This window comes from Notamacropus eugenii, chromosome 1 (assembly GCF_028372415.1).
Source record: "Notamacropus eugenii isolate mMacEug1 chromosome 1, mMacEug1.pri_v2, whole genome shotgun sequence".
NCBI classification, from domain to species: Eukaryota; Metazoa; Chordata; class Mammalia; order Diprotodontia; family Macropodidae; genus Notamacropus; species Notamacropus eugenii.
In genome coordinates this window covers 511,779,014-511,851,102 of record NC_092872.1, presented here as the reverse complement: position 1 = coordinate 511,851,102, position 72,089 = coordinate 511,779,014, and the positions used below count along the sequence as shown (strand labels likewise).

At 37.0% G+C, this 72,089-nt stretch overlaps 1 long non-coding RNA gene across 1 annotated transcript; it reads left to right on the top strand.

Moving 5' to 3' along the window:
* Positions 1 to 30,880: 30,880 nt before the first annotated feature.
* Positions 30,881 to 58,075, top strand: LOC140527197 (uncharacterized). Its single transcript, XR_011974718.1, has 2 exons — positions 30,881 to 31,296; positions 57,358 to 58,075. It is a non-coding gene; the product is annotated as an uncharacterized lncRNA (long non-coding RNA).
* The last annotated feature ends 14,014 nt before the right edge of the window (positions 58,076 to 72,089 follow it).

Genomic DNA, 72,089 nt, shown 5'->3' with positions numbered 1-72,089 from the left:
GGGGAGATTAATAAAATTGAAGGTAGAAAACTAACTAATAAATAAAACTAAGAGCTGGTTTTATGAAAAAAAACAACAACAAATTGATAAACGTTTGGTCAAATTGATTAAAAAAGAAGAAAATCAAATTACCAGTGTCAGAAATGAAAAGGGGTGAATTCACTTCCAATGAAGAGGAAATTGAAACAATAATTAGAACTTACTTTTCCCAACTGTCTGTCCATAAATTTGACAATCTTAGTGAAATGGATGAACATTTACAAAAATATAAATTGCCCAGATTAACAGAAGGAAGTAAAACTTTTAGATAACTCAGAAAAAGAAATTGAATATGAAACCAATGAAATCTCAAGGAAAAAATATCCAAGGCCAGATGGATTTACAAGCAAATGCCATCAAATATTTCAAGAACAGTTAATTCTAATACTACATAGACTATTTGGGAATATGGGCAAAGAAGGAATCCTACCAAATTCTTTTTATGATACAAATACAGTGAAGATAACTAAATAAGGAAGAGGCAAAACAGAGGAAGAAAATTAGAGACAAATTTCCCTAATGAATATAGATGCAAAGCTTTTAAATAAGATATTGGGGAAAAGATTATAGCAACTTATCACAAGAATAATACACTTTGATAAGGTAGCATTTATACCAGGAATGTAGGGTTATTTCAATATTAGGAAAACTATCAGCATTATTGATCATGTCAACAATAAAATCAACAGAAAGCATACATTTGTCTCAATAGATGCAGAAAAAGCTTTTTGACAAAATACAACACCCATTCCTATTGAAAACACTGGACAGTACAGGAATAAATGGAACGTTCTTTAAAATAATAAGTATTATCTACCTAAAACCATCAGTAAGCATTATATGTGATGAGGATAAGCTATATGCATTTCCGGAAAGATCAGGGGTGAAACAATTATTTCTACTACCACCACATTTATTCAATATGGTACTAGAAATGTTAGCTTTAGCAGCAAGAGAAGAAAAGGAAATCAAAAGAATCAGAATAGGCAAAGAAGAAACTAAGTTATCACTCTGCAGATGATATGAAAACATATTTAGAGAATGCCAGAGAATCAAGTAAAAAGAACTACTTGAAGTAATAAACAACTTTGGCAAAGCTTCAGTATACAAAATAAACCCAGATAAGTCATCTGCATTTCTATATATTATTAACAAACCCCAATAGCAAGAGATGGAAAGATAAATTCCATTTAAAGTTACTGTAGATATTATCAAATATATGGGAGTCTACTTGCTAAAATAAATGCAGGAACTATATGAACACAATTACAAAGAACTTTTCACACAAATTAAGTCAGACCTAAATAATTGGAAAAACATCAGTTACTCATGGGTAGGTCAAGGTAATATAATAAAAATCACTATTCTACATAAATTAATTTACTTATTCAGTGCCATCCCAATCAAACTACCAAAAAAATGCTTTCTAGAGATAGAAAAATATAAAAATTCATCTGGGAGAACAAAGGTCCAGAAAATCAAGGCAATTAATGAAAAGAAATGCTAGGGAAGGTGGCCTAGACAAACCAGTACTTAGATTGTATTACAAGGAACAATTACTAAAACCACTTGGCACTGACTAAAAATAGAGGGGTAGATCAGTGTCATGGTTAGGTACACATGACACAGTAATCAATGATAATAGCAGTCTACTCTTTGATAAACCCAAGTACCCCAGCTTCTGGGATAAGAACGCATTGTTTGACAAAAACTGGTGGCAAAGCTGGAAAATAGTGTGGCAGAAACTGGATATAGACTAATGCCTGACACTGTATACCAGAATAAAGTCCAAATGGGTACATGATCTTCTTATAAAGGCTGATACTATAAACAAATTAGGCAAATTAGGAACAATTTATTTGTGAAATTCATGGAGAATGGAGAAATTTGTGACCAAACAAGAGATAGAGAACTTTACGAAATGCAAAAAGGGTAATTGTGATTACATTAAATTGAAAAGTTTTCGACACAAATTCAATGCAATCAAGATTAGGAGGGAAGCAGAAAACTGGGAAAGACTTTTTACAACTACCGTCTGTGATAAAGGCCTCATTTCTAAAATATAAAGAGAAATAAGTCAAATTTATAAGAATACAAGTCATTCCCCAATTGATAAATGGCCAAAGAATATGAACAGGCAGTTTTCAGAGGAAAAAAATTAAAGTTACACATAGTCACATGAAAAAATGCTCTAAATCAGTATTGATTAGAGAGATTCAAATCAAAACAACTCTGAGGTACCACATCACATCTATCAGATTGGCTAATATGACAAAACAGGAAGATGACAAATGTTGGAGAAGATGTGGGAGAGGTAGAATACTAATTTATTTTTGGTTGAGGTGTGAGCTTATCAAACCATTCTGGAGAGCAATTTGGAACTATGCCCAAAAGACTATAAAATATGCACACTCTTTGACTCAGCTATACTGCTTCTAGGGCTACATCCCAAAGAGATCATAAAAATAGGCAAGGGTCCCACATATACAAAAATATTTATAGCAACTCTCATTGTGGTGGTCAAAAACTGGAAATCAAGGGGATGACCATCAATTGGGGAACAGTTGCATAAATTGTGGTATGTGAATGTAATGGAATATTATTGTGCTATGAGCAATGATGAGCAGTAAGACTTCAGAGAGGCCTGGAAAGACTTATATGAACTGATGCTGAGTGAAAGGAGCAGAACCAGGAGAACTTTATATACAGTAACAACCACAGTGTGAGAGGAATTTTTCTGGTTGACTTAGTACTTCATTCCAATGCAAGGACTGAAAATATTCCCAATGGACTCTTGAGGCAAAATGCTTTCCACAACCAGAGAAAGAACTATGAAATGTGATCACAGAATGAAATAGACCATTTTCTTTTGTATTATGTTTTATTTTGTTTTATGAATTCTCCCATTCATTTTAATTATTCTATGCAACATGACTCAGGTCAAAATATATTTAACAGGAATATACGTGTAGAACCTATATAAAATTGTATGCCATCTTAGGGAGGGAGTTGGGAAGGAGGGGGAGAGAGGTGAAAAATTCTAAGATATATGGAGTGGTTGTAGAACCCTGAAAACAAGTAAAATAATTTAATTTAAAAAAAAAAATAAACGCACAATCCTTCTAATGAAAACATAAGTTGGGGTATAGGAATATAATGGAATATGATTGTTGTGTAAGAAATGACAAACAGTTGGACTTCAGAAAAACCTGGAAAGACTTATGTGAACTGATGCTGAGTAAAATGAGCAGAACCAGGAGAACATTATACACAGTGTAGGAGGACTATTTCTAATAGACTTAGCCCTTTATGATAATTCAAGGACCTAAAACATTTCCAAAGGACTCAATGCAAAATGCCATCCACATCCAGGGAAAAAATTATAGAGCTTGAACTCAGAATGAAGTAAAGCATTTTCTCTTTTGTTATGTTTTGTTTTTTTCTCACAGTTTCTCCCATTTACTTTAATTCTTCTATGCAACATGATAGAACGGTAAGCACTCTGATATATATGGAGGGGGGGCTACTATCATAGGTTCTTTAATCTGCTTCTCTAAAAGAAAAGGCAAATTTTGAGGAGTTAACAATCACTTTAGTCAAGTACATGTATCACTCTGTTAGTTTAGGGGAAAATGTTAGACCCCTGAACTTCAGAGAAAATATAGAGAAATCTAAATCAGCAGATAATGCTTCCAAACTATCTAACAGTAAGAAATACATACATCAGAATTCAACAGACAGGTTCAACTGTCTAACCACAGTTAACAGAGAGGGAAGCACCAACATCTGGGTGTTCAAAGTCAGGGGGCCGCTTAGCAATTTCCAAGAGTCTCATCTGGCACACATATGTTCTTCAAAAAACTAAGCCCCAAAGTAAAACCCCACCTCACACTCTTTACACATTTTTTAGAATCAGAGGGCATCACATCCCTTGAGAACCAGTGCCTCATTAACAAAAGGTGTGGGCCTTCCTGCAACTCTTCCCAGGCCCACAATGCATGGGAAAGATCCTCCTTAATCACATTATTCAGAGGTATTACACTTCTTGGTATAAACAAAAATAGCAAAAGATCCTACTTTGCTTGCCCTCACACATGAGGGCATGTGTCTATGTGTAATGAAATGTGAAAATGTGTTTAATAAGAATGTACATGTGGAACCCATCTAAGATTGCATGTTATCTTGGGGAGGGAAGTGGGAGGTAGGGGGAGAAAATTTAAAATTTATAGAAGTGATTGTTGAAAACTGAAAACAAATAAATTAATTAAAAAAAGAAGTCTGTTTCACTTCATAGTTTGCCCTCATATCTGCACTACAAAGACAATGGATTTTGTTAGCTTTATTTTGACTCTGTAAATTATGTAGGGGACAGTGAATGTGTTAGTAGAAAACCTGCAGGACCTAGAATCAGAGGACCTGTGCTTAAGTCTCAGCTTTCGGACTTAAGCTATTTATTCACTCTGGGCCTCAGTTGCCTCATCTGTATAATCAGGATATAATTATTTACGCTGACTTAATGAAAATAAAGTTAAAAGGTGGTTATGAGGAAAGTCTTCTATAACCCTTAAACTTCTTAAATAAGCTGTTAAGAAAACAGTTGGCATGTACATTAGTTGTTACTGTTGCTGCTTACCCATTTCAATTGCATGCAACACATCATGAGATTTTGGGATTTTCTTGTCAAAGATACTGCAGTGATTTGCCAATGTAGCTAAAATGCCTATAACTCCATCAGTCTATTTCAATGGAAGTTGTTGCTGTTACAAAGATGATGATCACAGGTTCTTAGACTGTCAGAATCAGAAAGAACTTTATAGATCATCATGTCCAATTCCCTCTTTCCCAATGAGGAATGTAAGGAAGGAAAATGGTATATAATTTTTAAAAAGTTAACTGAAAAAATTGCTGTTGTTTTTCAGTCATGTCTTGCTTTTTGTGACTCTACTTGATATTTTCTTGGTAAAGATATTGGAATGGTTTACCATTTCTTTGTCCAGCTCATTTTGTAAGTGAAGAAACTGAGACAAATAGGCTTAAGGGACTTTGCCCAGGGTCACAGAGCTAATAAGTGTCTGAAGCCAGATTTGAACTCAGGAAGATGACTCTTCCTGGCACTCATCCACAGTGCCACCTACCTGACCACTGCATATGCATACTGCCTTGCAATTTATAAAAGAATGCACATATGTTGCCATATATGAAGTCCATAACCACTCTATGAGGTAGAGAGTTAGTGAGGAGTTATTAACCCATTTGAAAAATGAAAAAAGCAAAACCAAAAACTGAGACCTAGAAAAATGAAGTGAGTTGCATAAAGTCACACAGTTAATAAGTTGCAAAGTCAAAGTTGAAATCTAGGTCCTCTGATTCCAAATTTAACTTGTAAGCAGCAGCAGACTTATCCAGATACATATGTGTATATATGCCTACACACATATGTATATAGCAGCGTTTGACGTATTTAAAGTAGTCTACTACCAAGAAACAATCACATTCATACCACAACTAATGTTTATCAAGCAATAGCCAATTCATAATATTATAGACCTTAGTTAATTAAATAAAATGATAATCGTAATTGCCTATTTTATTATGGGCTATTAATACATTTAAAGAAAATATTTCATTTTTTCAAGTAGTTTCAACCAAATAAAACAGCACATGCAATTTATTACTCTTTCCAGATTCTACAATACTCTTTTTTTTGTGGCACATCTCACAGGTGTTGTTTAGAATCAACAACGGTCATGGAGAACAACTTGGTAAAGTCTAAAGATTTCACATGCCTCTGGGAATGAATCAGAGTTTCAGACCAGTTCCTTTTTACAGAATTCAAACTTCTTTCACATACTCACCCTTCAGAGGACTCCAGGCTTTTATCTATCTGGTTCAAATTCTAGAAAAAAATACAGTTGCTCCCCAACCTCTAACCAGTTGTCTTGGATGATAGTGTAGGAAAGACAGGTCTCAGGGAGCTAATATAACATACAGAAAGCCAAATGTAAGGGAAAATATTCCAGAATCTTCATACAATACAACCATATTCTTCCTTGCAACACAAAGAGTAACTTCATATAGTGCCAGCATGATATTCAAGGTGTCTATGGCAGCCATGATTATAGTGGCACAATTCTGAATTGTGAATACAGCAGACTCTCCACATGGAAAACTGAACTAAAACACTTATTCAGACATCAGAAGGCCAAATCCCAACATGAAAAAGCCAAATACATCATAATAACAAAGAAATCTATACATAGTAACAATGCAGAGGTTAATGCCAGCCCCAAGTCTTCCCTCTGTTAGGCTTCCCACAAATCATCTCCCTTAAACAAATCACAAATAGACTCCCTTAAACAAAATGCCCTTCTCTCACTCACAGCTTCTTGTTTTCTCTCTCTCTAGTTCTGACTGCTCCTTGGGTAACTTCCTCTCTGCTTCTTTCTGTTCCACACTTCCTGCTCTACCCCTTCCTGTTCCACCCTTTCAGAAAGCTTCTCCCTCCACAGATGCATGTGATTCAGGCTTCCATAAGACCCAGGCAGGTCACATGGGCCTGTTAATGAATGGGAAAGAACTTCCCATTTAAATTACCTTACACTTGGATCTGGTTCCTCATTCCATTGATTAATCAGTTCTACTCAAAATTTGTGATCCCCTAAGCCTGGGAATCAGCTATGCAAGTGTATGGTTGTACATGAGTCAATTGTGATTTTCCTTTCACTGGAGGTCTGCAATTAGAGGCTGGTTGATTACTTGTCAGGAATGTTACGGGAGAGTTTCCAGTTCAGGTAGAGGATGGACTGACTAGAAGACCATTAGGGTGTCTTCCAACCCTGAGATTCTATAATTCTAATAAATGCCAGTCATTTAGGCTATATAGGGTACTACCATAGAATTATCAGATATTAGAGATTGTATAGGTAAACCACCTCACTTTACAGATGAAGAAATTGTAGTCTGAAAAAGTAGATGCTGCCTACCTAATGTCATTTAGTGAGTAGGTATCAAACCTTGGACCCAGATATACATTTTCCTCGCAGTTCAGTGTTCATTCCACTATACCCCACTGATGCCTAAAGAATAAATAAATTGTGTCTGATTCTGCTGTGCTGAGATAGAACCAATGATGGTGCCAAAATCTAGAAATAGATTTTTTCATATACCTTTGGAAAAGGAATTTATAAGAAGCAATAACAAAGGTAAGAATTGACAGTTTGTTGATCTAGTCCAGAAAGTGGTAGCTTATAGGAGAATTTACATTGATCTGATGATATTCACTTGGAAACATGCATCACTGTAAGTTTTTACCAGTCCCCTTACATTTAATTCCTTTGTGAAGCATCTGGTAATGATAATTCAAGTGCCTTAGCTAAAATACAATTCCTTCAGGAACCAAGCCTTTAAACCCATTTGCTTGTTTCTGCCACTCTCCTATTTGGGGGAGTAATAAAACTGTTGATAGATGCACTGCCTCTAAGATCAGGAGAAACTGCTTTTATTTGAAAAGTGATTTTGAACCTATTTTCCCACTGTGGGGATAGAAGAACATATGACACATTTCCTTATTACTTAAGATCAAGTCTCTGCTATAAAGTATTTCTCATGAGGGCCTTTGGGACTTTTCAGGGATAACTTCAAATCACTTTGTCTGAAGAATTAGAGATGAATCCTTTGTTTTACATAAAAGAAATCTTGAATTTAGATAGGGAACAAGATTAGAACTGTAATTTCATTGGTATTGGGAACTCCCTTGTGAGAAAACTCCCTCCTCCAATTGATACTTTCTCTGAAACTTATAGGCTTAGAGATTTGCTCTAAGCACTGAGAACTTAAGTGATTTTCCCAGGGTCACACAAGTAGAATGTGTGAGAAGTTGAATTTGAAAAGATCTTCCAGGGTTCCATTCCCAGAGGAATCTTCAAGGCCAAGTCAAAAGTCTTGAATTCTGCCTAAATGAGATTAAAATGTAATTAGAAAATGTTTTAAAAATATAATACAACATAATATTAATTTATGTTTTTCCAAGTAAATACAAGCCCATCTGTTTCTATCTGAATTCAATACTACTGCATTATGCTATGTGAACTCTCTCCATTTACCTTTTAAGAGACAAAACTATTTTTAATATTCTGCATGTAAGATACATACTTCAATTAAAGTCCTCCTCCAATACCTTATTGTAGTTTGGAGACAACCCTTGATTTTCCAAGGTTAGACTTGTGCTAACAAAGGGGATAGTTGTTCAGTGTCAACTGGACAGTAGACTGTGTCTGTCATCTCAGATTCAGTTTTTCAAACTCAATAAAAAGAGAGGATCACTACAAGACTAGAAACCAGGTAACAAAAGTTTTCACTACTCAGGAAGATCATCTCCTAAGGCCTCAAGGGTTTACAATCTTTGTTGGTAGGAGAAGAAGCCACATTGGTGAAATCACAGGTATTCTACAGTGCCTGATATAGCTCCAATATCGTATGGTTGTATATCCTGTAAATGCTTAAAGAGAACCATTTGAATACACTGGCAACATACTATCTTGGTGGTAGGTAACTCACCCTAGAGTCAGAAACATGAATTTTATTTGTAGCTTAATAATTATTTCATCTAGGTGGTATAATGAATTAAGTGACAGTCCTGGAGTCAAGAAGACTCATCTAGCTATGTGACCCTGGGCAAGTCATTTAACCCTGTTTGCCTCAGTTTCCTTCTCTATAAAAAGAATTGGAGAAGGAAATGGACAACCACTCCAGTATCTTTTCCAAGAAACTCCCAAATGGGGTCACACTGAGTCTGACATGACTGAACAACAATTATTTCACATATATATGTATATATATGCATACACACACAAGCACACACATACAAGTATGTATGTATACATATATACATACATACCTGCATATATACATGAATATATGTATGTATATACCCACCCTCTTTCTTCCTTACTTGGAAAATGCAGAGGTTGAACATGATGATCTAAAAGTTCCTTCTACTTTTGATAGTCTATGAACCTGTGATCATCATCTTCACAATGGTAACAACTTCCATTGAAGAATGATGGAGTTGCAGACACTATACATACACTAAGGTCAAAACATTACTGCAAGGGATGTAGTAAAAAGCATTTTGCAACAGGAAAAACTGAAGCAGTTAGGTGGTGCTGTGATATACTGTTGGCCATGTAGTTAGGAAAGCCTGAGTTCAAATCCAGCCTGAGACCTTTACTAGTTGAGTGACTAGATAAGTCAATTAACCTCTGTCCGCCTCAGTTTCCTTAACTAAAAAAAGGTAGATCATAGTAGCACTTACCTCTCAGGGTTTTTAGGACAATCAAATGAGTTATTATTTAGGAGACACTTCTCACAGTTCTTGGCATATAGTAGGCATTTCATAAATGCTGTTTTTGCTCCTTCTTTCCTTCCTTCCTACTTTCCTTCCTTCCCTCCTTCCCTTCTTCCTTCCTGTCCCATGAGTGGAATGATCTGACCAAATCAACACAATAAAAACCAGAACCAGAACTAGAGCCCAAGACTTCTGACACCAAGTTCTATTCTCTTGTGAAAAATAAAAGTGTTGGGCTAGATAAATGATTGCCAAGATCCCTTCTACTTCTATAATCTTCTAATTGCTTTAAAAGGATGCCAGCTATTGAAGCTCCATTATTACCCCTCTGCAGGGAGTGGCCTTAATTTTTTTGTTCAATTACATTCAACAAGTAAGATGTTACTTCATCTCAGTTCTGGTTCTGGGTTTTTCTTGGAAATGCCTGTGTATGTGTTAAGTTTTCTGTAGAGTGTTAATTCTATAACATAAAATAATTATACACACATTTCTTTGTGTTTTGTGCTCCCCTGAAAATATGCCGCCTATGTTATCCCTCTAAAATGAAATACTTGCTCTTTTTTTATTTATAATTTGTCTTAGTTTTCATTGCTTGTGAGGGAAATTTGTCTTCACCCCACCACCACCACACGTGAATTTATCTTCTCCTCTGTTGCTTCCCCAAAGTTAATCTTTTCTCCCCTTTGTTCCCCCCCCAAAGTGAATTATTCTTCCCTCCAGCCCCCCACAAAGGCACATTTGTATATTTGGTCCCCACAGTGAATTTTTCTTCATTCCCTAGTTCTCAAAATTTAATCTTCTTCTTCTACCTTTTACCCACAGGTAATTTTCTTCCCTTTATTTCTCCTCAATGGATTTCTTTACTTTCACAAAAGTAATTTTTTTTCTCTCTGTTCAAAAGGTTTAGGGAAGCTCAGGACTATGTGTTTGTGATAAGCTGCGATAAGCTACAAAACCCTGCAAGAAGGCCTTTCCAACAACTGAAAGCTAATGACACTACCTATTTAACCGTAGTTTAACACTTCTCCAACTTAAACTTCAGTTTTTTCTTCTCTGAAATGAGGAAGTTGAATTACATAACAAAGTCCTAATCTTTTTTTTTTTTTTTATTTCATGGACCCCTTTGAAACTTAAAAGCTACTTTTAGTTTGTGACCTATATTCAGTAGAAAAAAGTGATAAATTTTAGTTAGAGGTTAGTAAAAATAAAGTTGCATTTTTTTCTCTTCCAAGTTTGTGGCCCCCTTCCCTCCCCAACACACACTGAATTTATCCATAGAACTCCTTAGTTGTCCATAGAACTCATGGACCAAGATTAACACTAAAGTCCCTTTCAACTGTCAAAAACCTACTGTTATATTGAATGCATCAAGGATTTGAGATTTCCCTAGCATGTGTCATCTATAAATTATGATCTTAGAGAGTTGCCTGAGGCTCAGGGAGGATAAATGATTTTTCCATGGTCACACAGCTAGTAAACATCAGAGGTGGGACATTTCCTAATTCTAGATGTCACACTCTAGTAATTTGTGATATTTCCTTTCATAGTGAAGGAAAAGAGAAATCATAGCATAACTTTAATTCCATTGTTCTGTTGGTGCCATTGGTTTGGGAATAAAGAAGCCTTGGGGTCAGATCATGGCTGTGTCACTTTTCTTCTATGCAACATTCAATCAATTCCTTCCCCTTTTATGCACTGGTTTCATTGTCTGTAATAATGCAGGAGTTGGATCAAATTTCCAAGAACCTTTCCAACTCAGTAGGTTATATAATTGCATTCTAACGAGCTCTGTCAACAAGGATACTACCATACTACCTGAGGGCAGTAGTACTTACTCTCTGAGCAAGTACTGAGGCAATTGATAGAGGGCTGTGCCAGTCCATTGTGTGTGTGTGTGCTTGTGTTGACTTGAAATTATTAAGCTAGTTCCTTCAGATAGTGCCAGTGTTAATAAAAATCTAGAAAAACTGTTACAACAAGCTTTTCAAGGACATGGAATCGCGTTGTTCCTCATCAAATTGTGGGTTTGAACTGGAACCATCCAGGATTATTAGAAAGCACTCTTCTTAGTCTTCCCTTGCACCCCTAGGCTGTGCTTTTTGGCACCTTCCTTGCTTTTTCTGCTTGTACCTGATATCATATGTCAATGGTTTTAGCCTCAAATGGATGACACTATTTCAATCGAGAAGTCAAATGAGCTGCCTAACTCCTCAGCATGGACATCAGTAATACAAGTCTGCCTGTTGCCAATAGCATGATTGAGATTCTATCTCTGAATCTCTGAGATGCCTTCCTCCTCCCTTGCCTTTTCGTTAGACCATATGTAGAAAATCATAGATGTAGAGCTAGAAGAGATAGTAGAGGTCATCCCATCCAGTCATCTCTGATTTTACAGAAAGGTTAAGTGATCTACTCATGGTCACACAGACAGTCAGTGGTGCAGTAATTGAACTCATGTCCTCTGTCCTCCATCTAGCTTTCCAATATACCAGGCAGCTTTTGATTTCATTCTTTGAAAAAAAAAAAAAACCTCAAAGGCAAAAACCTCTTTCCTTTAGGTAGTCTTCCCTGAGGAATCCTGTTCCTATCTGAACCAACCCTTAATTGTGAATTAGAATCTCTTGTTGGACATGTCCTACGTCAACCTAGGCTACACCTTTACCTAAACAAAGATTTCCTACACACATAATGGATCATTTTTCTTATAAAAGGGGCAGAAAAATAGAACTCCAAAACTGTAAGAACCTTGCAAGCTATGGAAAATGGAGACTGAAGTGAATGTTGAAGGGAATAAGGGGATGTCTGAGGCTGAAGGGAGGAGTGAATGCACCCCTGGCATAGGCAGACAGCCTGTGAATGAGCACAGAAATACATAATAGGGTGGAGTGTTTGAAGAACATCAGGAAGGCAAGTTTGACTAGACTAGAGTTTGGGAAGCAGGAGTGACAAATACTTAGGCTGAAAAGGTGATTTGAGTTTGTGTTGTAAAAGGTTTTAAAATCCAGGGAGGGCTTCTGTTTATGAGAATAGAAAATGCTGGAGTTTATTGAGAAGCAGAATGCTATAATCAAACCTGTGCTCATGGAAATAATTTTGGAAAATTAGGGCCATGTTCCTATTTTGTTTTATTTTGAGTTACCATATTTTTGAATTCTTTTATCTCCTTCCACCTGATCTGTGCACAGTCTAAGTACTTGTCAAAATGCTTGTTAGTGGATTAAGTAGTGCTTCAGTGGTCTGGCAGTGGTATTTTCCAAACTGCATTTAGAAAATAAAAACAAACAAACAAACAAAAAACAATGACCTTCCTCCTCCAGTAGGATAAGACAAAGTAGGTTAGACACTGTCAAATCTGGCTCTTTAAAAATGAGTAAAAATAGGATAGACACATAAAAAAATTATCATTAAAAGAGACTGAGCAGACTTTGAGTCCAGCTCCCTCATCTTCCAAATGTGGCATATGAGGCTTAAACAATCACAATGAGTGGTCAAAAGTGACTCAGCAAGTAAGTGGCTGCTCTAGGACTCAATAATTCTCAGTCATTTGGTCTTTCCACTACACCAAGTTAAGTATTCTCTCTACGAACCAAGAATAGAGTAATAGAAGAGATTGACAGAGGCTCCCTCAAGTTTTCCAAGATTCCTGTGGAATGACATACAGCAATAGGCAACAATGTCAGTCTTGTCATGATGTGTCGGAGGCATCTCAGTGTGGAAGATGTTAGTGATGAGAAGAACACATGGAGGATGCAATATACATCCTGAGGCTGGCACAAAATCAGAGCATGTTAGAGGCATATCTGTAGCAAAGGGAAATTTCTGAGAAGTGTCAGTTTCTTTGGTCTCCTACCAGGTATATTACAAAGAATATTCACATCAGCTGTGTGGAAAATTCATCTCCTGATCCTAAAACAACTGCCAAGTTGTCCATAGTACATGACAGCTGGAAGAAATTTCATTCTTAAATCACTGTTTCAAATGCAAACACTCACTGAACTGGTTAAAAAATTGAGAAGGAGATGAGAGTAGATAGTCATAAGGTTTGGTGCAGGGAGGGGGAAAGAAGAGGAATTGATGAAGAAAATGAAATGAACTTTGAGTGACTCTTAAAGACAACTCTGTGGGTTTCAGATAAGTTAGCTGTCAAAATTCATTTTTTTACAAGACAAATTTCATTCTGTATTGCCTATGAAGGTTTCATTTGATATGAAGTCATGTTCTTAAGCTGGATTTTTTCACTTTATTTCTTTAAAGAAACCTAGGAAAAGATAAGGGTTCTCTGATCTGATGGTACTAAAATGCTAAGCTTTTGACAAATTTTAAGAACTGTCATCTGGAACTAGCTCTAGAAAAGTAACAATCAAAGCAATAATATTGCATGTGAATAAGTACCATGCTGTTATTCCAGAATTAAGAATCTCAGAATTGGAGGGAACCTCAGAGCCTATTTAGATATGAAAGCCCAATCCTTTATAGAACATTCTCAGGGATATCTAACCACTTTCCATTGCAGCCCATTACATATTTCTGTGACCATGGAAAAGTTACTTTGCCTCTTGGGGAAGAAATGTGCCTGTGACACATGTTTAATTTGCATTAACCCTTACTCAGTCACTTCTTGAGAATAGACCATCAATAGAATAGTAAATCAAATTGATTTGTAGAGTTTTCTGATTCCTTTAGTATAAATACTGTCAGTTTAAGACTTGGTTTGAGTTGGTTCTAGCATACTCCAACTGTCAGACCTTTTCTAAATTTTGTGATAGAATTTTATAGATTATGTTGGTGGAAATTCATGTTTTTGACAATCAGTGACTTTTATCTGAACCGAGGCATAGAAGACATTTTTGAATGAATCACAAATCTTCTTTATCAGCTCTCATGAGACAGTCACAGAGGTGGTACATGAGGAAGTGGTACTAGAGGAAAGAAATGTATGATGAGCAACTGTACTAGACTGTGTTGGAAGTGACATGACTTTGAAGGATTGATTCTCAATATATTTGAACAATGGTGAACCACTAAGGCTTTTGTGAGGGATACGGAGGGAGTTAGAACTTACTGTTACCAGAAAAAAAAGGTGACTGAGAAGGTATTAATATCAGCTTGAACATATATTTATAATGTACACAAAATAGTCTACATAAAGTACAAACACTGATGGCATTCTTGGAGACATTAGAAAAAGATAGGCAGCTTTTCACAAGTGACATAACAGGGTAGAGCTAAGATGGCAGAGTAGGAGCAGGGACTTGCTTGAGCTCTCCCCTCAGAACCCCTCAAAAAACCTGTAAAAATGACTCTAAACAAATTCTAGAACAACGGAAGACCCAAAATGACAGACTGAAGCAAATATACAGCCCAAGACAATCTGGAAGGTCAACAGGAAGGGTCAATTGCACCAGGCTGAGATCAGAGTACAGTTTGGTGTGGGCTGCACAAGGCATGGATGGAGCTGGTGCAGGCCTTAGGGGACTAAATAACTACTGGTTGTGGTGGATTCCAGACTTCTCAACCCACAAATACCAAAGATACCTTAGAAGGTCAGGGGGAAGGGTCTTTCATCTGGGTGAGAGAAGAGCATGGTCTGGCTCCAGCTCAAGCTGGACCTTGACTCTATGGTGGTTGCAGTCACTGCCTAAATGGTGGCTGCTTCTGGAACCCTTCACTTAACAAAGAACTCAAAGGTCAAGTAATTGGCTAGGAAGATGAGCAAATGGGAAGAATGAAAAACAGACTACAGGTTCTTACTTTTCCTATGAAAAGATATTTTCTTATGTCCTTGGTGATGAGGTAGATCAAGAGATGCAACCAGAAGATGACAACAAAATTGAGACTCCTGCATCCAAAGCCTCCAAGAAAAATATGAATTGGTCTCAGGCCATGAAAGAGCTCAAAAAGGATTTGGAAAATCAACTAGGAGAAGCAGAGGAAAAATTGTAAAGTGAAATGAGAGTGATTCAAGAAAATCATGAAAAAGCTTTCAACAGCTTGCTACAGGAGACCCCAAAAAAGTTGAAGAACACCTTTAAATTTAGATTAACCTAATTGGCAAAAGAAATCCAAAAAGCCAATAAGGGGAAGAATTCCTTAAAAAAACAGAATAGGCCAAATGTAAAAAAGTTTCAAAAATTCAATGAAGAAAATAATTCCTTAAAAATTAGAATGGAAGAAATGGAAGCTAATTACTTTATGAGAAATCAAGAAATCATAAAACACAAATGGCATTCCACATTGGACCATATCTTCATATTTATGCAATTGGCTAAAATGGATAGAGAAAACAAAATTCCATTAGGCTCATTTTGTTGTTCTTGTTGAAAATTAATAATAACAAGCAGTTAATTTGGTGCAGTAAAATGCTTTAAAAGTTCTCCAAAAATGTATCTTCCATATTTGGGTCAAAAATCATGTAAGATGTGATAGTAGAGACTCCTTTAATCAGCTATTATTTGGTTATTTCTAGGGAACAAGGAATAAAACATGAAATGCTTATGTGTCAAATGTGTTTCCTGCTGTTGATGAGGGTAACCAACATGAGGTTCAAAAGGAAAAAGAGATTTCTTATACAGAAATGGTGAGATTTTCCAGATGTTCCTCTCTGAGGATACCATTATTCTGGTTATCAGAAACCTTGAGACATTGAAGAGCCATCTAAGTGATGGAATAATAATTTAAAAGATTCTGATCTAGCTATCCACATGGGAAAATAAAAGTCAATGAAGGGTGTTTATTGTCGGTATTCTGTTACATGGTCGGATGGACAACCCACAGACATAATCGGTCAGTATGTATGCATGTATACACATATGCATAAAGACATATATGCATGCAATATGTATAAGCACATATATATACAGACATGTTTTAGACATTTATGTGTATGTGTGTGTATCTATACACACAGATATATTTTAGACAGAAACTAAAAACAAACTATAAACTTGATTCAAAATAAACAGAAATAGAAGTGACTATATTACCCTTAGGAAATTATTCAGTATTTTAATTACCTCAAGATTTCTCCCTGAAAGAAAGACCCATCTTTTTTTTTTTTTTTGGTTAGCACAACATTCTTCTGATGGTGGCTGTAAGTTTGTACAAATTGAGGGTCACCTTAAAGATTTGGGGGAAGCATAGTATGGACACAAATAGGCTGGAATACATTATGAAATAAGAATTATCCAATAGAACCCACATAAAGGATGTTATCTGGAAGCTATATAACCAGAAATGTAAATGGGTCCATCACTTTGGAAAAGCAATCCTTAACATAGGCTATTCCTGTTTTGTTAACAAGTAGGTGTTCTATTTGTACTCATGCAGTGTCAAGAGAAGTAAAGAAACTTCCCCAAAATGTTGAGTGGACCCCTTGCAGCAAATTTAAATAAGTGTAGGATAAGAAAAATCCAGATGATTTGAGATCTAGATCATTCAGAAATTACATGTCAATAAGATGACAGATTCATTGAAGTTTAGGATATTGAAGTATTAGTTTCTACAGTCCACATCCTTACTCTCTAGATAATATCATCTCCAGATGTTGGATCATGTTTATCTCTGATTTGGGGGGAGGGTAATTTCCTGTGATTTGTTTTCTTAAGTACTGGGCCAAATTAGTATTTTGCACTAGTGTATTTCACACACAAAATGCCAACATGTTGTAACTCACCAGACCACAAGAGAAATATAGCTAGAGAGACCATATGTCCTGAAATTCTTGGAATGGCCCTAATTTGAAGAAGAAAACATATACTTTTAATGATCCCTTGCAAATATTCTTTGTCAGAGTGTGTGTCCTGATCTTTGACTGGAAAGGATGTTCATTATGAATATTCTACACAAATATCTATTCAATTATGTGTGTTACTTAGCAAAAATTTTTGTTATTTAGTCACTTTTTCAGTGATATCTGCATCTTTGTGACCCTATTTGGGGTTTTCTTGGCAAAGATATGGGAATAGTTTGCTATTTCCTTTTCCTATTCATTTTTCAGATGAGGAAACTGAGGCAAACAGGGTTAAATGACTTGTCGAGAATCATACATATAGGAAGCGTCTGAGGACAGATTTGAAGTCAAGTCTTCCTGAGTTCAGGCCTGGCACTCTGTCCACTGTGCCACTAGAAGCCCACTTATGTGTAACACAAAATTTCAGGTTTATTTTATAATTGAAAATGAATAAGAAAAAATTGTGAATGTGTTCTGGGTGAGATTAGGGACTCAATCTTTTGTTTTTTCTGTAATCTCGGGGATTTGAAGCTCTCTGATGCTCTGCCATTGGCTATAGTTCCCACTGAATGCATTCCTCCGATTTTAGGGCTCCAATAACCCTAGTTCCATTAAACAAGATTTATAATCAGATTCATATTTTCCTCACATGTATAGCAAGCACAAACATGCAAACATTTACACCCAACACTTTGGAACTTATCTTGCTTATGCCATCTCAGTCTTTGAGAAAAATTGGGAAATTAACTCAAGCCAGTTCCTACACAGAATTAGTCTCATTACCCCTTTGGATTTTTATTCTAGGGCACTGGTTTCTCAGGGCTTCTCTGCTCTTCTGGCTTCAGCATCTGGCCTGGGATCCTGGGCTTCATGAGCCCTGTGGTTTAAGTTTCTATATCAGGGACATTCCTTCCTTTAACTAGAATGGAAAAGGATAAAACCATCAAATTTACATGGAAGTAGGGGGATGTTCTCCCCCTACTTCCTATATGTTACCATTCTCTGTGAGTTGGATGAATCCTTCACCCCTGTACATTGTTAGAAAGAGAGTGTTCTAATCAACTTATTTTAAAGACACTGCCAGTTCCATCTATGTATCCAATAGAATGAGGCTACTCCTAATCACATAGTAGACCAACTCAGATTTCAACTCATTAGTCAGGCCTCTTGTTACCCCAATTATTTTTGTTTAATTGTTTTGATTGTGTATGATTCTATTTGGAGTTTTCTTGGCAAAGATTCTGGAGTCTACTGTCATTTCCTTCTCTAGCTAATTTTACAGATGAAGAAACTAAGGCACACAGGGCTAAATGACTTGACCAGAGTCACCTGGCTAGTGTCTGAGGCAAGACTTAAGAAGGTAAGTCCAGGCCCTGCACTCTATTCAATGCACCACTTAGCTGCCTCCTGTTGTAGGACTGTGAAGGTCCTGGCTTTCTGTTTCCCCAGATAGGTCCCTAAATCTTCGCTCATGAATGATACCAATTTAGGTGGTCCCTTACACTTGTACCATGGAAGACACAGCATTATTCAAGGTAATTGAATTGTAAAATGTGAAGCACTATTTATGTGTGTGGTCAAAGTGACTATTATTGTTATTCATAGAATGTTTGACCTAGAGGAGTTCTTAGAGGTCATCTACTCCAGTCGTCTTCATTTTCCAGCTGATGAAATTGAGACTTGAAGATAGGGAAGAAAAACACCTTAGATCCCACATTCAGTGAGTAACATAGTCCATATTCTTAGCCTTTTTTTTAAAACTCAAGATCTAATGCTTGTTCCACACATACTACCTCCAAAAAAATCACCTTACCTCTCACCATAGACCATGAAAGACACATCCTACTCCTCCCCAAGTCCATGAAGTCTGATAATTACTTCATAACTTATTTGCTCTGTTTAGTGGAGCTTTAGTGAGGAATATTTTTAAAATAATAGAAAAATAATTCCGGAAGAGTAAAACTGTTCCCTGTGGAGTTAGAAATAAATGCCCATTTATAATGCATTGACATGTGTCTTCAAATAGACTGTATTTGCCAAGAAGAACTAACAAGAAAAGTTATATCCACATCTGCTCTCTTCACAAATATATTCAACTTTCAAATTGTTCATGTAAATTCTCAAAGAAATTGCCCCAGAAAACACCTCAGAAAAATACAAATAAGCAAAAGGCAATGAGTACCATTATTTGCGTCTTCCAGTTAAAGAGAGACATATGCCTTACTGTCACAGAAATGAATGGTCTTATTGATAAGTTTCTACATTGTGAATTGCACCTATTTGATGAATATATATATATATATATGTATATATATGCATATACACACAAATATGCAACAAGGATGAATTTATAAGAAAGGAAATAATGTAGGCATAGTGAAATTTGTGACTTCAACCTTTGAGAAAAATATAGGTGCTGGGAGAAAATAATGACAGTGATCAACAGCAAACATAAAACAACACTGTAGGAAAAAAAAATTATATTTTCACCCCACTTGCCCTCCTTCTATCATCCCCTGTTGCTTATCCCCTTCCCCCCCACTTTCCTGTAGTGTAAGATAGATTTTCATTCCAAATTGAGTGTGCATTTTATTCCTTGCTTAAGCCAAATGTGATGAGAGTAAGGTTCACTCTTTTCCTCTCACCTCTCCCTTCTTTCCTTCCATTTAAAAGGCTTTTTCTTACCTCTTATATGTGAGATAGTTTGTCTCATTCTATTTCTCCCTTTCGGCTCCTAATATATTCCTCTCTTACTCAATTTTATTTTTTTAGATATCATCCCTATCTACTCAACTTATCCTGTGCCCTCTGTCTATATGTATATTGTCCGTCCAACTACCCTAATATTGAGAAAAATCTCAAAAGTTACAAATATAATCTTTCCATGTAGGAATGTAAACAGTTCAACTTTAGTAAGTCCCTTATGATGTCTCTTTCCTGTTTACCTTTCATGCTTCTCTTGATTCTTGTGTTTGAAAATCAAATTTTCTCTTGAGCTCTGGTCTTTTCAACAAGAATGTTTGAAAGTCCTCTATTTCATTGAATGACTATTTTTTTCCCCTGAAGTATTATACTCAGTTTTGCTGCATACATGATTCTTGGTTTTAATGCTAGCTCATTTGGCCTCTGGAATATTATATTCCAAGCCCTCCAATTCCTTAATTTGGAAGCTGCTAGATCTTGTGTTATCCTGATTATATTTCCACTATACTCAAATTGATTCTTTCTGACTGCTTGCAGTATTTTCTCTTTGATCTGGGAGCTCTATAAATTGGCTACAATATTCCTAAGAGTTTTCCCTTTCGGATCTCTTTCAGTAGGTGATTGGTGGATTCTTTCAATATCTATTTTACCTGCTGGCTCTACAATATCAGGGCAGTTTTCCTTGATAATTTCTTGAAAGATGTTGCCAAGGCTTTTTTTTTTTGATTATGGCTTTCAGGCAGTCCAATAATTTTTAAATTGTCCTTCCTGGATGTATTTTCCCAGTCAGTTTTTTTTTTTCCAATGAGATATTTCATATTATCTGCTATTTTTTCATTTCTTTGGCTTTGTTTTATAATTTCTTGATTTTTCATAAAGTCACTAGCTTCCAATTGTTCCATCCTGATCTTTAAGGGATTACTTTCTTCAGTGAGCTTTTGGACCTCCTTTTCCATCTGGCCAATTCTACGTTTTAAAGCATTCTTCTCCTCATTGTCTTTTTGAATCTCCTTTGCCATTTGAGTTATTCTATTTTTTAAAGTGTTTTTTCTTCAGCATTTTTTTGGGTCTCCTTTAGCAACCAGGTGACACATTTTTCATGATTTTCTTGCATCACTCTCATTTTTCTTCCCAATTTTTCTCTACTTCTCTTACTTGATTTTCAAAATCTTTTTTGAGCTCTTCTATGGCCTAAGACCAATTCATATTTTTCTTAGAGGCTTTGGATGGTGAAGCTTTGACTTTGTTGTCTTCTGTTTGTGTACTTTGGTCTTCCTTATCATCAAAGTAAAATTCTATAGTCTGATTATTTTTCTGTTGTTTGCTCATTTTCTCAGCTATTTACTTGACTTTTGAGCTCTTTGTGAAGGTAGTACTCTGCTTCCATTGGGTATGGGAAGTGTACTGTCAGCTGATCCATCTCCCCACAATATGTGGGCCTAGAGTTCCAGAAACACTGCTTTTCCAGTTCATTTTTGACAGATGAGGAAACTGAGGCAAACGGGATTAAATTACTTGCCCAAGGTATCACAGTTAGGAAGTATGTGAGGTCAAATTTGATCTCAGTTCCTCCTGACTGACTGCAGGTACTCTATCCACTGAACACTTAACTGATCCATGAAGGCCAGATATGTTGGTTTGATCATAGATGTAGAAGTGGAAAGGACTTCAAAGGTCATCTAGTCTAACCCCCTCATTTTGCAGATGAAGAACATGAAGCTGAGGCAGTTGTGACTTTCCTAAGGTCATGTAGGGAGTAGGTAAAAGAAATAATATTTGAACCCAGACTCTCTGATATATAATACTAGATAATTATCAGTACAAGGCTGCCTAAGTACCATATAAGTGGTAGTCATATGGAGTGACAGAGTTCAGAGGACTGAGATAGAGTAAGTATCATTCCAGGATTCATGAATCTTAAAATCTAATAGAGGAGATCTTGCTTAGCTGTTTCCCAATATAAATGCATGACTGAGGTGGGAGGCTGGGGAGGGAAGGAGAGGAAGATGGAATCATTTAACAGCTGGAAGTTTCATTCATTCATTCAATAACAATAATAAGTTATACTTCTATAGCACCGAATGACTTCACAAAAACTTTCATTAAATTTCTTCATTTGATCTTTACTTAAGTTCTGTGAGGTGGTGGTTCAAGTTCCATCCTCACTTCCCAGATGAGAAAGTCTGATGTATGCTTAAATAGATTCAATGACTTATCTAAGGTAATACAGCTAGTATTAGAAGTAGAATTAGAATTCAAATTTATGCTCTTTGATTTCAGATTCAGGACTCTTTCCATTTTGCTACATACCCTCTCAACACACACACACACACACACACACACACACACACACACACACAACTACATTGCTCATAAAGCTAATTTCTCCTGGGCAGTTGTTGTCGATGACTTGGTATCAGATAAATTAGGTAAATTATGCAAAATTAGATTAAAATATATAATTCCTTCTAGTTCATTATTGTCAGTAAAATGTATATTAAAGTCTTGGGGGAGATTACATTAAGGATACAACAAATTCAGATAAAATCCTTAAAGTGATGTCTTTTAAGCAAAAACAATTACCTTGCTAATATATTCCCTGTTTGGAAAATGCATCATAAGCTACAGTAGCTCATATTTGCAATGGTGTCAGAGCTTCCAATTGACATGGTATTGCTTACCACATACCATGTCATCAGGAAAAATGACATTGGTTTCCTTAAAAAGGTAGTATTGTCTGGTTTATATCTGAAAAATCTATAGGAATATTTACCCATCTATCTCACTGTAAGTTAAATTGTATTATTAGGATCAATTGTGAGAAGTGAAGCTAATATTCCCATAGATTAACAACATTTTGCTTATTTAAAAACTATAGCTTCAAATTTTTACACATGTTGTCCATGATACCCAGAATGCACTATGTTCTCATTTCTCCCTCAAATAATCTCTAGCCCCTTTTTAGGCTTAACTCAAGTGCTCTCATTCACATCATACTTTTTCCTCATACTGCAGTTATTAGTGTTCTTACCCTTACCCTCTAATTTACTTTGTATTTCTGTATCTATGTACACATTGCTCCCCCTCTGATAATATATAAGCTTCTTGAGGACAGAGGATTTTTAATTTTTTAATCTTGTATTCATAATACCTAACACATTCCATGACACTTTTGATATATGATGTATTTAATAATAAATGCTTGTTGAATTGTGTTGAATTGAGGTAGAGAAACTTTGAACGCTTTTAAAATATTCTTCTGTAATTTACTCAACTCCTAGAGTCCTTGGCACTGCTTTTCACTATTTTTAAAGGTGTATAATTTTATATAACTGAGTGATATGACTACACAAGACAAAACAAAAATGGTACAAGAGTCCCAAATGATCTGAGACATATCATATGGGATTATATTGAATTCATAATTTTATATAAATTCACTCCAGAAGAATGCAGCAGATGGCAATGGGGGGGTATTGTATCTCATCACTTTTGACTGTTCAAATCCAGTCAAAATTCAATTGAATGTAAGCAGAGAATAATAAAAAAAAAAAAACGTAGACTATTAACATCTCAACATTTGTCACTTCCATATTTGTTTTCTCTTACGATAGACAGTTCAATGACAAGAAAGACATTTTATTACTACCTTCCATCACACCAAATTTGACATGACTGAAGATTGATTCTTACTCCTTATGATTTTTCCTCCTCTGAATTATCTTAGGCATATCATTAAAGTTTCATCACTTTTACTGGGCACCATTTCCCCCCTAGATAATTTAGAACTTCAGGGTTGCTATGAACTCTTCCAAACTGAAAGAACAAAGTTGTTCAAAATGAATGCATTTTATGTAGATTATATCATGTATTCAAGCTTACATTGCTTTGAATTAGTTTATTGTCATGATTCCAAAATGTTCATTGTTGCAAAAGTTCATCTATTTCCCATCAATACTCTTTTGATGGTACTCTACATCTGATCAACACAAGGCAACATGGTATCAGAATGATTAGTCACAAAACCTCCCCAAAAGTAGAGGAAAGATACATGGTGAACGTAAGCAAACTATCTCATGTTAGTAATGAGGCAGCTAGGTGACACAGTGGCTAGAAAGCTGAACCTGGAATCAGGAAGATCTGAGTTTGAACTTCCTCAGATACGCAGTGTGACTTTGAGTAAATCACTTTACCCCTATCCTCCTCAATTTTTTCATCTATAAAATAAGGATAATATTAGAACTTAGCTCTCAGTGTTGTTATAAGGATAAAATGAGATTGTATTTGTTAAACACTTTGCAAATGCCATTATTATTCATGTTGATGATGATGATTATTTGAAGGTAAAAAGTCCTGTAGAGGCATGAATGAAAATATTAAAATCCTAAAGAAGAAAAAAAAGAAATAGTCTAGTCAAGGATCTCAGAGTCTAATGAGGAAGACAACATGTAAATACCTATGAAAATCATGAAAATTTTGACAGGCCACCTGAGGCATTCTGACTCCCAAGGAAAGTTGACTTAAATTTTCAATGGGAGAATTTAAACCTTGGAAATTGGCAAAGGCTACAGATTAGGGTTTGATTAATTGTTTTGCTGATTTTGTAGACTTAATGAAGTGATGGAGAAAGTGGTAATAATGCAACTCAAACCTGTGTCCTGCTGTTTATTTCCCCCAGAAAACTGCTTATTGAACATTTACCAGCCCATCTCCTGCACAAAATTTTTCAAGCATTTTCAATCACTACAAACTAAAAGTCAAGAGAAATTTAAAAGTGAAGAATTTAAGACTAAATAATACAAGTCATTTGGGAGGCATTCACTTCATGAAATGGAAAACCAGTTGAAATGAAGCTTACCATAAAAAAATCTGGAGGCTGGTAACACCACAATGAATACACGATCTAAATTTTGCATACTATATATACACACGCAAATATATATATATATATTTACATATATTCAATTTGGAAATTGAACTTGTCAACATGTTAAATGCATTTGTCTCTCCTAATATAATAAACTGTACTTGGGAAATGGCTGAGATTTACAGTCACATTTTCCTTTGATTTAAAATTTTAAATGCATATATATGTGTGTACATGTATATATGTATGCATGCATACATGCCCACATACCCACATATACATGCATATACAATGTATGTATATATGTGTATATATGTGTGTGTGTAAATGTTTCTTTGTGTGTGTATGTTTTAAGGCAAAAAAAGACAGGTTGAATATATACTATAACATCCAAACAGCATTGTTGTGGTAGTAAAGAACTGGGAATAAATTGATCACCCATCTATTGAAGATTGAAGATTGGCTGAATTGTGGTATATGGATATAATAGACTATAACTGCTTTGTGGGAAATGACAAAAAAGTAATTGAGAGAAATGTGGCAAGATTAAACAGAACCAAAAGAATAATATACCTAATATCTACAACAATGTGAACAAAAAAATGATTAAAGGGAAGTTGAATTCTGTGTAACACAAACCAATAATAGTCTCAAAGAACAGGTAATGAAATATCCCTTCATTATCTACAGAGAGGCTAAGAACTATTAGGTTAGAATGCTATATATTGTGAGATATGATCTCTGTATGGATTATTTTTGCTTAACTTTTCTTTTTTCTCCAGCTACTCATTCAACAAGTATTTATTATATTCCAGACACTATGTTAGGTGCTAAGGATACAAGTACAAAGAATGAAATAATCCCTAGCATCAATGAACTTACATTCTAAGGGGGTAGACAATAAGTTAATACATATTTAGATGCACAACATGTGTACTTTTGTCCAGTGTAAATATAAAGTTAGTAATTATAAATATATACACAGTAGTTAAAGAGGTACGTAGTGTTGAAGAACACTAGAACCTGTGGGTTCAAGAAAGACTTCATTAGAATGATGATGCCTGAGCCACATGTTAGAGAAAGTGAAGTGTTTGAGATGGAAGAGGAGGGAGTCTATTCCAGATGTGGAAGAAAGAGATTGAGATATGACCTAGAGTTCTGTAAGTGAAGGGCAGAGAGAAACCCTGTTTTGTTGGATTGTAGCATGAGGAATGGGAAAAATGTTCAATGTCCACCTATCTGAAAAGATAGATTGGGACCAGGTTGTGGAGAGGTTGAAAAGCTAAAGAGAGAAGTTAATATTACCTTAGGGATAATAGGGCACCACTTGGAGTTTACTGAGCAGGGGAGTGACAAATTCAGATATCCTCTTAAAAAAATCACTTTGACTGCTTTGGGTAGGAAGGAGGAGACTTGAAGTAAGAATACCAATGAGAAGGTTGTTATAATAATTAAAATAAGAGATCATGAGGACCTGATCTAGGGTCCTACCAATGTGAGGAGGAGAAACGTTCAGATATAAGAGATGCTCTGCAAGTAGAAATCTTATAAGGGAGAATTTAGGTAACAAATAAAATAAGAAGAAATTATTTCAAAAAATTGCTGTGATATTAAAAAAAGAGAAAAGGATATTAATAAAACTCTTTTTAAAAGAAAGTCAGAGCTAGGAAGGACCTTACAACATAAAATATTAGTATTCTAAAGAAGTTTAGAATAGAGAATTCTAGATTTGGAAAGGGCTAAAGCCCCTCTGTCAAAAAATATCAGAGATGGGACTTCCTTATGTGATTAAATGATGCATAAGAAAGAAATCTTAAACAATTTCTCTAACCTCCTCATTTTATAGATAAGAAACTTAGGTCTCCAAGAGATGAGATGACTTGCCAAAAGTTACATAGGGGAATAAATATTTGAATCCAAGTCTCCAGTTTCCTAGTCCAGTATACTTTCAGTACCAATTTACTTTAATAAAATACTTGCAAATAAGCTTAAACATCAATGTCCTAATCTATTAAAAAAGGAATTATTGGAAATCTGGGATGTGAGCAAAAGCACAATCGTTATGAAAACGCCAGCTCCCCAAATTGTTTTCCAAGAGACTTAAACAGCCTCTAGGTCCTTCCTCTAAGCCTTCACGGTCTCCCTTAACAACCATGCTCATACTTTAAGAGAGTGATATTTGACATTTTTCCTGGTAATAAGTAATTTGGGTAATAAAGCTGTAGGGAAATTGAGCTTGTCAGCATGTTAGATGCATTTGTCTCTCTTAATATAATAAACTGTGCTTGGGAAATGGATGAGAATTACAGCCACATTTTCCTTTGATTTAAAATCTAATTTGTCATTTGGGTATTTAGATTTTTTTTTACTTAATCTCCTAAATTTGTACCACATTTATTTCCTTACCCTGTGGGTTACCAGTGTTTCAAATTGGAAACCCTCTACCCTCAAACAGAATGATTCACACACTTTTCATGGTAGAGGAAAATAAAGCATTGAGGGAAAGAAGTACTTATTTGAGTCTGGAATGTCATTTGATCCTGTCCCTTCCACATTCTGTTGAATGTACCCTATGGACATTCCCTCTCCTTCCTTATCAAAGACTGAAATCATTGTAATCAGAAGCAGTTCAGCATTCCTGAGAGAGTCCTGGGCCTGACAATGAAGACTTAACTTGGAATCATTGGTTCTTACAACTTATCATCGTATGCATATAAAAAGAGTTGGCTTTGATGTCAGAGGACCTGAGTTCAAATGTTGACTCTCCTATTTACTACCTGTGTGACTTTGGCAAGTCACTTCTTTAAATTTATAGTTTTTTTTTTTTTGTTGTACTAATCAAATGACAAGGTAGACATACATGCGACAATATTATTGTTGTTATTAATATTAATGAAAATTATATTATTGGGGGAAAAGATCTGGACATCAAGGGGAAAATGGAGAAAAAATTAGAATTTAAATTTAATTTGAAGAGGCATAAAAGTTCCTTAGTTCAAATTAAATTATGAAGTATTAATCACTAAAAACAGAAAGCACTGCTTAAAAAATAGAAAGGATCATTAAAACAGATTGAATACAAAAGAATCAGTAATAATTGAGCTCAAAAAATCAAATGTAAAGTAAAAATGAGAACAAAAATTAACAAAGGAAAGAAGTAATTCAGATAAAAATTGTTGGGAAATCTGGAAATCAGCCTGGCAGAATTTAGATTTAGACAAATGTCTTTTACCACATATCACAATAAACTCAAAACATATATTAAAGGTCAAAGTAACATTAATAAATAAAAATAAGAAAAAATTATTAGCTACTATCTGAACATATTCTTAATTAAGTAAGAGATAAAGATTTTCACTAAAGATAAAATTGATCCACCAAACATCTTTAAAAATGAGTCTAAACAAATTCTAGAATAGCAGAACGCACAAAATGACAAAGTAAAGCAAATTTCCAGCCCAAGACAACCTGGAAAGTGGATAGGAAAGGTCTGTTGCATCAGCCTGAGAGAACAGCACAGTCCAGCATGGGCAGTGCCAGCACAGACAGGGGAGGGGGAATTGAGTGGCTGATCAAAGGGGATTTTCAGGGATCTGTTTTCTGGTGCTAAGGCAGGATTCTTTTACTTTGCCCTGCTTGGATCTGGGTTTCAGTCCTAGATGGTGGTCCTAGCGTGAGGAAGAGTGCTGTTGTGGAGGAACTTGTGGTAGCTGTGGGGAGGGAATCCTCTTTACAATTTCAAGGCAGAAAAGAGGGCTTATGGTCACTCACAGACCAGAGCAGAGACCAGGAGAGGTGTAAGCACTTCTTTGATCATACAGCCTTGGAAGAACTGAAAATTATATGATATAGAATTGTAAGATCAATAGCAGAAGAGACCTTCAGAAGCTATCTGGTATCAAACACACAATCACACACATACACATATTAATTTTATAATAAAGAAGGAGATTCACCCAAATTCACACTGAAAGTGTCAGATCAGAGGTAGGATTTGAATTCCTGTGCTGTGACTTCATACCAAGTGTTCTTTCTACTGTATGAGGGAAAGTCCTTTGATATAGCAAAAGTTTTCCTTAACTACACAGCTAGGAAATAATAGAGCTGGGAATCAATCAGGAATCTTCTAATACAGAATCTTCTCTCTCTCTCTCTCTGTATGTGTATGTGTGTGTATGTGAGAGAGACAGACAGAGACAGAGAGAAATAGGAACAGACAGACAGAAAAAGAGAGAGAGAGACAGAGAGAGAGAGAGAGAGAGAGACAGAGAGAGAGAGAGAGAGAGAGACAGAGAGAGAGACAGAGAGACAGAGAGAGAGTATACTCTCCATTTCAGCTTCCACTTAAGCATCCACTGAGGATTTACTATGCCTGGAGGCAAATTAGTCTTTCTGAATCCTTCCTATCTGCTTTTCATATTTATGTATCCAGTCATTCATTTACCACTCAATCAACTAAGCTATCAACAACTTTTTACTAAGTGCTTACAATGTGCCAGATGCTATGCAAGATGCAAGTGTAGTCCTCCCTTGCAAGTGAGCAAGAAATTGGGCAGCTGCATCATCCCAGAATAAATTTCAGGGAGATATACGGCCTCTCTCTAGGAGACCTGAAATAGCTACACAGTTTCTAATATAAGATCATTTCCATGAAGGTAAATTTTGCGGTCAACGTCTTATTACCACCAATAATATTGACAGTGGATAAAACAGTAATGCCATTTTGTAGTCAAAGAAAAGATAGCAGCTCAGAAACTAACCTAATGGGACAAAAAAAAAAGACATTGACCTAATGACAGAGGATTCTCCACTTACCAACTGTGTGACTATAGGTGAGCTTTTTTGCCTTTTCTGAGTCTGCTTACTTTTGAAATATAAATGGTAAAACTTTTAACCTGACTGGCCTACATACACCATTATAAACTATAAATTACTGATAGAAATAAATGTATTTACTGTTCTTGTTGTAGAATCATGTCTGATTCTTCATGACCCTGTTTGTTTGGGGAGGAGATTTCTTGGCAAAGATACTGGTAGACACTATTTCTCCAACTCACTTTTTAAAAAGAGGAACTGAGGCAAACAGGGTTAAATGACTTATCCAGGGTCACACAGCTAGTAAGTGTCAAAACTGAATTTGAACTTAGGTCTTCCTAATTTTCCTAATTCCAGACCTGGCACTGTATCCACTGTACCACGTTTCATAAGCATCATCGTTATCATCACTATTATTTTAATTAGTAGAGATACATCATACAGAACTTATCTTACAGTCAGGAAAACCTGAGTTTAAATCCTTTCTTTGATATATACTGACTGGGCAAATAATTACTGAGTAAATAATTTAACCTTTCAGGGCTCTGAACAACTGTCTAGAAGTATGAATTTCAGAGAAGATCCAACCTGAATTAGTAGTGGGGAGTTTCCTCATCCAAGGGTTCTCTGTACCAATGAAATCACAGATCCATTCATAATCCTCACACTGATTCCATATCATCAAAAATAAAATAAATACTTTATAACTGTTTTTAAGTAGACAACATATTTGAAAGACACTTCTGGGTGACTGGAAACTTACATAAACAGAGTAGCACTTCTCCTTGTGCTTAATGCTTTAATAAGAAATAATTCAATTACAAAGATTTTTCTGAAGGGAAAATGATGTCTGGAAACATCAGTTGTCAGATGTGGAGTAGTTTATATAAAAATATTCTAGAATTATGAATTGACAAAATTGTTAGTATTAGTCTAGGTCTGTGATTTCATTGGTATAGAGCAAGGTTATCAGAATCAAACAGAAACTGGTGCCACTAATCTGTATATGAGTGTCCAGGCAGGTACATATTGACTTAGTTTTAAAATGTAATGTTATCTATTTTTTATTTGTTTTGTTAAGTATTTTGCAATTGCTTTTCTGTCTGATTTGGCCACACTACAGAGTATGTCACCAGCAAGGAGGACATGGGCTGTTTATTTGCCCCCTCTTGTATATAGAACTCCTCAATGACGAAACTTACTGTACCAATGAAGATTATTAACTCATATAATCCTACAGACTTAACTGAGCAGTGAGAGGTGAAGTAACTTGTCCACAGTCAAGTGTCCCCTCAGGAAAGATTGCTAGGGACCAGGCTGAGAGTCTTCTATCTGTGTAGTTCATCTATCACTTTCTGCTGCCACCTCATAGTCTCCCTCCTCAGGTGAAAAGACTTCAGACTGAAGGTGTACTAGTACCTTAGACCACATATTACCTGTTGGGCATAGGGTGTTCCTGGAGGAATGACTGAAAGAGATAAAGCCAGGTATTTTCTATCTGTCCTAGAGCAACCATATTTATCTGTACCAGGACAAGTCATCTTTCACCTCCTGCTGTCAGTCCAATCTCCCAACCGAGATGAGAAAAAAAAAATACAAAACTCCAGGGCAATTGGAAGGATTGGAAGATGATATTCCATAAGGCAAAGGAACTTGGACTACAACCAATGATCAATTGAACATAAAGGAGATGGAGATTCAATGATATAATTGATTTCCAGATCTTCCTGATGAAAAGACCAGAGCTGAGTAGAAAATTTGATGTTCAAATATAAGACCCAAGAGAGGAATAAAAAGGTAAATAGGAAAAGAAAAAGAAAAAAATTATTTACTGTGGGCAAACTGTTTACATTCCTATATGGGAGGATGATATTTGCTAATCTTGAGAATTCTGTATTTATTATGACATTTAAAAGGAATATACATAGATAGAGGGTGTGGGCATAAATTAACTGATGTGATAGAAATGTGAAGGATTGTGAAGGGATTATAATGGGAGAAGAGGAAAGCAGGAGGCACAAAAGGGCAAATTACATCACATGAAAGAGGCACAAAAACATACTATAGTAGAGGGAAAGAAGGGAGGGAGATGAGCATTGTTTGAGCTTTACTCTCATCAGATTTGGTTCAAGGAGGAAATAACATATTCAATTAAGTATAGAAATCTAACTTGCCCTACAGGCAGTAGGAGGAGAAAGGGAAAAGAAAATGGAGAGGGTGGTTAGAGGGAAGGGAAAAAGTAGTAGGGGAAAAGGGAAAGAAGAGGGAGGGGGGCTGAGAGGGAAGGGAAGATTGAGGGAGGCAGTGATCAAAAATAAAACTTTTGAGGAGGGGAAGGGAGAAGAGAGAAATAAAAACACAAATGGGGGGTGGGTGGACAGGATGGAGAGAAAGACACAGATAGTAATAATAACTGTGAACGTGAAAGGGGATGAACTCTCCCATAAAAGGGAAGCAGAAAGCAGAATGGATTAAAAACCATAATCCTACAACATGTTGTTTACAAGAAGCACATCTGAAATGGGGATAAACACAGGGTAAAGTTAAAAGGCTGGAGTAGAATATATTATGCTTTAGCTGAAGTAAAAAGGGAAAAAAAAACCAAGGGTAGCAATCCTAATCTCAGACGAAGCAAAAGCAAAAATAGATCAAATCAAAGAGAAAAGGAAGGAAACTATATCTGGCTAAAAGGTACCATAGACAATGAAGTAATATCATTACTAAACATATATGCACCAAGTGGTATAGCATCCAGATTCTTACAGGAGAAGTTAAGGGAGGTATAGGAAGAAATAGACAACAAAGCTATACTAATGGAAGACCTTACCTCAACTTCCCTCTCTCTGAACTTGATAAATTTAATATCAAAATAAACAAGAAAGAAGTTATGATGGTGAATAGAATTGTGGAAAATATAGATGTGATCAACCTCTGAATGTGGATAGAAAAGAATATGCCTTTTTCTCAGTAGTACATGACGCATATACAAAAAATGACCATGTACAAGGGGATAAAACTTCACAATCAATGCAGAAAGACAGAGATAGCCAATGCATCCTTTCCAGATCATGATGTAATAAAAATTATATGTTGTAAGTGACTATGGAAAGATAGACAAAAAAATAATGAGAAATTAACTATCTAATCCTGAAGAATGATTGGGCCAAACAACAAATCATGGAAACAATCAAAAACTTCAATAGAATGACAATAATGAGGCAACCTACCAAAACTTATGGATGCAGTGAAAAGTTCTTAGGGGAATTTTTATATTTCTGTATACTTATATGAATTAAATAGAGCAAGAAATCAATAAATTGGGCAGGAAACTGAAAAAGCTAGAAAAAGAACAAATGTAAAATCCCTAATTAAATACCAAATTAGAAACGCTGGAAACCAAAGGGGAGATTAATAAAACTGAAATTAAGAAAACTATTGAGCTAATAAATAAGACTAAGATTTGGTTTTATGAAAAAACTGGGGGTCAGAGCCAAGATGGCAGAATGGAAGCAACTACTTACCTAAGCTCTTAGACAAACTCCTTCAGGTACCTCTGAAAAGAGAATCTGACCAAATTTTAGAGGTGCAGAATCCAATTGGAGACAGATTGTGGAAGATTCACAGCCCAGGACAGGCAGTTTTCAGAGAAAGAAATTAAAGCTGTCTATAGTCATATGAAAAAAAATGCTCTAAATCTCTATTGATTAGAGAGATGCAAATTAGAATAGTTATTAGGTACCTCCTTACACCTATCAGATTGGCTAACATGACAAAACAGGAAAATGGTAAATATTGGAGAAGATGCGGGAGAGTTGGAACACATTCATTGTTGGTAGAGCTGTGAGCTGATTCAGCCATTCTAGAAAGTAATTTGGAATTATGCCCAAAGGGCTATAAAAATGTTCATACTCTTTTACCCAGCAATACTGCTTCCAGTGCTGTATTCCATAGAGATCATCAATATGGGAAAAGGACCCACGTGTACTGAAACATTAATTGAAGCAATTTTTATGGTGGACAGGAACTGGAAATTGAGGGGGTGCCCATCATTGGGGAATGACTGAATAAGTTGTGGTATATCAATGTAATAGAATATTATTGTGCTTTGACATGATGACTTTAGAAAAACCTGGAAAAACTTATATGCTAAGTGAAGTGAGCGGAGCCAGAAGAACATTATACACAGTAACAGCCGCAATAGGTGAGGATTGGTTTTGATAAACTTAGCCCTTCACAGCAATAATACACTTCCAAAGGACTCATGCTGCAAAATGCCATCTACACGCAGAGAAAGAACTATAGAGTTGAAATGCATAATGAAGCAGACTATTTTCTCCTTTGTTATGTCTTGTTTTGTTTTTCTCATAGTTTCTCCCTTTCATTTTATTTTTCCTATGTAACATGACAAATGTGAAAATGTGTTTAACTGGAATGCATGTGTAGAGCCCATATAAGACTATATGCTCTCTTGGGGAGGAGTGGGAGAAAATTTGGAATTCATGGAAGTGATTGTTGAAAACTGAAAACAAATAAATTAATAAATTTAGGGAAAAACAACAAAATGATATATAATTTTAAAAAAAGAATCTCAAGTGAATAGAATAACAAACACCCTTTGACTTCAGGCCTCCCACCTCTGCTGGTTATGTCTTTGTGGACAGAGGAAAGCACTGTCTACTCAATGATGAACATTCTTATACTTGGTCATACCTTTCACATCCCAATGACTTTGAGTGACTGTAGATCATTCATTATCTAATCCTCAATCCATACCCCATACTACCTGGTTTCCCCTTTTGATCCCCCTCAGCCCTTCCACCTCCAAATTTCATGCTGCCTCCACACACCCCTTCCACTCTTTCCTCTGGAATATCTGTTACATAGGCAACAAACATCCCTTCATCTTTTTTTATTAGTGTTTTTCCCCAATTACATGTTAAAGCAATTTTTAACATTCATTTTCACAAAATTTTGGGTTACAAATTTTCTCCCCTTTTATCCCCTCCCCGCCCCAAACACCAAGCATTCTAATTGCCCCTATGACCAATCTGATCTCTCTTCTATCATCCCTCTCTGCCCTTGTCTCCATCTTCTCTTTTGTCCTGTAGGGCCAGATAGCTTTCTATACCCCTTTACCTGTATTTCTTATTTCCTAGTGGCAAGAACATTACTTGACAGTTGATCCTAACACTTTGAGTTCCACCTTCTTTAGTTCCCTCCCTCTCCACCCCTTCCCTTTGGAAGGCAAGCAATTCAATACAGGCCAAATCTGTGTAGTTTTGCAAATGACTTCCATAATAGTTATGCTGTATAGGACTAACTATATTTCCCTCCAACCTATCCTGTCCCCCATTACTTCTATTCTCTTTTGATCCTATCCCTCCCCATGAGTGTGGACCTCTAATTGCACTCTCCTCCCCATGCCCTCCCTTCTATCATCCCCCCCACCCTGCTTGTCCCCTTATCCCCCACTTTTCTGTATTGTGAGATAGGTTTTCCTACCAAAATGAGTGTGCATTTTATTCTTTCCTTTAGTGGAATGTGATGAGAGTAGACTTCATGTTTTTCTCTCACCTCCCCTCTTTATCCCTCCACTAATGAGTCTTTTGCTTGCCTCTTTTATGAGAGATAAATTGCCCCATTCAATTTCTCCCTTTCTCCTCCCAATATATTTCTCTCACTGCTTGATTTCATTTTTTTTTTAAGATATGATCCTAGCCTCTTCAATTCACTCTGTGCACTCTGTCTCTATGTATGTGTGCGTGTGTGCATGTGTGTGTGTGTAATCCCACCCAGTACCCAGATACTGAAATGTTTCAAGAGTTACAAATATTGTCTTTCCATGTAGAAATGTAAACAGTTCAACTTTAGTAAGTCCCTTATGACTTCTCTTTGCTGTTCACCTTTTCATGCTTCTCTTCATTCTTGTGTTTGAAAGTCAAATTTTCTTTTCATCTCTGGTCTTTTCATCAAGAATGCTGGAAAGTCCTTGATTTCATTCAAAGACGATTTTTTCCCCTGAAGTATTATACTCAGTTTTTCTGGGTAGGTGATTCTTGGTTTTAGTCCTAGTTCCTTTGACTTCTGGAATACCCTATTCCATGCCCTTCGATCCCTTAATGTAGAGGCTGCTAGATCTTGTGTTATCCTGATTGTATTTCCACAATACTTGAATTGTTTCTTTCTAGCTGCTTGCAATATTTTCTCCTTGACCTGGGAACTCTGGAATTTGGCCACAATGTTCCTAGGAGTTTCTCTTTTTGGATCTCTTTCAGGCGGTGTTCTGTGGATTCCTTGAATATTTATTTTGCCCTCTGGTTCTAGAATCTCAGGGCAGTTTTCCTTGATAATTTCATGGAAGATGATGTCTAGGCTCTTCTTTTGATCATGGCTTTCAGGTAGTCCCATAATTTTTAAATTGTCTCTCCTAGATCTATTTTCCAGGTCAGTTGTTTTTCCAATGAGATATTTCACATTATCTTCCATTTTTCCATTCTTCTCGCTTTGTTCTGTGATTTCTTGCTTTCTCATAATCTTCCATTTTTCCATTCTTCTCGCTTTGTTCTGTGATTTCTTGCTTTCTCATAAAGTCCTTAGCCTCCGTCTGTGCCATTCTAATTTTGAAAGAAGTATTTTCTTCAGTGAGCTTTTGAATCTCCTTTTCCATTTGGCTAATTCTGCTTTTGAAAGCATTCTTCTCCTCATTGGCTTTTTGAACCTCTTTTGCCAATTGAGTTAGGCTAGTTTTCAAGGTGTTATTTTCTTCAGCATTTTTTTGGGTCTCCTTTAGCAAGGAGCTGATCTGCTGTTCATGCTTTGACTTCATGTCTCTCATTTCTCTTCCCAGCTTTTCTTCTACCTCTTTAACTTGATTTTCAAAATTCTTTTTGAGCTCTTCCATGGCCTGAGCCCATTGGGTGGGCTGGGACACAGAAGCCTTGATTTCTGTGTCTTTGCCTGATGGTAAGCATTGTTCTTCCTCATCAGAAAGGAAGGGAGGAAATGCCTGTTCACCAAGAAAGTAACCTTCTATAGTCTTATTTCTTTTCCCTTTTCTGGGCATTTTCCCAGCCAGTTACTTGACCTCTGAATATTCTCTTCACACCCCCCTCGCCTTCTGATCCTCCCAGCCAGCGTTTGGGGTCTGAGATTCAAATGCTGCTTCCCGCCTTAGGGCTTTTGGCGGGGGCAGGGCTTCTATTCAGTGTGAGAATTAAGTTCAGGTGGTCAGGTCGGGGCAGGGCCACCTCATGGGCTCAGTTCCCTCAGGGGGTTTATGCAGAGACCTTCAACAATGGATTCAGGCTCCCTCCCACTTGGGGAGCCCCACTCTGCAGCCACCTCTCAGCTTCTACCTTCCGGGGGGGCCTGAGTTATGGGGGCACCCCACTCCCTTCTCGCCCCGCCAAAGAGACTCTCTCACTGACCCCTGTCACCTGTGGGTGGAGGGACTTGTGTGGCCACTGGAGATCCCGTCCCTGAAGCCTGCTCGGATCTGTTCCTCTTGGTGCTGCGGCCGCGGCAGGGCTGCACTCAGCTCCCAGTCCCGGCGCCCAGTCCGCAGTGCGAAAGACCCCCCGTGAGAGGTTTGAAGGTCTCTGGAACAGAAATCTCCCTCACTCCAATGTTCCGTGGCCTCTGGGTGCAGAATTCGCCGTGAGTTATTTCCCTGTAGCCGTTCTATGGGTTGTGGGTTCGGAGCTATGTGTATGTGCGTCTTTCTACTCCGCCATCTTGGCTCCACCGAGTTCTAAATTTTCTCCCACCCTCCCTCCACTTCCCTCTTCTTAAAATGGTAGGAGATTTTATATAGGTTTTACATGTGCTGTCACGAAAAATATATTTCCATATTAGTCACATTTGAGAAAGAAGAAAAAGATGAAGAGAAAAAAACATAAAAAAGAATAAAGAAAGTGAAAAAATATACTGCAATGTGAATTCAGAATCTATCAGTTCTTTAACTAGATGTTGATAACATTTTCTTCTTGAGTCCTTTGTACTTGTCTTGAATCATTGTGTTGCTGAGAAGAGCTGAGTCATTCATGGCTGACAGTCACACAATGTTGCTGATACTGTGTACCAATGTTTTCCTGATTCTGCTCATTTCACTTTTTCATTAATTTGCCCAAATGTTTCAGGTTTTACTGGTCTGCTTTTTCATCATTTCTTATTCCACAATAGTATTCCATTACATTCATATATCACAACTTGTTCAGCTATTCCCCATTTGATGGTATCCCCTCATTTTACAATATTTTGCCACCATGAAAAGGGCTAAGTATCTTTGCGCATATAAAATCTTTTCCCTTTTTTATGATCTCTTTGGGATACAAGCCTAGTAGTGGCATTGGTGGATCAAAGAGTGTGAACAGTTTGGTTGTCTGTTTGGCATAGTTCCAAATTGCTCTCCAGAATGGTTCTATCAGTTCACAACTCCACGACCAGTGCATTACAGTCCCAATTTTCTTACATCCTCTCCAACACTTATCGTTTGCCTATTTTATCATATTAGCAAATTTGATAGGTGTGAGATGGTATTTCAGAGTTGTTTTAATTTGCAATTTTTCTAATCAAAAGTGATTTAGAACAATTCTTCACACGCCTATAGACAGCTTTCATTTCTTCATCTGAAAACTGCCTGTTCACATGCTTTAAACACTTACCAATGGTATTCTTGTAAATTCAGTTCTTTGTATATTTGAGAAATGAGGCCTTTACCACAGATATTTACTGTAGGGATTGTTTCCCAGCTTTCTGCTTTCCTTCTGATCTTGATTACATTGGGTTTTGGGTTTTTTTGTTCATGCAAATATTTATAATTCAATGTAATCAAAATAATCAATTTCATTTATTATAATATGTTTGATCACAAACCTGTAACTCACTTAACTTCTCCTTTGGATTCTATACAACTTGGTGCTTCTATGTTTATCACTCATATTACTTCATCACATATTGATATTACTTCATTACCTATGATGCTTTTTAGTATAATGTAGTTTCCTTCCTTATCTTATTAATTAGCTCCATTTTTGCTTTTTGCTTTATCTGAGATCAGGATTGCTATTCTTGCTTTTCTTTTTACTGCAGTGGAAGCATAACAGATCCTGTTTCAGCTCCTTACCTTTACTGTATGTCTGTCCTTTCCTTCAAGTGTGTTTCTTTATTATTATTATTTTACTTATTTTCAGTGTTCTACAATCACTTCCATATAATTTAGATTTTTTTCCCTGCCTCACCCTCCTTCCCTTCTACCTCCCCACTCTTCCCTGAGATGGCATATGATTTTATTTAGGTTCTACCCATATATTCCTATTAGATACATTTTCACCTTAGTCATGTTGTGTATAAGAATTAAAATGAACGAGAGAAATCATAAAACAAACCAAAATGTAATACAAAAGAAAATGGTCTGCTACATTCTGAGATTGAATTCCATAGTTCTTTCTCCAGATAGGAAAGGCATTTTGCCTTAAGACACTATTTGGAATGTTTTAAGTCCTTGCACTTCAATGAAGCACTAAGTCTACCAGAAAAAAATCTAGGAACACTGTAGTCATTGCTGTGCGCAAAGTTCTCCTGGTTCTGCTCCTTTTGCTCAACATCAGATCATATAAGTCTTTCCAGGCCTCTCTGAAGTCTTCCTGTTCATCTCTTATAGCACAATAGTGTTCCATTACATTCATGTACGACAACTTGTTCAGCCATTCCTCAGTTGATGGGCATCCCCTTGATTTCCAGTTTTTGGTCACCACAAAGAGAGCCACTATAAATATTTTTGTACATGTGGGACCCTTTCCTATTTTTTTGATCTCTTGGGGATACAGTCCTAGAATCGGTACTGCTAGGTCAAATAGTATGCACATTTTTGTAGGCCTTTTGGCATAGTTCCAAAGTGCTCTCTGGAACAAATGGATCAGCTCAAAGCTTCACCAAAAATGAATTAGTCTTCCAACTCTCTCACATCTCCAACACTTATCATCACCCTGTTTTGTCATGTTAGCCAATCTGATAGGGGTGATGTGGTATGTCAGAGTTGTTTTGATTTGCATCTCTTTAATCAATAGTGATTTAGAGCATTTTTTTTTCATATGACTAGAGAAAGCTTTAATTTCTTCCTCTGAAAACTGCCTTTTCATATCCTTTGACCATTTATCAGTGGGGGAATGAATTGTATTCTTGTACATTTGATTCATTTCTCTGTATATTTTAGAAATGAGACCTTTATCACAGACACTAGTTGTAAAAATTCTTTTCCAGTTTTCTGCTTCTCTCCTAATCTTGGTTGCATTGAATTTGTTTGTGCAAAACTTTTTCAGTTTCACGTAATCAAAATTATTCATTGTGTACTTCATGTTTTTTATCTCTTGTTTAGTTAAAAATTCTTCCCTTCTCCATAAATCTGATAAATACACTCTTCGTTGCTCCACTAATTTGTTTATAGTATCAATCTTCATACTTAGATTATGTAACCATTTGGACTTTGTTCTTATGTATGGTGTCAGGCATCAGTCTATTCTTAGTTTCCGCCACACTGTTATCTAGTTTTCCCTGCAAATTTGGTCAAACAGTGAGTTCTTATCCCACAAGCTGGAATCTTTGGGTTTATCAAACAGCAGATTGCTATATTCATTGACTATTGTGTCTGGAGTACCTGACATTTTCCACTGGTTTACCCTTCTGTTTTTCAGCCAGTAACAAATGGTTTTGATAATTGCTGCTTTATAATACAATTTGAGATCTGGTAGAGGTAGGCTACCTTCCCTAGCATTTCTTTTCATTAGTACCCTTGATATTCTGGACCTTTTGTTCTTCCAGATGAATTTTGATATTAGTTTTTCTAACTACAAAATAATTACCTGATAGTTTTATTGGTATGACCCTGAATAAGTAAATTAATTTAGGTAGAATTGTCATTTTTGTTATATTGGCTCAGCCCACCAACGAGCAACTGATGTTTTTCCACTTACTTAGCTATGACTTTATTTGTGAGAAAAGTGTCTTGTAATTGTGTTCATATAGTCCCTGGGTTTGTTTTGGCAGGTAGAATCCCAAATATTTTATAGTTTCTACCATAGCTTTAAATGGGATTTCTCTTTCTATCTCTTGTTGTTGGGCTTTGTTAGTAATATATAGAAATGCAAAAGATTTTTGTGGGATTATTTTGTAACCTGCAACTTTATTATTTCAAGTAGTTTTTTACTTAAATCTCTGGGATTCTCTAAGTATATCATCATATCATCTGCAAAGAGTGATAACTTAGTTTCTTCCTTGCCTATTCTAGTTCCTTCAGTTTTCTTTTCTTCTCTTTTTGCTAAAACTAACACTTCTAGTACCATATTGAATAGTAGTGGTGATAATGGACATCCTTATTTCACTCCTGATCATATTGGAAATGCATCTAGCTTATTACCATTGCATGTAATGCTTGCTGATGGCTTTAGGTAGATACTTCTTGTTATTTTATGCAAAATTCCATTTATTCCTATATTCTCCCATGTTTTCAGTGAGAAAGTGTTGTATTTGTCAAAAGCTTTTTCTACATTTATTGAGATAATCATGTGGCTTCTGTAAATTTTGCTGCTGATATGATCAATAGTGTTAATAGTTTTCCTAATATTGAATCAGCCCTGCATTCCTGGTATAAATCTTACCTGATCATAATGTATTATTCTCATGATAAGTTGCTGCATTCTTTTTGCTAAAATCTTATTTAAAATTTTTGCCTCTATAATCATTAGGGAAATTGGTTAATAATTTTCTTTCTCTGTTTTGGCCCTTCCTGGTTTAGGTATCAAAACCATATTTTTATCATAAAAAGAATTTGGGAGGACTCCTTCCCTAATTTTCTTAAATAATCTACATAGTACTGGAATTAACTGTTCTTTAAATTGAATTGCTCTTGACAGAATTCACTTGTGCATCCATCGGGCCCCAGTGATTTTTCCTAGGGAGTTCATTAATGGCTTGTTCCATTTCTTTTTCTGAGATGGGGTTATTTAAGTATTCAACTTCCTCCTCTGTTAATCTGGACAATTTATATTTCTTAAGATAATCATTCTTCTCATTTAGATTGTCGAATTTATGGGCATAAAGTTGGGCAAAGTAATTTCTAATTGTCGTTTTAATTTCCTCCTCATTGGAGGTGAGTTCACCCCTTTCATTTTTAATATTAGTAATTTGATTTTCTTCTTCCTTTTTTTTAAAATCAAATTGTCCAAAGGTTTATCAATCTTATTGGTTTTTCATAAAACCAACTCTTAGTTTTGTTTATTAGTTCAATAGTTTTCTTAATGTCAATTTTATTAATCTCTCCTTTGGTTTTCAGTATTTCTAATTCGGTATTTACTTGGGGATTTACAATTTGTTCTTTTTTCAAGCTTTTTCACTGGCATGCCCAATTCACTGATCTCCTCTATATTATTAATGTAGGTATTCAAAAATATAAAACTTACCTTAATAGCTGCTTTTGCAGTATCCCATAAGACTTGGTAGGTTGTCTTATTATTGTCATTCTCTTGATTGAAATTATTGACTGTTTCTATGATTTGTTGTTTAACCCACTCATTCTTCAAGAGTAGACTGTTTAGTTTCCAATTAGTTTTTGGTTTATATTTCCATGATCTTTGATTACATACAAGTTTTATTGCATTATGTTCTGAGAAGAATGCACTGACTATCTCTGCCTTTCTGCACTGAATTGTGACCTTTTTATGGCCTAGTACCTGGTGAATTTTTGTATATGTGCCATGTACCACTGAGAAAAAGGTATGTTCCTTTCTATATCCATTTGATTTTCTCCAGAGATCTGTCATATCTACCTTATCCAGAGTTCTATTCACATCCTTAACTTTTTTCTTGTTTATTTTGAGGTTAGATTTATCAAGGTCACAAAGAGGGAGGTTGAAGTCCCCCACTAGTATAGTTTTGCTCTCTATTTCTTCCTGTAACTCCTTTAACTTCTACTCTAAAAATTTGGATGCTACACCACTTGGGGCATATATATATATTGAGTATTGAAATTGTTTTGTTGTCTGTGGTGCCTTTTAGCAGGATATAGTTTCCTTCCTTATCTCTTTTGATTACATCTATTTCTGCTTTTCTTTTGTCTGAGATTAGGATTGCTACCCCTGCTTTTTTTATATTAGTTGAAGCACAAAATATTCTGCTCCAACCTTTTACCCTTACCCCACTTGTATGCCTCTGTTTCAAATGTATTTCTTGTATACAATATATTGTTTGATTATGGTTTTTAATACATTCTGCTATCAATCTCCATTTTATGGAAGAGTTTTTCCTCTTCACATTCACAGTTATGATTACTATCTGTGTCTTTCCCTCTATTCCCTTTCCCCTTGTTTGTGGTTTTATTTCTCTCTTCTCCCTTCCCCTGCACAATAATGTTAGTTTTTGACCACCTCCACCTTCAATCTTCCCTCCATTCTTTTCAAGCTTTTTCCCTCTAATCTGCTTTTCCTTTACTACTTCATCCTTCTCTTTTAGCCTCCCCTTTCTTTTCTTTCCCCTTTCCCTTCCTACTGCTTATAGAGCTAATTGTAATTCTGTACTTAACTGTGTTTGTTGTACCCTCCCTGAATCCAATCAGATGAGAGTGCATCTCAAACAATGCTCATCTCCCTCCCCTCTTTCCCTCTGCTCTAACATATTTTTCTGCCTCTTCCTGTGATGGAATTTATTTATTTTTTCTTCCTCCTCCTTTTCACATCTTCCATTACAGTCCCTTTTTACTCTTAAATCACATTTGCTATCATCATATCATTTAATTTCTACCCACTCCCTCTATCTATGTATATCTCTTTTACATTTTGTAATAATATAAAATTCTCAAGATTAACAGATATCCTCTTCCCTTGATATTTGGATTGTTTCTTTCTGGCTGCTTGTAGTATTTTCTCCTTCACTTGATAGCTCTGGAATTTGGCAATGATATTTCTTGGGGTTTTGAGTTTGGGATCCCTTTCGGGAGGGGAATGGTGGATTCTTTCGATGACTATTTTGCCCTCTGAATCTAGCACTTTTGGGCAGTTTTCCTTGATGATTTCCTGGAAGATATTGTCCAGACGCCTTTCTTCATCATGGGTTTCTGGCAGACCAATAATTCTTAAATTTTCTCTCCTGGATCTATTTTCCAGGTCAGTTGTTTTTCCAATTAGATATTTTACATTTTCTTCTATCTTTTCATTCTTTAGATTTTGTTTGACTGATTCTTGCTGTCTCATTGAGTCATTAGTTTCTACTTGCCCAATTCTAATCTTTATCAAATTGTTTTCTTCAGTTAACTTTTGCAACTCCTTTCCCATCTGACCAATTTTTCCTTTTAAGGAGCTGTTTTCTCCAGTTAATTTTTGTACTTCCTTTTCCATTCAACCAGTTTTCCCAGTTAGGTTTTGTGCTTCTTTTTCCATTTGACCAATTTTCCCAATTAGGTTTTGGGTTTCCTTTTCCGTTTGATCAACTATTCCTTTTAGGGAATTATTTTCTCCAGTTAATTTTTGAATTTTCTTTTCCATTTGTTCAATTTTCCTTTTCAAAGAGATGTTCTCATCAGTGAATTCTTTTTTTTATAATTTTAAAATCATTGCCTAATTTTTCTTCTATTTCCTTCTTCAGCTGTTCCAGGAGAGCTGCTTGTGCTTGTGAGCAGTTCATAGTCCCTTCTGAAGTTTCAGATGGAAGTACAGTCTTAGCTGGAACCTCTTTGGTGTTTGTGTTTTGGTCCTTATCCCCATAGAAAGATTCTATGGTTTTTTCACACTTCTGCTTTTTCTTGTTCATGATGTTGATTGAGTGTTGTGACTTCTGATTCTTTCAGTCAGAAGCTGCAGAACTTTGTGTTGAGGTGATGTGTGAAAAAAGCTAAAAGCAGGTTTTTTTTTTTTTTTGTTTCCTTCTCGGGCTCATTTTATTATTTATTTATTTTTATTTAACTTTTAACATTTATTTTCACAAAATTTTGAGTTACAAATTTTCTCCCCTTTTATCCCCTCCCCCCCCAAACCCAAGCATTCTAATTGCCCCAGTGACCAATCTACTCTCTCTTCTATCCTCCCTCTCTGCCCTTGTCTCCGTCTTCTCTTTTGTCCTGTAGGGCCAGATAGCTTTCTTTACCCCTTAACCTGTATTTCTTATTTCCCAGTGGTAAGAACATTCCAGTTGATCCTAACACTTTGAGTTCCAACTTCTTTACCTCCCTCCCTCTCCACCCCTTCCCTTTGGAAGACAAGCAATTCAATATAGGCCAAATCTGTGTAGTTTTGCAAATGATTTCCATACAAGTTGTGTTGTATAGGACTAACTGTATTTCCCTCCATCCTATCCTGTCCCCTATTACTTCTATTCTCTTATGATCCTTTCCCTCCCCATGAGTGTTGACCTCGGATTGCATTCTCCTCCCCATGCCCTCCCCTCTATCCTCCCCCCCACCCTGCTTGTGGCCTTGTACCCCACTCTCCTGTATTGTGAGATAGGTTTTCCTATCAAAATGAGTGTGCATTTTATTCTTTCCTTTAGTGGAATGTGATGAGAGTAGACCTCATGTTTTTCTCTCACCTCCCCTCTTTATCCCTCCACTAATAAGTCTTTTGCTTGCCTCTTTTATGAGAGATAATTTGCCCCATTCAATTTCTCCCTTTCTCCTCCCAATATCTTTCTCTCTCACTGCTTGATTTCATTTTTTTTTAAGATATGATCCCATCCTCTTCAATTCACTCTGTGCACTCTGTCTCTATGTATGTGTACGTGTGTGCATGTGTGTGTGTGTACTCCCACCCAGTACCCAGATACTGAAATGTTTCAAGAGTTACAAATATTGTCTTTCCATGTAGGAATGTAAACAGTTCAACTTTAGTAAGTCCCTTATGACTTCTCTTTGCTGTTCACCTTTTCATGCTTCTCTTCATTCTTGTGTTTGAAAGTCAAATTTTCTTTTCATCTCTGGTCTTTTCATCAAGAAAATTTGAAAATCCTCTATTTCATTGAAAGACCATTTTTTCTCCTGAAGTATTATACTCAGTTTTGCTGGGTAGGTGATTCTTGGTTTTAGTCCTAGTTCCTTTGACTTCTGGAATATCCTATTCCATTCCCTTCGATCCCTTAATGTAGAAGCTGCTAGATCTTGTATTATCCTGATTGTATTTCCACAATACTTGAATTGTTTCTTTCTAGCTGCTTGCAATATTTTCTCCTTGACCTGGGAACTCTGGAATTTGGCCACAATGTTCCTAGGAGTTTCTCTTTTTGGATCTCTTTCAGGCGGTGTTCTGTGGATTCCTTGAATATTTATTTTGCCCTCTGGTTCTAGAATCTCAGGGCAGTTTTCCTTGATAATTTCATGGAAGATGATGTCTAGGCTCTTCTTTTGATCATGGTTTTCAGGTAGTCCCAGAATTTTTACATTGTCTCTCCTGATTCTATTTTCCAGGTCAGTTGTTTTTCCAATAAGATATTTCACATTATCTTCCATTTTTCGAATCTTCTCGCTATATTCTGTGATATCTGTCTTTCTCATAAAGTCCTTAGCGTCCATCTGTACCATTCCAGTTTTGAAAGATCTATTTTCTTCAGTGAGCTTTTGAATCTCCTTTTCCATTTGGCTAATTCTGTTTTTGAAAGCATTCTTCTCCTCATTGGCCTTTTGAACCTCTTTTGCCAATTGAGTTAGGCTAGTTTTCAAGGTGTTAATTTCTTCAACATTTTTTTGGTTCTCCTTTAGCAGGGAGCTGATCTGCTTTTCATGCTTCTCTTTCATCCCTCTCATTTCTCTTCCCAGTTTTTCCTCCACCTCTCTAACTTGATTTTCAAAATTCTTTTTGAGCTCTTCCATGGCCTGAGCCCATTGGGTGGGCTGGGACACAGAATCCTTGATTTCTGTGTCTTTGCCTGATGGTAAGCATTGTTCTTCCTCATCAGAAAGGAAGGGAGGAAATGTCCTCCAAGAAAGTAGCCTTCAATAGTTTTATTTCTTTTCCCTTTTCTGGGCATTCTCCCCAGCCAGTGACTTGACCTCTGAATATTCTCCTCACACCCATCTCGCCTCCTGGTCCTCCCAGCCAGCGTTTGGGGAGTGAGATTCAAATGCTGCTTCCTGCCTTAGGGCTTTTGGCGGGGGCAGGGCTTCTATTCAGTGTGAGAATTAAGTTCAGGTGGTCAGGTCGGGGCAGGGCTGCCTCATGGGCTCAGTTCCCTCAGGGGGTTTATGTACAGACCTTCCACAATGGATCCAGGCTCCCGCCCGCTTGGGGAGTCCCTGTCTGCAGCTGCCTCTCAGCTTCTATCTCCCGGGGGGGCCCAGCCATGGGGGCACCCCACTCCCCTCTCGACCCACCAAAGAGACTCTCTCACCCACCCCCGTCACCTGTGGGTGGAGGGACTTGTGTGGCCACTGGAGGTCCCGTCCCTGAAGCCTGCTTGGATCTGTACCTCTTGGAGCCACAGCCGCCGCAGGTCTGGGCTGGGCTCCGTTTCTGCAGTGCGACGGACCTTTTGTGAGAGGTTTGCAGGTCCCTCTGTGGGTGGAGGGACCCGCGTGGCCGCTGGAGATCCCGTCCCCATAGCCTGCTCAGATCTTTTCCTCATGGTGTCGCGGCTGCTGTAGGGCTGCCCTCTGCTCCCAGTCCCGGCGCCCAGTCCGCAGCGCGAAGGACCCCCCACGAGAGGTTTGCAGGTCTCTCCGGAACAGAAATCTCCCTTGCTCCAATATTCCGTGGCCTCTGGGTGCAGAATTGACCATGAGTTGGTCCCCTCTAGCCGTTCTGTGGATTGTGGGTTTGGAGCTATGTGTATGTGCGTCTTTCTACTCCGCCATCTTGGCTCCGCCTCCCCAGGTTTTTGTTTTTTGTTTTCCTGATCAACCCTGCGGTTGGCTTGTTAAGTTTGGGGGAGGAGTGGTCTGGTCACAGGAGATCTCAGCTGAACTTAGGCAAAGGCAAGCTCAGGGGATGGTGATCCCAGCTGCTTTATTGTCTTCCCATTTCCCCTGGAGGGCTGAGGCATGCCTAGATGCTAATGCATGTTCCCACCCCTCCTGGGGCTCCTCTCCTGGCGCTGAGGCTTGCCTGGGTCCTAGTGCAAGTTTTCTCTGCCCTGTGTCCAATGTCCTTCCAGTTTGCCTCTGTCACAGTAGGAGGAATCCCCCTTAGCTATTTTCCTAGCCCCAAGTGTTATGAGACTATTTTCCCCCTTCTGCTGTTCCCGCTGATGCAGGATTTTTCTGGGGAAATATTTTATGGTTCTTTCACAGTCATCAAGGGGGGAGGAGAGAGCATTTACTGATCACTCCGCCATCCTGGCTCCCAGAAGTTCAAGTAGGTGACTTACCAAAGTTTAATCTTCGAGCTGAAGGTCTCAGGAGCTGCTGCACTGATAGCTGACATTCAGCAGCTCTCACTGGCTCGGTTTGGCTTGTCTCCTGCCCTCTGTGTTACTCCGCTGGTTCTGCCAGCTGCTTTCAGTTTTCTCAGGTCCCTTTTGCTCCGCTGCACTGACTGCACTGCACTGTGTGCTAGAGGCTCACCCTCAGATCCTTCACAGATCCTTCCTGTGGATCTTCCAGTCTAACCTGGGCTCTGAATACATCACAGTCTGTCTCCCACTGGATTCTGCACCTCCAGAATTTAGTCAGATTCTCCTTTCAGAGGTATCCGAAGGAGTTTGTCCAAGAGCTTAGGTGAGTCGTTGCTCTCACTCTGCCATCTTGGCTCTGCCCCTATCCTGTTCCCTTATAGGGATGTAAACAGTTTGCCCATATTGTGTAACAAGCTTCCCCCCCTGCTCTTGTTTACCTTTTTATGCCTCTATTAAGAGCTGCATTTGAAGATCAAATTTTCTATTGAATTCTGACCTTTTCAGCAGGAAGGCCTGGAAATCCCTTGTTTCATTGAATGTCCATCTCCTTGCATGAAATATTATGCTCAACTTTGCTGGGTAATTAATCCTTAGTTGTAGTCCCAGCTCCTTTGCCTTATGGAATATCATATTTCAATGCCTTTGATCTTTTAATGTAGAAGCTGGAAAGTCCTGTGTGATCCTGACTATAGCTGCTAGATATTTGAATTGTTTCCTTTTGGCTGCCTGCAGTATTTCTCCTTCACTTGATAGTTCTGGAATTTGGCAGTGATGTTCCTTGATGTTTTCAGTTTGTGGTCCCTTTCAGGAGGTGAATGGTGAATTTTTTCATGGACTATTTTGTCCTCTGGGTCTACAATTTCTGGGCAATTTTACTTGATGATTTCTTGGATGATATTGTCCAGGTTCCTTTTTTCATCATGGCTTTCTGGTAGCCCAATAATCCTTAGATTTTTTTCTCCTGGATCTATTTTGCAGGTCAGTTGCTTTTCCAATTAGATATTTTGTATTTTCTTCTATCTTTTCATTCTTTAGTTTCTGTTTGACTGATTCTTGATGTCTCAAAAATTCATAAGCTTCTACTTCCTGGATTATATTTTTTATCAAATTGTTTTCTTCAGTTAACTTTTGCATTTCCTTTTCCATCTGTCCAGGTGTTCCTTTTAAGGAGTTATTTTCACCAGTTAATCTGTACTTCCTTTTCCATTTGTCCAATTGTCCTTTTAAATTCTTCTGTGATTTCTTTTTTCATATTTTTAAAGTCATTGTTCAGTTTTTATTCTATTTCTCTAAAATAGGTTTTAAAATCCTTCCTGAGTTCTTCCAAGAAGGCACTTTTTGCTTCAGACAAGTTCATATTCCCTTGTGAATTTTCAGATGGGAGTACAGTATCAATTTAGACCTCTTTGGTATTTGCGTTTTGGTCCTTGTCTCCATAGAAAGATTCTATGATCTTTTCTGCTTTGCTTCTTGTTCGTGATAGTAACCCTTTTCCTGGCTTTTAAAGTAGATCTGTGTCTATGGCACCAGGACCTCTGTCCCACAGTTCTTTTGCCTAAAACTTGAGGCTTTGTGTGTTGTGGCCTCTGGTTCTTTCATCTAGATGCTAAAATTCTGCAGCTTACCTTATGCTGAGCTGGCTGGTGTTCAAAAGCTGAGGCCAGGTAAGGTCTTTTTGAGTTTCCCTGAAGTTACCCTGCAGCTAGCTCATTAAGTGTGGGCAAGGGTTTGTCTGGATGCTGGAGGTCTCCTCTGCTGAGGTAGAGCATAGGCAAGCTCAGCTGTCTGCGCTAGTGTCTTCCTTATTCCCCTGGGGTGCTGAGGCACTCCTGGGATCCTACTGTTGACAGTTGCTGGCTTCAACCCCTGGGACTCAGGATCTTCTCCCAGTTTGTTGAGGTGGGGCTGTCTGGGATAACTCTGATCCTTTACTGGTCACCTTCAGCCACAGCAAGAGGAACCCTGCTTAGTGATCTCTGCAGCCTCATGGGCTAAGAGCCTGTTTACCCCTTCTGTTGCTCCCACTATTCCAGGATTTTTCCTGGGAAGATATTCCCTGGGCTTGTCAAGGTCAACAAGAGGAGGCAGATAGCAAATACCAATCACTCTGCTATCTTGGCTACCAGAACCAGAAATCCCCCCAATTGTGTTTCTTATAAACAACATGTTGTATGATTCTAGTTTTAGATCCATTCTGCTATCTGCTTCCATTTTATGGGAGAGTTCATCTCTTTAACATTCTCAGTTATAACTACTAACTGTATATTTCCTTCCATCGTATTTTCCCTCTTGTTTGTCCTTTCTTTTTTAAATTTTTTTCAGCTAGATACTAAAACTTAAATGCATATTAAGAAAGAAAAGAGAAACATATTGTGAACTTAAATATTGAAACTTGAATACAAAAGAGAAAAGAAAAAAATGTTGTGCACAGCAGAACATGAGAGGATTCAAAATATATAGCAATAAATTTACATTTTAAGAAAGCCTATATAAGAAATATTACATGATTACATGTTGTCTTGAGAGCTGTCCTTTTGCTCTTTGCACTCCTCTCATCTTTAACCCTTTCCCTCCTTGACAGTGTTTTGCTTCTGTCTACCACCTTTCCTCATCTCCTACTTTACTGTCAGGTAAGATAGATTTTTATATTCAACTTGTTGTGTATATTATTCTCTCCTTGAGCCAATTCTGATGAGAGTATGGTTCAAGTGTGGCCCATTGTCTACTTTCCCATCTTCCCTTCTACTGTAATTGGTTTTTGCACCTCTTCATGAGAAATAATATATCCCATTCTACTTCTCTCTTCCCTCAGCTCTCAGTATACTCTTCTTTCTCATCCCTTAGTTACTTTTTAAAATTTCATTCCCTCCAATTCACCTTATACAGCACCCTCTGTCTATGTATATTCCTTCTAGCTATACTACTAGTTGTACAATCATTTAAGAATTACAAGTATCATCTTCTCATTTAGAGATATAAACAGTTGCGTTCCATTGAATCCCTTACTTTCTTTTCTTTTTTACATTTTTAGACTTCTCTTGGGTGTTGATATTGAAGGTTAAAAATTTTGTTTAGTTTTGGACTCCTTATGAAAGTTTGAAATCCTTCTATTCCATTGAATGACCATTTTTTCCACTTAAAGTATTATGCTTAGTTTTGCTGAGTAGATGAATCTTGGTTGTAGTCCTAGTTACTTTGCCCTTCAGAATTTCATGTTCCATAACCTCTTATCTTTTAATGTTGTAGCTGCTAAGTCCTGTGTGATCCTGATTTTACCTCCTCAATATTTCAATTGTTTACTTCTGGCCACCTGTAATATTTTTTTCCTTGATGTGATCCTTAATTTGACTATAATATTCTGTGGAGTTTTGGTTTGTTTTGTTTTTTAATGGAGTATCTCTTCCTTGAGATGATTGGTGGATTCTTTTAATACATTTTTGCTCTTTGGTTAAAAGACATCAGAGAAGTTTTCCTTGATAATTTTTTGAAAGTTGCTATCCAGGTCCTCCTTTTGATTTTGGGTGTCAGGTAGTCCAATGATATTGACATTGTTTATCCTGGATTTATTTTGCAAGTCAATGGCTTTGCTTTTTCCAATGAAGTATTTTGAATTTTTTTCTATTTTCTCATTCTCTTGAATTTGTTTGCTTACTTCTTGATGTCATATAGAGTCATTAGCTTCCTCTTTCACAATTCTGTCTTTTAATGTATTATTTTCTTCAGTTATCGTACTTCCTTTTCCAATTGTACTTTTAAGGAGTTCTTTCTTCAGGGGATTTTTGTACCTCCTTTTCCATTTGGTCCATTCTACTTTTTAATAATTTGTTTCCTTTTTCAAGCTGTTGACTCTTTTTGTCATAATTTTATAATTCTCTTGTATCACTCTCATTTTTTTTCCTAATTTTTCTTTTACTTCTCTTATATGATTTTTATACTCCTTTTTGAGCTCTTCTATGAGTTCTTTCTGGGCTTGAAATCACTTCCCATTTTTATTTGGGGTTTTTCCCAGAGGTATTTTGACATTGTTGTCCTCTTCTGAGTTTGTGTCTTGATCTTCCCTGTCATCATAATAACTTTCTGTGGTCAGATTTTGTTATTGTTTTTTGATCATCTTTTTTTGTCCTTTTCCCTTTCTTTTAAATTTGAGCTCTGCTTTCTGGTTGGAAGAATTATTGTCTCAAGCTTCTTGTGCTAGGGGCTGTAGGCCCTGACTCTTTACTTGGTGCTGCACTGATGTTGCACTAAGGCTGTAGGGGATGGGTTGGGGTTACTGGCACTTCTGGAGGCCATAAAGGTCTGGCAGCTTACCCTGGTGCTGAGCTGAAATTATAGTACTGGTGTCTGGCATGTGCTAAGTCCAGTGGGAGTATTTTTGCAGTTCCCTGTGGTACCTGAAGCACATGGAAGTTCTTGGAGCTGGATTCTGCCTGTTCCCTTGGCTATGCTGAGGCACATAGGAATCCTAGTGTTAGTCTTTGCCTGTTCCACCACCCTGGAGCTCAGGATCTCCCACTGGATTTACTGAGATTGGGCTTGCTTCTTGTCCTGGATTTCATTCCCTTTTTGCCCACTGGAGACAAACCTTTCTTGGTGATCTGCCAAGTTTCTTGCACTAAAAGATTGTTTCTCCCCATCTTTTTTCTGGTTCTCCTATTCAAGGATTTCTTTTGGGATACTATTTTTGGTTGTTTGGAGTTCAATAAAGGAGAGTTACGGTGATTCACTTTTTACTCCACCATCTTGGCTCCAGGAAGTCTGTCTCTTCATTTTAAGTCTATTTCTTTCCCCCTCCTTTCATCTATTAATTCTTACTGAAACCTGGTTTTCCTATGATGACACTCTCTCACTGATTACCCTTTCCAGCACTGGCTACACTCAGTTATTCTCCTCAGATCAAGATCAAGGCAGGGTTCTTGGAATACTCCTTGCCCCTTCCAGGTTCTTCCTCTTCCCATATCATTCATTAACCTCTCTTCCTTTGAGATTCATACTATTCATATCTACCACCCATTCAAAATCCTGGTAGCTGTTATCTGCAGACCCTAAATCTTTCCCCTTCTTTCCTCAAGGAGTTTGATTACAATTTTTCTTACCTCCCCAGTTCCTGCCCTTATACTGGGGAACTTCAACAAGCAATCATTCTCTCTCCAAAACCCTTTTGCCACTCAATTCCTCAGCCTGCTTACTTCTACTGAGTTACTCATTCAGCCTACAACAACAGCACAGTAAGATGGTCATACCCTTGATCAATCACCTACAAATATACTATTCCCATATTCAGGAATTCTAAAATTCCCATATCTGACCATAATTTATTGGCTTTTCACTTCTCCCTCTGTCTTCCCTTACAGTGATCCCCTATCCTTGATTCCTAAATTCTCTCCCAGGATCTGCTCTCTATATTAGTTACTCCCTTTTCTATTCCCCATCTTAACTCATTGGTGAAATAATTCAACTGTATATGTCATTTTTCTCCTGAATCATTAGTCCTCTTATCATATCTCTGATTGTGGCCAGTCATCATTTAACCTTGGATCATTTCCATCATCAGTTGCTTTTGTGCCATACATGTGCTGTGGAACAGAGGTAGAGAAAATCATACAACTGCTCTAATGGAATCCACTACAAATTTATATTATATAACTTCAATTGGGTCTTCACTGCTGCAATACTACTATGCCTCCCTTATCAATTCACTGTCTTCACAGTCACTCTTCCATTTCTTTTATCCCTCCTGAAGCCTCCCACAGCTTTCCTTCAACTACCCTCTTATCTGTGAAACCTGCTTGTATTTTAGAGTAAATATCAATGCCATTCATCATGAACTTGATCTTCTTCCTTATTATTACTTCCCTATCATTCAAGTCTTTCCTACATTTATACTAAAATTAATGAAAAAAACCCTTTTAATTGTCAGATTCTGTCTCATTCCCATCTAATCAACAAAATGAAAAAAAGGACATTATGGATTTTGGAGAACCATACTAACATAGCATTGGTAGAGTTTTGAGTTCTGGAAATTAATTTGGAATTATTTCAGCTAAGTTATTAAATTCTTCATGATCTTTGTGCCAATGTGATCATTTGTCCTGAGTCATGAGGCAGAAAACTTTCCATATTTAGCAAAGTGCAACTCAACCAGGGTGTAGCAACAAGCACCCTGACACATCCAGGATGGCCTGCTAACACAGGTTTTCAGATCTGCTTTTCTAAAGGGAAAGCAACTTTTCAGGGGTCAACAATCTTCTTTAATTACATATACCAACAGAAAAAATTCAAGCAGAGAAATAAAGATCAACAGACAGGGCTTCTAACTGTCTGACCATAATCAATATATACATCACAGATCAATAGACAGATCCAATTATCTATTACATACATACATAGTTACGAGAGAGAGAAGCACTAACATATGGGTTTTCAAAAGCAGGGGACTCCTTCATAACTACTCAGAGTCTCATAAATCTTCCAAAGAATAAGCCCCAAAGCAAAACTTCACCTTAGAGTGTATATGCATACACACACACACACACACACACACACACACACACACACACACACACATACACACACACATATATATATGTATATACATATATACATATACATACACACATACTTTTCAGAGCTAGAGGACATTACAACCTTCATGACTCAGTGCCTCATTAGAAATAAAGAAAATGTGTGGGCCTTCCTACAAAACAAACTTACCCTAATCAAATTTCCCTTAATGGGCTCCACCTAAGGCCTGTTAATGGACAGGGAAGATCTTTAACTCTCATTAACATTACTTCAGTCCCAAGATCTGTCATGTCCATTACATAGGCAACTTGTATCTGAATACGCATTAACATTTTAAAAAGAAATATAATTCCCACAAAATAAACACATTGTGAACTTCACATTTGCAGAATACGTAACATAACAACTCATTACCCGAGTGTCCACATGGCCTTAAACAAATACAAAATTACATACATAACATAAGATATTGTTCTTTGGGGAACATACTTTGGGAAGTGAGAAACCAGCTTCTCCTTCCTCAATGCAAAACAAAAAGAAATATCCAAATAATGTCCTTCTTGGGGATATGTCCTTCTCCCCACAATGACATTGTAGGTTTCCTCCTGGAACTCTCAGGTGCAGACTCTAATGAGTCAATTCCCAATCTTAACATTGCTCCAGCTCCCACTTACAAGTCCTGAGGGGTGACTGGGCAAAGCTAACAGAGTGGGGTCCTTAGGGGTACACAGCACTTGCCCCTATCCACCATAAACAACTCCATCCCCTGGGTCCTAAACCATCTCAGGAAAACACTGCAAAAAAGCACACTCACCTCTCTTGCCTTGTTTGTCAGTCTTTTATCTTGCCCTGGGGCTGAATTCCAAGCTCCAGGGTTCCTCCTCCCACAGGAGCTGTCAGCTCCTGCTTCCTGCTTGAGTCTGGAAGCAGGCAGCTCTCTGATTTTGCTCTCACCTCACCAAAGTTGGCACTGAGGCAGTTCACTTCTGCTGGGTCAGTCCACAGGCAGTTCTCTACTTCTGCTCCATGGCTCCATTCCAAGCTCCCACCTCTTGTGCCTGGGTTCTGCATAGAATATAATCTTAGGGCATTCATTCCTCTAGCTCAGTCAGAAGCCAGCTAATCCACTCTAGTGGGACTCTGGTCATCACCACCTTCTGCTGCCTTGTTTTATTCCCCCAGGTACTGCTATGACCTGTCTCCTCTGAAGTGCTGGTAGAGTAGGGAGGGGGAAGTAGAAGTTATGCCCTTAAGGGCTCTACTCTGGGAGCCCAGGAAACTGCTCACATCACTGCTACTTACCTGTTTTCCCTCAGGTTGCTGCTGTTCCTGGGGCCCCACAGAATAATAGGGATCACAACTGGGAAAAAATTAACAATTATCCAAACCCCCAAACTTTCCTTTTAATTTATGCAGATGATCTTACCAATTATGCCATAAGTAGCTGCAAGTACTCTGATACATCCAGGATGATCTGCTAGCACAGGTTCTTGGATCTGCTTTTCTAAAAAGAAAGCAACTTTTGAGGGGTCAACAATCTTAGAACCAAGAAAATTTCTATTAATGAAGGAATTGCTGAACAAATTATGGCCATATGAAAGTATAGAATGTCACTGTATCTTAAGAAATGATGAATGTGAAAAATTTAGCAAAACACAGTATGATTAAAGGTAGCATAACGTAATGAAATATCTATGTATTTGGAGGCAGGAAAAGCTGTTTATGTCCAATCTCAAATACTAGCTATGTAATCCTAAGCAAATTGCTTAACCTCTCAACCTCAGTTCTTCATCTCTAAAATAAAGAATTAAGTTTACATCTTTTTTAGCTACAAGAGACCATAATACAATGTTCAACTTTATGATAACAAGTCTTTAAATAATTATATTTTCTTCTTATTCTTGGATGACAGACATAGCATTTGGAGTTAAGTTTATACTTGAAGCTTTTATAATGCAGAAAAACCAGCTAGAGTTCGTGCTCTGCTGATATAACCTTTAAGAACCCAAAGTCACCTCCTTGCCAAGATGAGTCATGAAAGTAAAATTTTGATGTAAGATATAATTCCCTAATTCATTTCAAATATTATAGCATGTGTTTAATAAGAAAACAAATTTCCCAAGGAAAAGTCATTTTAATCATCTATTAAATATGAATTTAAATTTTTGTTTATTCTCGTACATTATGAAGAAGTACAGCACTTTGAAAATTATAGGGCACAATTTATTGGTAAACAAAAAGCACTGAAAGGAAGAAAGTGCCTATAGATTAGTCCTGCTTATTTTACAGTTTTAGCACCAAAACAAATATCTGTATGAACCCTAAGAGAATTAGATTCCAGAGTTAATTCTTCTATGGGTTTTCAGTTAATGGATTTGAAATCCTTTAATGAAGGATGCATGCTGAGCCAAGTTGTACTCATTTATGTTGAGCTATAATTAAGTCTATGAATAAGTAATCCAAAATGATGGGGACCTATGAATTTATGTGCATTCAAAACAAGAAAATTTTGTGCTCAAGCTCATAGAATAGGAAATAAGTAAGTGAAAAGATCCCTAAGAGTATGTTGCTGCTTTTACCAACAAAAGGTTTGCATAGACCTTGACTTGTATTTTCTCCTTTGGTCCTTCCAACAACTTTATGATTAAGCTACGTAAGGTATTATTAGTCCATTTTTTCAGATGAAGAAGCTGAGACTTAGAGAAGTTCAGTAACTTGCCTGTTGTTACTCCAAATGATGGTTACCCTTCATTTTCAAAGTGGACCAAAATGACATCACTCTGCTAGAGTCAAGTTACAGTGTGTCCAGCTGTGACTGATTCAACCAAGACAAGCTCAGAATACTCTGCCACAGACTGGATGCAAATAGTCCATGTGAACATTTGGGGTGGATTCTCTAAATTTGTACATCTTGTAATTCTTTTGAGTTATGTCAATTCTACTTTGCTCATGGAGTACAACACCTCTTTTAAGTCTCTTAAGGGTAAACATCCACAGAGTGGTGAGAAGAAGTGATACAAGGACACTCCCAAGGTCTCTCTTAAGAACTTTGGAATTGATTGTGTGACATGGCAGACACTGGCACATGACTGCCCAGCAGTTCCAGGAGAAACACCAGGAACAGAACAGAGGTAATGAGCCTTATGGAAAATTTTGTCAAAATTTGGTTTCCTGTAAAAGTTCATCAGCACTGTGCATCAATTTCATGATAGCATGCTTGCCTGAGTTCTGGATAATGGACAGTGCTCTTGTGCTTTCCCAGTCACCAATAGAGTGAAATACGGTTCTGTGCTTTCTCCCATGCTTTTAAGATGATGTTTTTAGATGATGTTGTCAAATGCCTTCATTGGGAATGAACCCATCATCAAGATCAGCTACCATACTGATGGTAAATTCTTCAACTTGAAAAGATAAAACTCAAGGCCAAAGTAGAGGGTATGTTGGTACATGATTTTCTCTCTGTAGATGTTTGTGTACTCAGTGCAGCCTCTGAAGTTGAGATGCAACAAATTATGGAAACATTTCTCTGCTCTTTGGTCAATGAATGTCACTGGCATGAACATAAACCAGGTTTCTACTGTTTTCAAGCCTCATATTTTTCCCACTACATAATACTGCCTCGGTAAAACATTTTGTTTTTGTTAGATGAAATCCAGGAAATAAATTTGAAAATAAATTTTAGTAAATTGTATTCACATGATCTGAGCCTCTTTGTCCGGGTTCTTCAGGGCCAGACTCTTATAGTTAACCATCCATGTCATTATGGCTAGGAGAGTGGGGTAGGGCACCCAACAACAAAGAAGACAACTGCTAACTAGGGTGATAAATAGTAGGAAAGTAATGGGCCATGTGACCATGGTTGCACCTGTGAAGGTATGGCAGGAACATTGAAAAACTGGAAAATTTGGCTCTGGCAATGCCACTTATTGGTCAAGTTGTCATTACTCAAAACTGTTGTGAGTATCAGTGTGACACAAAGCATAGTGGAGCAAGTGGCATTCCTTTCATGTTCTGGTACCACAAAAAAAGGCAATATATGTGACAAAAAGTTTGAAAAAGCAGCACCCCACCTATCAGAAAAGATTCAGTGCAGATGGTGCTGCCTACTAAAGGAGGCACACTTTGAATGTGCCCAGTATAGACCGAATACATGAATATATTCCTTATGTGCTACTACTATAGCAAAACAAAACCAGAAATGAATTGTACCAGCTATAGGTAAGGGCTTCATATTGCTTTATTTCATTAGTACCTTTTGACATAATGATCAATGGTAATTTTGATGGTAATTTTGATACTACTATAAAAGTTGTTATTTGATTCACCTATGCAATGGTCAAAAGAACATAGTACTTCCCCCTCCCCCCTTTCTGAACTCTATGGAATAAGATAAGAAGACTTATTTAAATAGTATTAGCAATAATGATAATATGCCAGAAGTGGTCTATCATTTTAATGGCAACAGATGACATATACCTGGATGACAACTACAAAACTCAAAATATTTTAAAGAATTTAACAGATAAAGTGTCCTGGAGCATCATTACATAAGCATCATTACATAAGCATCATTACATAAGAATTGCCTGAACCCAGGACTGATCCCTAAAAAGTAAAAAATTATGGTTTTCTGTCACCACACTGAATATGCATAATATTCAAAATACATGGATTAAAACATTTTTAAAATATAGAAATCTAGTAGAAGAAATTAAAGCAATGTAGGAAAAGATTCATATCACCAGTAACAATTCTATCCTGTCTGCTGTTGGATTTAGTCCTAAGAAGTTTTCAGTGAGTCTATAAAAGAAGAAGAAGGAGGAGGAAGAGGAGAAGAAAGAGGAGGTTTATACTATAAAAGTTGTCCACTATAAAAGAAAGAAGAAAGAAGTTGTCCTTTTATCTACTTGCACAAAACTTGTAGAATGAAAGAGCCTTTTTACATTAGGAGGCCTGTCTTTGGCTGTTTTTATTTCTGTACCCATTGATATAAAAAAAATCAAGGTGGTTACTATAGGTGTGAGATTTCCTTAGAGTGAAGGCAATTAGTCTATAGAATGACTAAGATTACCCCTAGGGCAAATCAGTCATTCAGCTAGCATTATAAGTACCCATTATGAGCAAACCCTTGTGCCTAAGTTTTGGGAATACAAAGAAAGATGAAGGGCTCTCCTTGCTCTCAAGGAGCTTGTAGACTAATGGGAGTAGTTAATAAGAAAATAGCTAGTGGGGTGAGGAACCTGCAGTCTCAAGTTCACATAGGACTTTAGGTTCTCAAGTGGAACCCCATGGTTGAATCCATACTTCACAGAACAAATCCCCTTAATAAAAGGATTTGTCTGGTAAAACTTGGACTGAGTCAAAAGGCCACACCCAAGGACCTAGAAGGCAATGTGTGAGCTACCCTTGAGCTAGGACAACATTGATACAAGATAAATGAGAGGCAATCTCAGAGGGAAGGCACTAAGATTAAGGGGGCCTGGAAATAGTTTCTTTTAAAAGGTGGGATTTTAGCAGAGACTTGAAGGAAGCCAGGGAAGGTAGGAAGTGGAGATAGTATCCCAGGCATAAGGGAAAACAAGTGAAAAGACTCAGAGACATGGAGTACCTTTAGAGAGAAACTGTAAGGAGATCAGTGTCATTGAATTTTAGAGTGAATGGGGGAAGGAGGTAAACTGTATAAGACTAGAAATATAGGAAAGGATCAAGTTTTGAAGGACTATACAAGTCAAACAAAAGATTTTGTATTTTATTTTGTCAGTAGCAGGGAGCCACTGGAGTTTACTGAGTAGAGGGGCAACATGGTCAGACATTCACTTTAGGAAGATTAATTTGATATTTGACTGAGATGAGGAGAGTCTTGAGGTAGGCAAACTAACCAGCAGACTATTGCAATAGTCCAAGGAGTGAGGGAATGAGAGCTTACATCAGGGTAGTGGCAGTGTCAGAGGAGACAAGGGAGGTATGTGCAAGATGTTAGGAAAGTAAAATTGACAGGTCTTAACAACAGATTGGGTATGGAGGATGAGAAAGATTGAAGAGTCGAGGATGATACCTAGATTGCAAACCTGGGTGACTGTAAGAACGATTATGCTCTAGATAGTAATAGCGAAATTAGGAAAAAGGTAGGATTTGGAGACAAAGATAACAAGTTTAGTTTGGGATATATTGAGTTTAAGATGTCTATGAGATATCCAGTTCAATATGTCCTACATGCTATTGGAGATACAAGGGTGGAAGTCAGGATAGATGGATTGGATGAGTAAATTTGAGAGTCATCAGAATAGAGATGATAAATGGATCCATGGAAGCTGATGAGATCACTAAGTGAAATAATATAGAGGGAAAAAAGAAGAGGACCTAAGACAGATCCTTAGGGTGTACCCATGATTAATAAGCATAACCTGGATGAAAATCTAGCATAGAAGACTGAGAAGGAGTAGCTAGGAGGGCAGAAGGAGGAAGAGATAGTTCTCTTACCCTTGAGGTTAGGGACATATTATCGGGTCTGAGGGAGAGAACTCTACTAGAGAAAGTGACCCAAGTTGTCATAGATGCATGTAAAAGTTGTCAGTAGAATGTTGTGCTAAATCAAGCCAGTCAATCAATCAACAAGCATTCATTAAATGCCTGTTTTGTGGCAGGCACCATGCTGGATGCCAAGGATACAAAGACAAAAATATAAAGTGGAAGGGAGGGTTCTAGAACCTGGGAGAAGAGGAAAAGCTTCATGTGGAAGGCACACTTTGAGCCGAGTTGTGAAGGGCGCAAGGGCTGCAGAGACAAGGAGGGCATTCCAGGCATGCGGAAAAGTAGTGCAAAGGCACAGAGTGGGGCAATCAAATGTAATGGGTGAGAAGCAACAAGAAGACAAGTCTGGCTTCACGACCAGAGTGGAGGGAAGATACATACACACACACACACACACATATGTATGTATACACACACATATACACATAATGGAGAGAGAGAGATTTATACGTGTTTGTGTGTATATAATACAACAAATAAAACAAAAAGGCAAAAAAGTCAGATCACAAAGAAATTTAAAGACACAGAGAGTTTATACTTGATCCTCAGAGCAATATGAAGTTATTGAGGTTTATTGAGTGGAGGAATGTTATAAGCAAACTGGTGCTTTAGGATAAGCATTTTGGCAACTATATGGAGGGATGGACTGGAGAAAAAATGGGGCTTGAGTAAGAGACCTCAAATAGGAACCAATTACAAGAATTTAGAGGAGAAATGGAGAGGTTCTGAACTAGGGTGATGGCCACGTGAATAGAGAGATGGAAAGGAGTATAAAAATGCAGAGACAGAAATAAAATTAGGCAAGTCAGAGTTACTAGACGTGATTCAAGGGTAGATAAATCAATATGCTCTAGGTCTGGGGCCTACAATTTTAAAATATGTGCTATGATTTTGGATAATAATCACAATACCAGTTTTCTGGAATTAGTAAAATGGTGACCATTCCCATAGTACTTTTTTATTATATCCTTTGAAATACATACCTGAAGCAACAAAAATTAAATTGGAAAATTGTCAACTTATTTTCCTAGATTGTTCATGAGATTTTCTCTGTATATTTCAATACTTCCTTATAAAGTTGCATGGTGTTTTCCTTAAGCAATTATTATAATAATTAAATAATCTAGTGAAATTGCATAGCTAAATAGCCACTGTGCAATCTTTGGTCTAGGAATGGCCCTTCTTGTGAAAAGTGGCTGTACCTTTGTTAATGAGCTCATGAGTAGCACACACAGACACACAGACACACACAGAGACACAGACACATGCAATCCAATCCTTCTGAAAGAAACACACATACACACACACACACACATACACTGTTCTTAATTGTTCTGATTGTAGCCCATGTTTTATTCAAATCCTTGTTTTGCTCTATTTAAAGGGGAATCTGAGAAGATTTGAATCGAGGTCTTGCTAAATCGAGACTTTCAGTGCATGGTCTACATCATTTGACTCCAACCTTCCTTTCTTGTCAAAGATTCATCAGTGCAGTGCTCTAAATAATTTAACCTCCTCAGAGTTTCCCCAGCATGATTCATACTTTCCCACCTCTACACCCTTATTCTGTCTGTCTGAAATATTCTTCCCCTTTTCCAGGCTCCAAGATTCTTCAAGGCCCTATTCAAATGACCACTTCTCCATGAAACTTTGTAATATCCACATCTAATCAGAAGTCAATACTTACTAAAGATTTATCGTACATAAAACATTATTATGGGCACTGGAAGAAACTGGAGTATAGTGATTTAGTTGGCTATGACCCTCTAAGAATGTCCCCTTTACTAGTAGAAGATACATGGATATGAATGTCATTTCTAATAATCTAACTTTTACAGAATCATCAGAAGTAAACAGTCAGTTCATTCATTCTATTATCTCTCAAGCAGTAAAATTTGAAAAAGATAGATTGCAGGTAATTCATAAGTATCATCAGGGAGTACATCTAGATGGCACAGTGGATCAAGTGCTATTCCTGGAGTCAAGAGGACCTGAGTTCAGATCTGGCCTTTGAAACTTACTAGCTATGTGTCCCGGGGCAAATTACTTAACCCTATTTACCTCAGTTCTTCATTTGCAAAATGAACTGGAGAAGAAAATGGTAAATTGCTATATTATGTTTGCCATGAAAAACCCAAATGGTGTCACAGAGCCAGACATAATGGAAACGACTCAACAACAACAAATCTTCAAAGAGTTTAAATCGTTAATAATAATGAAGTTTATATGTTTGGGAATAGGGTGTTGGTATCATATACTAGACATGTGATTTAGGTATAGTTAACTATTGTTAACTCTAACAATTGTTTGCTGGTCAGTTTACTATTTTATGTTATATGAATCATCACCTCCTGCCATCAGTTCTTTGATATATACATATTTACTTTCTTCTTTTACCCTCCAAAATTCCAATTCTATCCACTCTGCTGCTGGAATTATGGACTATATAAGATTGCTGAAAATGTTATTCAGGGGAGCCAAGATGATGGAGTAGAAAGATGCACATATACTAGCTCTTCCCCCACAGCCCATAAAATACCTGTAAAGAAGGACTCTCAACAAATTCTAGAGCAACAGAAGCCACAGAACAATGGAGTGGAGGAGATTTCTAGCCCAGAGTGACCTGAAAGACTGATAGGAAAGGTCTATTGCACAGGATGCACAGCAGAGTCCACCCCAGCCATGGCTGCACAACACTGGGAAAAGCAGGACCAAGCAGGCTTCAGGGACAGAATCTCTAGCAGCAGCACTGATCCCTCAACCCACAGGTGCTAAAGTTCAGTAAGAGGGTTTTTTCAGCTGGCCAAGAATGTAGCAGGGTGTCCCCATAACTCAGGCCTCCTCGGGTGGCAACAGTGGAGGCAGTAGCAAAGGTAGCAGTGGACCAGGGCTCCCAAGGAAGGCAGCAGCCTGCATCCATTGTTGAAGGCCTCATTCATAAAGCCCCTGAGGGAACTGAGCCCCGTATGGCTGCCCTGCCCCCACCCAAGCAGCTGATCTTAATCTCACACTGAATAGCAGTCTTGCCCCCACCTAAAGCCCCTGGGGGATTGGAGCAGCTCATCTGAATCTCAGTCCACAGTGCTGGCTTGGTGGAACTGGAGGCCAGGTAGTTGTGGAGAGGAAACTCAGAAGTCAAGTAACTGGCTGGGAAAATGCCCCAAAAAAGGGGGAAAAAAATAAGACCATAGAAGGTTACTTTCTTGGTGAACAGACATCTCCTTCCATCCTTTTGGATGAGGAAGAACAAGGCATACTGTCACAGAAATTCAAAGCCCCTGCCTCCAGGGCCTCCAAAGGGAACTTAAACTAGGCTCAGGCAGTAGAAGAACTTGAAAAGCAAGTTAGCAGCTTACTAAGGGAGAACCAAAAAAATGCTGAGGAAAATAACACCTTTAAAAAGAGGCTAACTCAGTTGGAAAAAGAGTTCCAAAAAGTCAATGAGGAGGAGGCTTTAAAAAGCAGAATTAGCCAAATGGAGGAGAAAGTTCAAAAGCTCACTGAACAAAACAGTTTGTTCAAAGAGAGAATTGAGTTCAAGGAAATGAATAACTACAAAATATATCAAGCAGTTAAAAAACAAAAACAAAAGTCTGAAAAAAATAGAAGATAATGTGAAACATCTCATTGGAAAAACAACTGACCTGGAAAATAGATCCAGGACAAACAATTTAAAAATTATGGAACTACCTGAAAGTTATGATCAAAAAAAGAGACTAGACATTATCTTCCACGAAGTTACCAAGGAAACTGACCTGATATTCTAGAACCAGAGGGCAAAATAAATATTGAAAGAATCCACCTATCAACTCCTGAAAGAAATCTGAAGAGAGAAACTCCTAGGAATATTGTGACCAAATTTCATTTTCCAGATCTAGGAGAAAATACTGCAAACGGCTAGAAAGAAATAATTCTAGTCTTGTGGAAATACAATCAGGATAACACAGCCTCTGGCATCTTCAACATGAAGGGATTAAAGGGCTTGCAATAGGATATTCCAGAAGTCAAAGGAACTGGGATTAAAACCAAGAATCACCTACCCAGCAAAACTGAGTATAATATTTCAAGGTAATAAATAGTCATTCAATGATATAGAGGACTTTGAAGCATTCATATTGATGAAAAGACCAGAATTGTATAGAATATTTGACTTTCCAACACAAGAATCAAGAGAAGCATGAAAAGGTAAACAGGAAAGAAAAATCATAAAAGACTTTCTAAAGTTGAACTTTTTACATTCCTACATGGAAAGAAAATACACACATATAGTACAGGTTGTGTTGAATGAAAAGAGATAATATCTACACAAAAATAAAATAAAATAAAAATTAAGGGGTGAGGGAGGAAAATACTGGGAAGAGAAGGGGAGAAATGGAATGGGGCAAGCTATAACTCATAAAAGAGATAAGAAAAATCTTGTTCAGTGGAGGAGAAAAGGGAGAATGGGAGAGGGAAAAAGTGAAGCTATTCTCTCCACATATGGCTGAAGGAGGGAATAACATGCTCACTAAATCTGATATGAAAACCAATCAAACTACAGGAAAATAGGAGAGGAGGTGACAAGTGGAATGAGGGGAAAGATAGAAAGGAGGGCAAATGGGATAAGGGAGTAACTAGAAATAAACACTTTTGGGAAGGGACAAAGTCAAACAAGGGAATAAAAAAGTAAAAAAAATAAAAAGGGGATAGAGTAGGATAGAGGGCAATATAGTAAGTATTACACAACATGATTATTGTGGAAATCTTTTGCAAAATGACACATATTTAGTCTATATTGAATTGCTTGCCTTCTCAGTGGGGATGGGTAGGGAGGGAGGGAGAGAAGTTGGAATTCAAAGTATTAGTAATGAATGTTGAGAATTTTTATTGCATATAACCAGGAAATAAGAAATATAGGGAATGGGGTATAGAAATTTATCTTGCCTTACAAGAAACAAAAGAAGATGAGGATAAGGGAATGGTGGGGTGTAATAGAAGGGAGGGTATATTGAGAGAAGGAGTAATCAGAATGCAAGGTATTAGAAAGCAGGGAGAGGGGAGTGATGGGGAGAAAAACTGGACATGTTACAAAGTGATGTAAAAGCAATTAGTATTAAAACAGTTGACTGAATTAATTACTGAGAATAAATCAAAGATATCTTTAGTTTGGAGAAAAGAATATTAGTCTAAATTTCCTAGAGGCAGATAACCTCAGGTAAAATTTGGCATTGATGGAAAAGTTAAGGTTTTAATGATAAATTTGATTTTATGATTGCTATTTAATCAGGAACAAGAACATATATGGAAAGGCGTGTAAGCCACTTAAGACTTGCCTCAAAAGACATTCCTTAGCCAAAGTGAAATTATAGTCATATTTGAAACCTGGTTATTGGAATTTGCTATTTTAAGATGCTATGGGGCTATTAAGTGACTGTTCTTCTGAGTCTAGCTTCAGGTATGGATAGTAAGAAAGGGGATTTGAGCCTCCAATCCATGATGCCAATAAGCCTGTGAGATGCTGGTATGAACTGAAAAAGGTGATCTCATGGGAAGGGTGGGAGAGCAACTGTTCAGCATGGGTTGAGGTAGGATTCTCCTGACTCAATTTCCCCACTGACACCTGGCAGATTTAAGCCTGAATGATTTCAAGTTGACAATCTACTCCTACCTGGAATTGGCATGAAATTGGGGATATACTGGTTCCCTGCAATGTCCCTACTCTTAGTGACAATTTCCTATAGCCAAAAAGTTTGTAAGCTTAATACCAGATCCATTAAATTATAAATTGTTGGTAGGGGAACATTTGAGATTAAGTCTAAAATTAAGCTATTAGGCTTAGGACTTTAGACCAACAACAATAAGTTAGGGTCCTTTAATTTTTATTAATACTATGGAGACGATTATGCCAAGGGCTTGTGAAGTTAGCATACATAAATATTATTTGTGTCTCAGTTGGTTAATATTTTTAAAAAATTTCTTTTGTGGCCTATATTGTAAATGCTTTAAAAAGAAGTATCACCTGACCAAAAGTTGGAATTGTTTTATGTGATATTAACTGTGTTAAAAATGAAAAATAAAATTAAAAAATGTTATTCAGGCCCCACTGGTTTTTTTTTTGTACTATGGAAATGTGCTCCAAGCATGTAATAAGCTGGTTTTTAAAATATCTCCGTGTTGCTAAATATGATTGATGGTAGCATCTATCCACTAATCCTTAAATATTTTTATGTCTGTAGATAGTGAGTTCTCTTGTAGTCAGGTTAAGCTTCAGCTGCTTAGGTTATATTTAGGAGAAGGTATCTGGGAAGCATTGCCAATGGGTCAAAATGGCCCCCTTGACTACCACCTAGCCTCTAACCCAGGAGAAGACAATCCAGGACCTTGTGCCCCAAAACCCTAAGAGTATCAACATCTCCTAGGTCATTAATCCTATTTCCATTCTGATCCCCTTAGTTACTATCCAGGCTGGCAACACACATGGAGAACAACCACAATATCCACATCGCCCCTAAATACTGACCAGTAAGGACTATGTTAACCCCAAATGCTTTAGAACTAAAGTTTCTTCCTTGCCCCCAAAGGACTGGTCTTCCTACCATCCTGCTTCCATAACTAGTATCTATTAGAACAGCCCTTTTGGACATACAGTTTGTTAACTGCTTCTTCATGTACTACAGCCCTTTCTTCCTCAGAAACCATAGTTCCCAAAGAATCAGAAAAGAGGATTCTTACCACCAAAATCTTTGTCACTGTCAAATTGTGCAGTATTTGACTCAGATATATTTAGAAATGGCATCTTTAGAAAGGACTCTTTATCCTATGCCTTGTTTCTGAACCCTAAGGACCACTTGTTCTTTCCACCTGAATTACAGCTGAATTTTCCTATATATGCTATTTCATCTCATTAGCATCTTGAAAGTAAGAACTGTCTTGCTTTTCTATTCTATCCTTAGTGCTTAGCATATTTATCCATCCATCCATCCATCCATCCATCCATTCATAATTGAAACTCATACTTAAATAAGATGACAATTGTAAAATGTATTTAGCACAATATCTAGCACATAGTAGGCACTATATAAATGTTTATTCCCTTCACTTTTCCATGTCAAAAACTTGTTGTAAGGATCTAATGAGATATTATATGTACTATACTTTACAAATCTTATAACACTACATAAATATTACCTCCTATTATTCTTTTTTTAATTATTATTTTGTTCCATTGACATAGCCTTCAGGAGAACAGGGTCACCTCTGCATCATTGTGAGACATTAGAGGAGAAATTAAGTGAAAGGTTGTAAAATTAGACTCACAGATTTGGAAAGCATAGTTGAGGTCATTTGATATAGCCTGTGCCAAAATAGAAATGTCCTTTACATTATTTCTGTGAAGGGGACAGCTATTCTTACCTTAGGAGTTCTTATAGTTCATCAACAGAAGCTGAAAAAATATTAAAAAAGAGATACAAGGAGATAAAATCATGAGATTCATCTTATGTATACAGTTCAGTTCAAAATAAAGGATTCTGTCATTTAATTCATTTTTATGTTCCAGTCAACTAGTTTCTTAAAGAAAACTTATCCTACCCTTCTTAATACTGTTCCTCTAATGTCATCTTTCCTATGACATATTTCTTTTTGTTTCAGAACAAATAGTAAGTGGCTTATTGCCATTTCTTGTAGCTTTATATTCCTTCCTTATCTTTCATTTCAGAAAATCATGAAATGTTTCTATATTTAAAAGGAAGGATGTAATAAAAAGAAAACTATATTTGGAGCCAAAGGATCTGAATTCAAATCTTGACTCTGCCTTTTACTCCCTGTGTAATCTTTGGCAAAGCTGTGTTTCATGTGAAGGATTTGGAATAGATGACCTCTACATTCTATTTTGATACTTTTAAAGCCGCATGATTATTATGATTTAATTCTCTGGCAGAATCTGTGTGTGTGTGTGTGTGTGTGTGTGTGTGTGTCTGTATATTTCACATACTATGGATGTTAGAAAGCTCGTATTCTGAGGCTGTTATTTTTTAAACAATGGACAATATGTTCCATCCATAAGAAATACTTTATATCTTCCCTGAAGTGATTAAGAATCCATGTAATTATTTAGAAACCTTGAAAACCGTAAGCTGCTTCTTTTTGTTCTTCAGAAGTCTGTGGTTGAATTGTTTGAGCATTATTAATATGATAGGAAGTCAGATGCTATAATAAGAAAACCGGAATATCTCAGAGAAAAAAATGAGCATATAACTCCACTTTACTTCTGTCAAAATCCTTCTAATTCCCCCCAAATATTGACAAACTACTAAAAAATAAAATTAAGAAAAAGGAATGATGAAATATTTTGTAATTGTGTTCACTATACCTTATGAGTGAATAATAAATTTTTAAGAGAAAGAGCAAAAGTTGCACATAGTTATAAGGCTTCCCATATTTTTCAGATATTTTATTGTTATATGTTTCATCATCAATTCACTGCATATTTCACTTAGAGAAAATACAGGGAGTAAGTAACTCTTACCTTGGGGCAAGGAAGTATGAGTCAGGCATATGAAGGGCAAAACAGCTGAAAATCCAATTTATTCAGGACCACAGTACATTCATCCACAAGTCACCCAGCTGTGAAGTCTTCCCAGACATTTTACTCTTTCTTAGAATTTGCTTGGAAAAAGAAACAGGTCAACTTGAGCAATCATAATATAGTGAGGTTGTTCTGCTTAGTATCATCTAATCAGAATTTGTTTCTTCCTATCATATTTTTTTACTTTAATATTATTTGTGTATTCTTTCAATCAAGGAAACAATTTATTACAGTGTCAGAGAAGGAGGGAATAAACTTCAAGAAGAAATGACCTATTGTAACAATATACTAGCTATCCAGTAATACTGGACCAATGGCCAAATGTCTTGCAGCTTCTGTTATCCATCACAAAAGCATGAACAGTGAAGTAACCCCTCCTAAGATCACCTCTCCTAAGATTACTGAGTAGAGAAGAAAGGCCAGACTTGTGAATGATTTGTGCAGGCAACCTGGGCTTTCATTCAGAATTTGTTGAATTTGTTAAATTTTTATTGTCTTGACCATAACATTACCACTTCAGCTAAATTTCTTACCTAGTTCCTTAGGTACATGATAGATTAGAAAAGGAAAAGGAAATTGTTATTAATTGTTAGCACAGTGCATGGTACATAAAAGGTACTTAAGAAATACTTGTCAATAACAGTGAGAAGTGGTAGTCTAACAACAAGGTGAGACATAGCTAGGAAAAGCAGATAGATTGACTCAAAATGTATGACCATGACAGTCTGGTCCCAATAAGTCATGTATCAAACACCACTATGAAAATGTGGCTATCCAGATGAGAGGGAGATAACTTAAGGCATTGGAAAGGGTGCTTTGCTTATATTCAGAAGACCTGGACTTAGCTTATGGTAGGTTTTTCCACACATGATCTGTATGAATTTTGAACAAATAGTTGCCTCTCTCTGAGTTTCAGTGTACTTACCTGTGATGTAAGGCTAATAATGCAGGACTGATATGAGGATTCAATTTGAAAGCATGAGAAATATCTTGCAAAACACAAAATATTATACAAATGTAAGTCACCATCTTTATTTTTATCTAATAAAAATTTAGTGCAACCATTTTGGAAATGAGAGTAGATTTTATGTCAATAGTTATTGGTATTTTCCTCAGTTACATTTTTTTGGCAGTAAATTTATCCAATTTTTTTCCTTGCGCACCTTTTGTATCTTCTCTTACTCTAGGTACTTAGAGAGAGATCCTTTGATGTCTTTGCAATTGTATTATCTCCAATAAGTGTATCTTCTACTATATACTACTTCTGTGTCATTTCTATCCCCTCCACAAACATACCTGGGACTGTGAGGTTAGAAATGTAGTAGGTCCTTTGTTCTTATGACAAAAAAAAATTTGTTAAAAATGTCTTTGCGGAATTTCCCCTATCTTTCTTGCATTTATTATTCTTCTTCCAGTCTCATCTTAAAATACTTCTACCTCCTTCCTCTGCTGCTTGACTTTCTCCATTGCTTCTCTTTATATCATAAAATAAAATTATATAATCATAAAATTATACTTGTAATTTTCCACCATTGTTTTCTGAAGTGTGGATGAATGAGTTTCTATCTTAAATTGCCATATTTCTCTTCTTGGCAAATAAGTCAAATATTTGTACAGTGAGGCACTTTTTATGTTCTTATTGCTTCTTTGTTGCGACAATGGATTTATCAGTTAAACTTCTTTATAGAATGATTGTAAATAATGTCCATGAACTTTCCATCCATATCTATCTATATATCTTTTTGTGTTTTTTTTTATTTTTGTAAAATGCCATCACTTTTGAAATAGGTCAAGTTAGAGCTGTTGTAGCAAGCACCCCAACATACACAGGAGGGCCTACTGTACAGGTTCTTAGATATGCTTTTCTAAAAAAAGCAAGTTTTGAGAGGTCAACAATATTCTTTAATTACAATCAGCAACAGAAAAAAAAAATACAAGCATAGAAATAAAGACCGAGAAGGTTTCTAACCATCTGATCATAAGCAATACATACATCACAGATTAACAGATAGATCTATGACCTACATACATACATATATAACCTACATACATACCAGAGAGAGAAGCACCAATACCTGGGTTTTCAAAGGCAGAGGGCTCCTTATCAGCTGCTCAGACTCTCATCTAGTCTACAAACCTTCTTCCAAAGAATAAGCCCCAACGCAAAACCTCACCTCAGAGTATACATAGATTTCAAGATTCAGAGGGCATCAACCTTGTGACCCAGTGCTTTATTAATTAACAAAAGGTGTGGGTGTTCCTACAAAATCAAGCTCCCCTTAATGGGATACAGGTGAGGCCTATTAATGGGCAGAGGAAATCTTTAACTCTAATTAATATTACAAGAGTTGCTTTCATTGAATTTCTTTTTCCATCTTTCTTTATGGTTTTTTCTAGCTTTGTATTAATTTCAATATTTGCTTGAATAGGTCAATCAGTTATCAGCCTATAAACAGATGACTAATTAAGTTATTAGTGTGTATAAACCAGTCAGAATGATGAATCAGTATAAAATACACTTTTGTTGGTGTCATTCAGTATTTGTCATAGTAAATAGTGGGTAAGTAGGTGGAACAGTGGATAGAGTGCCAGACCTGGAGTCAGGAAG